This window comes from Thermobia domestica, chromosome 10 (genome assembly GCF_964235325.1).
Source record: "Thermobia domestica chromosome 10, izTheDome1.hap1.1, whole genome shotgun sequence".
NCBI lineage: Eukaryota > Metazoa > Arthropoda > Insecta > Zygentoma > Lepismatidae > Thermobia > Thermobia domestica.
Genome location: NC_137463.1, coordinates 107,586,245 through 107,656,343, shown reverse-complemented (window position 1 = coordinate 107,656,343; position 70,099 = coordinate 107,586,245). Strand labels below are relative to the sequence as shown.

Here is a 70,099-nt window from a genome sequence, read left to right as displayed (position 1 = left end):
ATAATATACAAGGGGCCTGACTTTCCACAAGTGCAAAGTATTCATGGATTAGTGAAATGTAGTATCTTGCCTCCCAAAGACTTATATTTTCCAATTTTACCATATACATGTAATGATCGCCTTTTGTTTGGGTTATGCCGTACGTGTATGGAACAAAGTGACAACAATTGCATCCATAATGATGCCGAGCGTGTCCTTACTGGTACATACTGTACTCCTGAACTTCATGTGGCTTTAGATTTCGGATACAAAATTCTACAAATTATTGAAATTTGGGAATTCAAATTATCTGGATCAGAAAATAATCTGTTTAAAGATTATGTCAATTCCTTCTTAAAAATGAAGCAGGAGTCTTCAGGATTTCCTAGCTGGTGCAAAACTAAACAAGATCAAGAAAAATATATTGCAGACTATTATGAACATGAATGCATTCAGTTAACGGAAAATAACATTCAATCAAATCCTGGTCTAAGATATATTTCCAAAATATTTCTCAATTCCTTGTATGGGAAATGGGGACAAAGAACAGATTTATCTCAATCTGTAATTGTAGATACTCCAGAAAAATTTTTAAGTTATCTATGGGCACCACAATATGAGGTACAAACTGTATTGCCTATTGGAGAGCGGCATCTCATTGTATCATATAAAAACATTGAAAACAAAAACAAGCCATGGAAATTTTCCAATGTTGTCCTTGCAGCCTTCATCACCTCTTGGGCACGTCTAAAACTTTATGAGTTACTAACAGTTATAGATCCTGAGCGTGTATTGTACTGCGACACTGATAGTATTATGTTTGTACAGCAACGTAATGAAAAGCCTCCACTTTCTTTGGGTTCCTATTTAGGTGAGTTAACTAATGAAGTTCCTGATGGGTGGGAAATTGATGCCTTTATAGGCTTAGGGCCAAAAAATTATGCCTATAGGATGAAAGAAGTTCAAACAGGGAAAGTAGATTATGTATTTAAAATTAGAGGAATTACTTTAAATCATCGTACACGACAAGAAATTAACTTTGATCATTTTTATCAACTAGTTCAAGATAAAGCTGACAAAAAACAGTTACACAATCCAGGAAGAATTGTTCGTAAGCCTGGGTTTGTCATTGTATCCAAGTCTGAAACTAAAACACATCAAAAAGTTCAAAATAAAAGACGACGATTAAATCATAACAGTATTACTGACTATAGAACATTGCCATATGGTTATCAAAGTAATAACTGTGTTAAATGATTGGTATTCTCTGTATATGTAAATAGTAAACTGTCTAAAGGTAGCATCATGCAGTAACATGGTCATAATATCATGAAATATGTCCATAAGTTTTCCTATCTGTTGGTGCTTGTACGTATATATAATGTAAATATGTCAATAAGTTATTAAGAATATTCTAAGTATAGTAAATATCTTATTTAAATATAACTATATATGTATATCAATATGCCAATATTGAAAAATACAATAAAGCGTTACAATTTACGATATTATGTTTTATTTCTCCAAACAAATATTCATATAATACCAAGTATCTGTATTCTATATAAGATAAAGGAACAATACCTATGCTTCATATAAGGTTATTTATACGTATTTTATGTTCTTACAATAAATGATCGTAAGTTCGAAACCATATTGTGGTCATAATGTCTACTATACGATGAACAAGCATCTTAGAAGTAAGTAAAGGTATCAATATAAGACATTAGAATACTGTAGTGAAAAGATATCTATAAGTAAATGGGTTATAACACAGTGATATCCTTTATGCTTCAAATACCCCCTAGAACATCTTTGGCAAGCATCTACGTATGTAAAAATCACAATATATACATTCTAACATGGTATTCAAGGTAATCTATATACATATGTAATCACAATATAAACCTACAATATAATCCAATATTAATATAATACAATCAGTTCATGTGTTTGCATTCACATAGCGTATCACCACAACAACATATACAGCTCTACAATACGATAAAATAAGGCTACAATCCAATATTAATAGAATAGAAACACTTTAGGTGTTTGCATCCATCCTACTATAGCCCCTAAAGCTACGCAACCAACAACACATGCTTAAAACACTTACATGCAAACGAAAGATAATATGTCTACAATATGATACATATATTCCTGTCCGATATCAAACCAATATACATACATACATACATCTACACACTTACAAACTAATCATATATACATGCAATTTGTCATTTGTTTAAGCTTCGTACACCATTAGACCCTTACAGTATCCAAAACATAATATTCTATGCTAAAATCACATATCACCTACACATAGATGTACCCTACTTACAAACTAATCACAAATACATGCAATTTGTCATTCGTCTAAGCTTCGTACTCCATTACACCCTTACAGTATCCAAAAGATGATATTCTATGATAAAATCCCATATCACCTACACATAAATGTACCCTACTTACAAAGTATTCATATATACATGCAATTTGTCATTCGTCTAAGCTTCGTACTCCATTAGACCCTTACAGTATCCAAAAGATGATATTCTATGATAAAATCCCATATCACCTACACATACATGTACCCCGCTTACAAAGTATTCATATATACATGCAATTTGTCATTCGTCTAAGCTTCGTACCCCATTAGACCCATGCAGTATCCAAAAGATGATATTCTATGCTAAAATCCCATATCAGCTACTGAAAATACAATATCATTACATAAAATATGTTTCTTAGAGTTGCGCGCATTTCCTTCCACATTATCTCATACATTTATGTACAATACGCAGTGCTGTATATTACATATATCCGCAAAATGCCTCTAAATATACGAAAAACAGTAAAATCCATTCTTTGTAATCCTTTTCTTTAGCATCTCATTAATATTCATTATCATCTCATTAATATTCATAAATATTTAATTCATTACTCTAGTTTTTAAAAGGATAAAATCATTTATGCGGAAATACCTACAGAAATCTTCCTTCAACACTTCTTCCAAAAGCACAAAAGGGAAAGTTGTCTTGCGTACACATTCATTCACTCTTTTTTTCCTCTTTGAAACTCAGGTAGGAACGCTCACTCTTTTTTTTCCCCCTCTACGTATGTGGCAAGGTCTTAACAAAATGCGTAAGAAGTCAAACACCCGTTTAAAGTGATCCTTTGCTCACAAAACAAAAAACACACTTCACCCCTCCATCTTATGTGTGGTCTTTCCGTATGGGGAAGCAATACATTAACTTTTAAAAAGTGACACGTACCTATCTCATTCTTAAATTCTCTGTCGTTAGAATAATGATTCCTATTTCTTTCTTTTCACATATTTTTCAGTTTCCATACAGTAGAAATCACACTCTCCCATTAAGCAATGTCCAGAGCACAGTACACCCCCTCCACCTCCAAAAACCTGGAACACACACATACAAGCAGGTGTCTATGTTACGTTCGTTATTCCGTCAAAGGGCTCCCTCCCTCCTACACCATTCTTACCTAACATATAGCTATGCTTTATCCAGAGTTTCCCATGTTTCTAAATACATGAAACTAACTTATTTAACATGTCTTTCCCACCTCCTACGGTTCAAGTATTGTGCAACATCCATATGTCACATTAAATTGACAATTTTCTTACTTCCTTAATTGACACAATGATGAAAATACGTGACAGCTACATAAAAAGCTTCTCTCACGTTTACAAAAGCTAATTGTCGGCAATTCAATGAACAAAGAACACCCACGTTGGATATATTTAGGTATAGGCCTACTCGATTTTCCTTTGTTTTCTGCTTTTCTCCTTTACTTACGTCAGCTTACGACATCCCATTCTTTTATTATAGGTGCCTTCTTTCTTTAGAATTAGTTTCTTGAATACCAAGACCAACTGCGTTCAAGATTAACAAAAAAGACTTGTGTGGACATGTTCTGAAGTTCCTTTAGGTATTTTCAGCATTTGAAGGAGGAATAACCAAGGAAGAAACAAGTTTCTTAAAGGCTTGGGGGAAAAACAGTAAGTAATCAGCATAAATTGTATAAATTAATATAAAATTGTATTAAAATATATGATAAAACACTCAAGAGGAAATTTGCATCCATTTTCGTGAGAAATTTGCACTGTTGACCAATTGTTCTGAGAATGAAGGAAATTTGTACCGGTTTTCGTGAGAAATTTGCACTTTTCTCCAATTCTCGTGAAAATAAGGGAAATTTGTATCAATTTTCGTAAGAAATAAGGCGAAATTATACCAATTCTCGTGAGAAATCTGCACTTTTCTCCAATGTTCGTGAGAAAAGGACACTATTCTACTCACCAGGAATAACCAACGTTATGAATTTCCGAACATAATAAATAATTCGACAAACCTTATCCAAATTTCATGTATCATCTTAAACAATCAATTTACAATATTCAGGCTGTTTTAGCTGTAGAATACGCATTTTAAAAATTCAAATACCAGACAAAATATGCATCGACTATATTCTAACATAACATACATCATAGATATATGTTTTATATTTTATATTCTGTTAAATCATCCATCTGAGAGATGTAGGATATTATCTGTTATTTGATTAACCTGGTGTCTATATATTGAAGATGTGTTCTGTATAACCGGTACAGCTGCCATTACTAATGATTAAAAGGAAGAAAAAATAAATATTAGACAATTATATGATGCACTAAAGCAAAATAATGAAAATATAGGAAATATAAGCATTGCTACAAAGAAACATGGAAAGGGAAATGAAGCGAATGTATAACTACGTAATTTTAAATGATATAAAATAATTTAAATAGTAATAATTAAAAATATATAAAATAAGTTTGATAATAACAATAATACTATCTAATGCTCAAAAAGAAATAAATGTGGTACTTGCCGACAACAGGGCATCATCATAATCATCTATAACGAAGACATCCAGGAATTCTAAAAATAAATATTTAGAAAAGAACAACAGTAACGTATCTAATATCAACTATAATATTTGAACACAAGTATATCTATGTATGAAATCTTACTATTTATTTCACGCCTAACAAATGGTCTTCAATATTACTATGTTACGACGAGTATTATGTTATGTATGACTTGTGGTATTCTCGGGTTTCGATACCAATCAGAATACAAAATGTAAATTGAAGAATTGTATACTCAAATTTTCAGTTGTAGATTTCTAGAAAGTCATGATTAAAGGTTTTCTGTATTTATTAATTATTTTAGATTTGTATTTTTTTTTAAATTATGAAAATCTTGTTTAGGATTATTTACTAATATGTACAATTATGTGTATAGTATAAACTATGTTACGTGAGGATTACACATAAGTTGTGATTGTATTTTCCTTCCATGTACTCACGCCATTACCGCGAACCGATAATTTTCCCCATTTTAGAAAAATGGGGTGGCGTATCCACTGGGCCACAGATGCTCACTTCTTCGCGGATGGAGACTAAGCCCGAAGGACGGCACTGCATCTTCAATTTTGAAAGTTGCGCATACCTGCGATACCGGCAGCTGAAGATTAAATATTTGTGATTGCGTTGCAAGTTGATGGATCCAGAAAACACCGTACGGATTGACGCGCGTCTGCACCTCACAAGTAAGAACATCGGATGCTTGCCCGAGCAGGAGTGTTACAACCTTATGCCACAAATCTCGTACAGTCTAAATTTCAAGTTTCTAGCAGTTTGGTTTAAGCGTTGGTCAGTCAGTTAGGGTTTCTTTTATATATAAGCTCAATTTTTGGCATGAAATTTGACCACTTGCTCAGGACCAGATTTACCACTAGGCCCGGCCCTGGGGGTGCAACGTTCTTTGAGACGCACGTTGAACGAAAATTTAATAAGCAAGACTAGCAATTAGAAAAGTTGAATAACAATAACATTAATAAACATGATTAAAGACAGAGTAAATACCCTGCAAGTAATAATTCCTTTACAGAGTCCATTGGCTTCAAATATGGGTGGTTGAAATTAAGTGGAATTTTGCTGTAGGCAGTTGCATTAAGATAGGGGCAAAACATTGTTGTGCTGGTGCGCGGCGTTCCTGCGCATCTGCTCTTCACAACGCTATCACCATACGAATATTCATTAAATTTGAACGAAACTGTCGAAACTAAGGTATGCATAAAATAATTTTATTTTTATTTACTATTGTGTTAAAATTTTGTACGTCGGGATGAGGGGTGGGAAACACCTATCGGCTTTGGAACGGAGAAACTTTATATCCTACGTTGCACCGCTCCTTTCCTTAGGATATGCATTTTATTCAAATTAACATGATAAAAATCCAGTTCGAGATACAAGATAATTATATAAAAAAAATATTTCGAACGGTTTACCATTTTCCCATGATTTTATCACAAACAAGATCATTTTCATTTATGCATACAGTATTAGATAGATATACATACACCGTGTACATACACAGTTCTTTTGATTTTGAAGAAAAAAACTTCAAAGACTAGTTCCCCGATCTGTTGTTTCTGTTCCTAGTTCAAATAAAGCCAGAATGCATCTGACTGCTAGTATAAATATTGCAGGACTAGTAAATTAAAATTAAAATTATTACAATCAATAAGTACAACTTGTAAAACATTAATTGAGAGATATTTAAAATTAAAGTTGAGGAGTTAATGATAAATTGAAGACCTCGGGTGAAAATTGTGATATTCCACACTGACATGATTTTGAGATAAACGGCTTTGAATATTTGGGTACTTAGTGAATACTATTGAGAAACCTGTAAGGAATAGGACATATCTCTGTCATCTGTTGACCAAACTCGGTAATTCTTCGAGGGATAACAGATCCACCGGCGTTAAGCAGCATAGGTTGTTTCACACATTTTTCACGATTTTGAGGGTTATTAATTTCCACCGGGGTCTTCAATTTTAGAGTATTAGGATATTAGATTCTGAATTACATTAACTACAGTGTGCAGTGACCTCTAGCTAGTGTCATAATGAAAGGCTTCCTGGAGTACGTTTTAGTAGGAGTTTAAAAAAATGAACATGCTATCGTTCGCTACGTATGACATAATTTTAGGGCCAAACAATAGGGTTTGATCGATTTTCTCGAACACTACTCATGAGGATATAGTCTTATGCATGTAATTCTGTTCAGCTCACTATCTGTCGATTGAAATAAGACTCATCTTTGGAATTTGCATTATTATTATTATTATTATTATTATTATTATTATTATTATTATTATTATTATTATTATTATTATTATTATTATTATACATTAATACTGTCGTAGAATTTATTTGAGGGAACATGAACAATCTTACCAATGTTCTTAATTCACTTTATCTTGTGATCTACAACATCGCTTTCGTGGGTTTTCTTGGGGTTTTCCCATTTCCTTTTGTATTTTCATTCCACAAGTTATTTTATAACAATTCACTTTTGTTATTCATTAGTCTCCTTTTGCTTAAAGAACATAATCGTGGAACATAAAAGTAGAAATTTCATTTCATTCGATTCTCTATGTCAAGTGATTTTTGTGATTATGTAAATTTCTCTAATTTATGTGGTTTATAAATCAGTGGTGCTATTTATCCATGTGTATGTTTTATAGGATTCGGACTATTATACTGTGTGTATTGCATAGTGTAATTCTTGTTGCTACTTTTTTTTTTACCTTCTTCAGTCAGGATGGAAGTCATCAGTTTTGCCAATCAAGTTCACATCACTGAATTTTTTTCATCAGTTCAGTAGTCTTTAAGAGATTTCATATTCTTGTTGATACAATTTATAACAAGTTTCTTTTTCTAGTCAATGAGGAGCGAGTCAGTGGAAGAACATTAAATCAGGGAGGGAATAATTGGCAAGATAACTCAAATATCAACAGCTAATTGAAGGAATAGAGTGATATGCAGGTTTCATGAATTTGATAGAATTACATAGTATAGTACAAATGATACCAGCGAAAAAGTAGCCTTATAATTATGTGTCATGCCGTATTGCCAGTTATGACAAAAAGGTAGGTTTATTATCAATCCGTATCGCAAAGCAGAGTTGAGGTTCAAGGCATTGCAATGTAACAAATTACAAACAAGAAAAAAAAATGGTATCAATCAGTGAATATACATTGTTATTTGTCATTAGTTCTTTCTTATTGCTCTCCTACATTTCTTTCTTTTTTCGCTCGTTTTGTCTTCTTCATTTTTTTTCGTTTTGCTTCTTTAATTCTAAATTTGGAATATTTCTTTACACAAACATATACTGACCTCATAATTCTTTAGATTTTTCAAAAACGAAAATCGAACAGTATTATTCCCAAAATTTTTTATAATTTCTTATTTTATAATCATACATTTAAAAACAAATAGTGTACTGGAGATTAAGCCTTCAGTATAAATAGATATTACAGTCCATCGTCCCAAAAATTGGGTAAATTTTTAGTAGCCGTTATTCTGCAGATACTAACACCACTTGTGTGACAATTCTGTAAAGTTCTTGAATCCTGCTGATATTATTGTTGTAACCTCTGAAGTAAAACAATTCCTACATTGCAACGTAAGCTGCGTAGATTTATACAGGGTGCCCATAAGTCCGTTGCCACCCAGTATATCTTCGAAACGACTGCGAATATGGGAAAACGCAAAAACACGGCCATCATTATTTTAAGAGGCTTGCATTTTGAGCTACAAAAGTTCCACCCTAGACACCCCCATATAGGGGTACGAGGGGTTAACTTGAAAATTTTAAATGGCAAAGGTGTCGAGTAATACAGGGTGTTTCAATACAACACCGACAACGTTTGGGAGGTGATTCCTTATGCCAAGATAAGACAAAAGTGTAGAGCATCCTGGCTGCGCAAATGCTTCCTTTCGAAGTTATAGGCTGCCGAAAACATGAAAAAAAATGAACTTTAAAGGTCTGTAGCTCCAAAACTATGGGACCTACCGAAGTGTGGTCAAACCTTCACTTAGGAATTAGTATGTGTCTTATCCAAATATCCAAGTTTCAGAATCCTGTGGTATTTCCGCAACAACTTATATAGAGCTAGTTGGAGAGAACTTCAAATTACATGCCCGTAGCCAAACTCCCTCTATAAAAAATGCTTCCTGAGTACCTTAAGATTCTGAAACTTGTATTTTTGAAATCTTTAAGTTCTACGTCCTACGGTTATGCCGGTTAGGCTAAAGTAGATGGTGACGATGAGAAATGAATGAAATGGTGGAATGATGAAAATGTGAGGAAACGGGAGAACCGCGAGAAAACCCTCGAGCACGGTGTTTGTCCACCACAAAGTCCACACGGCGCGAGCTGGGATCGAACCAGGGACCCCAAGCACCAGAGGTGAACGCTCTACCACCGTGAACTATCGTACGACTACTAGAAGATTTAATGAATTATATTACTATTTTATAGTACATAATGTCAATCCGTTAAAATAATGACGAACGGGTTTTTGCGTTTCCTCATATTCGCAGTCGTTTCGAAGATACACGGGTGGCAACGGACTTTAAGGACACCCTGTATACATTGTACAGTATAACATCTTTAGTGTGACAAAACCTATGTACACCCAACTCCATAATTAATAACATCTTGTTTTAGTTTAATACCATGATAGTAATATTATATTGAAGGATGTCTATTTTACCATCAGAAGTTTAACGGTGTTAAATTCCTTCAATATTTTCGTTTTTAAAGCAGATTCATTTATGTGGATAATTATTTTCTGTTTCCTTTGAAACTACAAGTAACTGACATTCTAACGACTTGATTTTACTGATTTCTTGTTCACATCTGTTTAAATGCTGCTTACTTCGTGAAAATTAAAGTTTATTATTTATAATTGTAATATTTAGTAGTCAAATTTAGGTAATAATACAATTATATACAGATAGTGAAAATTCATTTTGAAAAAGCAAAATGAACATTTAATTATACTTGATTATAATTATTATAATCAGTAAAATTACATCATTAAAATTTCAGTTTACTTAAAAATAATTCTTCATATAAATCAATTAATAGGCTAAAAAAAACAGGGAGGTATTCAAAACTGTTTATACCGTGAAGCCCTCTAATGATTTCGCAAGAAGTATATATAGGCCGAATTTTGCACCCTCTGCAAGTGCACATATACCCTTCGTTGTAAATATACACAATCTAAAATGAGAAGCTAGCAGTGAAAATAGCAACAGTTTCCGAACCTTTCTTTTATCATGTTTCATTTGGGACTTAAAAAAAGCAGAGCTTTGCAAAAGCAATAGTTTAAGTCGATTTTCTAAAGGTTGAAGGAAAAGGATTCACCAAGCAAAACAATATAACATTTGTCAAGTAGAGAAGAAAACAGAAGCCAGGAGGAGAGAACATTTTTTCCTGCAATAACACTTGCGACCCTCTTTAAAATAATTTTCCCAGTTCTATGCATGAGCGTTGTCAGGGGTAAAGAACATTGTCACATGTCACTTTGAAGAGTTTCAGTGTGATTGGTTATTTTGGTAGTTATTGGTGCACCTCCCTCAGACAATCCTTAAAATTTCATTGTTTAATTGAGGAAAAGTTTATTGTAAATGTCATCAGTTAGTTATTTATCAAACATCACAATATTAGTCAATGGTCTAAACATTGTTGCTTATTCAAGGACTGCTAAATAATAATAATTAAAAAAAATAAGAACGAAGGTTATAAGCGTGAATGAATGAGAGGATAAAGAAAATTAAAAAAAAACACATAAGGCATAAATAAAACCTAAGATAAAAAACAAAGTGGTAAAAGAAGTTTTATAATAATAATAATTCTTTAAGGTTTAATTAACGTTTCTGTAACTCATTCAAACAAACTGTGAGGACGTAAACTTAAAGTTTAACGGAGTGTGTGAAATATATGAGTTGACACTAGAAAACGTATTATTATTATTATTATTATTATTATTATTATTATTATTAGTAGTAGTAGTAGTAGTAGTAGTAGTAGTAGTAGTAGTGTTAGGTTAGTTGATTTGGGGTTTAACGCCTTTCATCACAAGGGCTATATGAGACGAGGACATATAGCATAACGAGATCGGAAATATATGAGCCCGCAGCAGGAATCGAACTCGATCTCCAGCATCGAAAATGAGTGTGCTAACAATATAACCACAAGATCTATTATTATTATATTTAATTCGTCATTTTCTTCAAGATGAGGTAAAGTAGAACTTTCACAAATTTGCGTCAATGAGAATTAAGCTTTATATCGAAATATAATTTATTTTCGCAATTGTACTGAATGAAATTAGTTCAGACTAAATCGTGGTTGTAATATGTAAGCACTGTACAGCATTGATTTGTTTTACTCAGTCCATGTTATTGCTCTTTGAAACAGTTTGCCTTTTTGATACATTTTACACTGATACAGTTAACGCTGTAACCATAATTAGTAAAATGATACCAGCAGAACCAATAAAATATTTCTTTAAAAGATTGAACCAATAATTCTGTTTGTAAATGACAAATATCTCAGTGCATCATGATAAATTCCTAATAATAAATAGTTACCCAAATAGATGTCGCTAGCGTTCAGGTGAATTGCCTATTTTAAACAATTGTAACGATTTATTTGGAAACTAAAAACTATGTTTCACTTTAATTATTTGAAAATAGATAGTGATGCTGCTGCACATAAAAGTGTTTTGCTGTTTGTTATATTAGAATAAATGCCATAGCCATTTAGATTTGAGCATCGTTTGTGTAACCACATGTACGTTAGTGGGTATGTAACTCTCAGCATAAACTGAAATAAAATAAATTGTTAAATATAAACAATTAGGGCTTTTAATTAGGCACGATTTTAAGCTATACTGTATAGCGGCCGAAGGCTCAGGTGCAACAACTAATAACATTAAAAAAAAACGAAAACAATATTTTGGTATAAAACAGGAATCAAATTTATTGATTTACACATTCAGCTGCTTTTACACATCTACATTTATTCTAAAAACATGATCACAGTCTTGGGAGCTTTATTTTTCTGTATATTATGTATATTTTTCACATAAAGGACATTATAGTCAAAGTGAAAGAAGGTGTAAAACCGTACATATAATATATATATCACAAAATTTGCATTAATTCATGGATTTACATTAAAATTAAGATCTTGTGCATAGTACGCTGAAAATGTAAGCTTGTTTCTTTGATATTCTCAAGAACTACTACGAATTATTTAACTTTTAACGACACGAGTACAAATTAAGTATGTCTAGATATTTCAGGTAAATTCTTCACTATTATAGCCAAGCGATAGACGGAAATAAAGTGACAACACATACATTTGTACACGTACAAAAATAATGTTAATAATAATAATAATAATCATACATTCAATAAAAATTAACTCCTTAATTGTCTTTTTTATTTCAAAATGTTTAATTTAATCGTGGAGGAATGTTGTTGTAGATTAGCAGTGTATGTACAAAACAATCAGTAGCAACAACTTTTCGGAGGCTGCGCAATTGAGTTTGATGCTGTCAAACCAAAAAATAAAATAAATATTAACTTGTCCATTATTTTGTTCAAGCTATGCATTTATTTATATACAATAATGTAAAGCTTATTGTAAATTTATTTATTGCTATACGATTTTTTTTTAATTACAATATAGGTACATGGGTAATAGCAAATCGCATAAAATGCCTCCGAATTAGGATCATTGTCTCACTGTTGTGCAAGCTCACAAATAATTTATGAAACAGCAATAACTGATGTTCTGCCATACTGTGGCGTACAAATTGTATTAGTCCATTCACTATTACCTATGTTTTAGTTATTTTTCTTTCTTAATTTAGTCCAATTAACCGAATTAACTATGGAGGACAATGGTGGTTTCTTTCTTGGTGGATGTTGGTTTATTAAAAAAAAAGACTTAGAAAAGAAACTATAAGACTTATTTAAGCCTTAGTTTCTTCTTTTCCTTCAGGTGCTGTGGCTGCCGCTGTTGGTGGGGCAGTGAGGTCAGGGTATTCTAATGTGGCGCCTTCTTCGCACTCGAAGATTGGGCAGCAGTCTGGGAAGGAAGCAGTCTTGTTGGTCTTATCAGAAAGCTTGCATTTGGGATTTGGTTTAGGAAGAGGGCCACAATCTTCTACCAATTCCAAAAGACGTCCCTGCTCAGCAATGCAAGTGGATCGACCACAGAATGGAGACAATTCCCATGACTTGCCTGGTTCAATGGTGGCGCACTTGGTAGAAGCGAAACACATTCCTGGGAAGTCTGCAAAACAAGAACAAAACTAGATTAGTCTACTGCGTGGTAATGAAAGTAAAATCTAACGAGAGAAAGACCAGCCTGTAATAATAAGAGGAAATTTAAACAAAAGTAATGAAAGCAATGTCTTTATACAGTAGTTTTCATTATGTATTGATATCCTCAACACACTTAAGCGCTGTGCTTTACGCAACACATCAGTTAACTAAGTTATAGAGCTACTATAATACTTCATTGTGAGTGTTCTCTTAGCATAACTTGACTTCTGTTGTTCAACGTTTAAATTATATGTGAATCACCATATGATGTAAAATATATATCACGCATTTACTACCTAAATCGTATTATTTGAGTGTAATAATTAGTGTTTCGTATTATTTGATCTTTCAGGAAGTTATCATTTCTAACATGTACACTAAATTATTAAATTAGTACGCACGATGTAGCCTACTCTGAAGTATGAGCATATTAAAGAAGCTACCCAATCAATGAAGCGGTGGATTAAGATATTTTATTAAAAAAATAATAATGTTTATTTTAACGTCCCGTGGCAATATAAGATGAAGAAGACAAATGGCATTTGCATGTGAATGGTGACCTAAAAGAGTTGGTTGAGTTAAAATGTGTGTGGTAACGGTTGAACTCTTATCTATCACTAATTAACATGACCAAGTTTGAACCAGGAAATCTTATATCAGAGATCAGTTCTATACTATGGAACCAATACTCTTCTTTTTGAATTATGTCTTGGAAAACTATATTTCTCTTTAATTATGGTATCATGCAGCCTAGAGTCATGGCAAGGGTATGTCTTAAAGAGGGGAGGGCATGCAATCAGTAATATGTGAATTCTATGATCCCTAAATTTTTGCTGTCTCTGCGAATTATGGTAAAGAATCGCCCAAAAGAATCATCGTGTCATCGTATTCTTTCTATCGCATCTCCCATTCCATTGACTGCTAGCCTGTTCTCAAGACATAGTGATTGTTTTGTTTGTATTTACGTCCTTTATCAGCAGCAAGGCTATACAAGACAAAACCTACAGCTTAAAGTTCAAACCTGAGCCCCTGTAGTGTGTTCAATGCTCTGCCAGCGGGAATAAAATCCAGGACTTCGTGTACCAAAGTCATGCTCGTTAGCTATTAAAGCAACGAGAAGAGGTTTTCAGGACGTAAGATAGCAATCAATGAAATGGAATGCAGTTATTGGGAATCCCAAGTTGTTTTTTTTTTTTTTTACGCGAGTTCCTATTAACTTTGGTAAGTTCTTCAATCTAGTAGCGAAGAACGAGAGAATCCAACCAATATAACTCTCACTGAAATTAATTCACGAAATATTGTATATAATACGTATGTAAAATGAAATGAAATATTTTGAGTTTTTCGTCCCATGGCTATGAAGACGGATGCTTAGATGATTAAGGGAAGTGAATAGTTTTGATGAAAATGATGGAATAAGAATATGGGAAGAAATAGGAAAATCTCGAAAAAACTCAGGAACTCGACATTGTCCACTGCAATTTTACATGACTTGATATTAAACCAAAGACCCCTTGCAACAAAGGTGAGCGGTCTACAATTGAGCTAAAGAGCTCTCTTGTAATATTTATGGTTTCATTGTTGAAATATAGAGTCCCAAGTTCAATTCAAGTCTGACTACTAGATTTGTTGATATTATAAGTGTTTTCTACCTTTATAATTCATTTGCCCCCACTCGGTGTAACGGCCCGATTTGTGGGCTTGAGCCGCTCCATGCCATCTGTTAGCGATTGGTGGAACCACATCCAACCTAGTGACGAACGTGTGGTCAGAGTGCCGCGTCGCCCAATCGGGAGCTTTCTAGACCTAGTGGCCGTGACGTTTTTATTCATGTGATTTCCCAGTTTGCCTCACGACGCTGGGTGGACGCCGAAAATTGGGGAAGCACTGGCCGGGAATTGAACCCGGGACCACGCGGACATGAGTTCGACACTCTAACCACTAGGTGTCCCGTTTATAATTCATTTAAATTCTCATTATCTCCAATTATCTCCAATAAACGAACAAAGTTTGAGAAATAAATCAAATTAGTTACCTTCTGTCTATACTATTAACAGCAAGTACATTAAACCTATTTATTAACAAAACAATCCTCTTTAAGTCAAAGCTAAGTCGACTGTGAATTATTATTGTATGACTGAATGTGCAGTGCAATTAACTGCGTTCACTGAACTATTAATTCCAGCCCAACCTGCTGCTTGTTCGTTTTCACTTAAATTAAAAACGGCGTGACAAGTGAAATAAAGGAAAAATATTAAGTGGAAAACCATGCAAAAGTCAGTTTCACTTTCAGACGCTTCCGGTATGCCATAAAAGATGCACACACACACTCACACACATTCATCAACTAGTTTCAAAACCTAGCAGGAAATTATCCAGTTGCAACAGACCACTTCCTTACTCTACAGAATGAAGACAATTTAAAATTTCTTTTTCTAAAAATTGTATGTAATAATAATAATAGAGAAAAATAATAATAGATAATATTATTTCAGTATTAAGATTTTAAAAAAAATCTCTTTTGTATGTATTGAAGATGTAGAAGGGAGAAAGGTATAACTTAATGATCTAAAGCGAAAGTGGGACGATCGCTACTTTCAGTCATGGAAATCGCCAAAGCATTATATAGTCAGGTGAAACTACTTATTGGACGGTGATCGAACTACATACCACGACTACTAATAGCCAGGAAAAGACACTAACAACAACATAGCTGTTGGAAAGTCATTGATTTTCTTTCCTCAGGTCAGTCACGTCTCTTAAAAGTATTTTCCACAGCTGCTTTTTTTGATATGATAAATTTGTGTAAAGGTATTTCTCGAGGAAAATGAGAAGCATGTGTGTAAGACACTGGATACTCACATCACAATAGATAAAAAGAACAATATATATATATATATATATATATATATATATATATATATATATATATATATATATATATATATATATATGTTAGATACAGTAATGAAAGGGGAAAGTTTGCCAGTGAATACTCAATACAACTTTCTATGCGTAGAATGCTAGTGACAGGTAGGTAGCACTAGGTGGTTATAACCCGGTCGAGCAGGTCAATATTTACATATTTCGGAGAAATCAAATATATCTAATTTCTCTTTCTATTTCATATAAATTTTCTAACAAGAAGTTATTTCAAACACTGATGTTTTTAACAAAATGGGGATTACTTGTTAGAGCATCAAAACAGGTATATCTACTATAGTTGTTTTGCTTTATCTTTTTCTAAAAAAAGTATTTAATTCAACGATTAAATCGTTTTACTTTCGTTTTTCATCTTTATATGAGAATATTAATCATATGAGAACTCTTTGCTATCTAACAGTTAGCGAGTACATCTTCAATGCAGAGGGTCCTGGGTTTGATTTCCAGTGGGAGATGTTTGAAATTTAAATGAATTGCGATGGTTCCGAATCCACCTTAAACTGTACATCCCCGTCTCGTATTAGTTTACGTGTTGAAAGGGACACTGAACACTAATCCAGCTAAATAATCTTAGAAGTCCCAAAATTATAGGACAGAAATAGGAAGAAAACTTATTAAAATTGCAAATTTCATCATCGCCATCCTATACTATTTTTCTGCTCTATTTGCAAGTGCTAGTTATACAAATAATGATATTACTTATACTATAGTTTTGTCTACTCTTGATATGCTCCCCAAAGATAAATTCAAACCAATGGCAAAGCTATAGAGGGACCTGAAAGGCCAGGCCCTCTGCTCCCATTATCAGTAGTGATCATGTTGCTACTACTAAAATATTGAGAAACGTAACACTAATTGATAGATAGCTTGTGCTTTCGAACTTTCAAAACTATTTTTATTGAAATGCAGCAGCAACTGTGGTTAATGCCTGATAATCTTTAAGTCTACCAGTAGGAAAACAAGTGCGTGAGTTTGGATTGTATGTTCGTTATAAAAGTATGTTGTGATTCTTTTGATTGTATACATTTTTTTTTCGGTTGAAAAAGAAGTAGAACTCGTTTCAAATTTTACACTTGAAGAAAGAAAACTCTGATTATAGTCAATATAATGCAATTCCGTCACAACTTTACTAAGAAACCCTGAGAAGACCTCAATCAGAATGATGAGCGGATTTCGATATAGCGCGTGTGTGTGTGTGTTTTTAGTGTTATGGCAAACATGAATAGCCCCCTCGAAATTTTTAGTGATTCTTTCATTCGAATTCTTTAAAAAATCCTAGCTACGCTGCTGATTAAAACTCATGTATCTAAGTATCTATATAAACGAGAAGATTACGTTGGCTAGTTCCTATTCCTTTTGGTGCTAAAGATTATATGGAAAGATAGGGATACAAAGTTAGAATTAGCGTATGAATTGAAGATTAGGATTAGAGAACTCACGTACACACACACACACACACACACACACACACACAAAGTGAATATGTTACTTTGTAATCAGATAATACCGTATTGACAATGATAAACTTGTGATTCAGAGTTGACACTACATTTTTAAGAGTGATCTCATTGCTTACTCTTAGATGTCAAGGGAACATGTTAGGTCAACAGTAGAGCGATCACCTGTAGTGCAAGGAATCCACATTTCATCCCAGTTCTTTGGTTTGATCCCAGTTCCAATCATATCCGTGGTTTTTCTCAGATTCTCCAATTTTCTCCCACATACTCATTCCATCATTTCCTCTCATAATCATTCATTTTCATTAAACATCTACCTCATTTGCCTACAGAACATAATCGTCGGACGTAAAACTAAAATATTTCATTTTTTATACTGTTATGCAAGCAAGAATATTTAACAGAAGGGTTCCAATTAATTTCTTTCTCAAAGCGCTTTTTTTAAAATCAAGAATCAACCATCATTTTTAACTGATTTTGGTAATCTTCCTAAACAATTGTTTTAGATTGTGGTAAAAAATAGTATTTCAAAAACAAGAAATTGTTTAAGTGACAGTAGTATACAACTAAACATGAATATCTTGTAATAAAAGTGAAGAAGGAACTTTCGCATGAGGGTAATTCCAAACCTGAAAATATTAAAGTCAACTCGTTGTACTTTTTAGTAAAATATATTGCGAATAAAATTGTGAGAAGCGAAAGTAGATTACAAATAATCCATCTGAAAACAAGTGTTTCTTGTATACAAAGAAAGACAAGTAATTCAAATAAGCAGAAAGTATTTCGTCTACACGTGGCACCATTTTCCGACTATACTGACAATTCGAAGAAGCAAGAGAAGAAAATAATATATATAGCACGGTGCACGCAAAAGGGAATTTTCCTTGGGAAGGTGAACTAAGTAACAGCAGTAAAACATGAAAAGTATTTTTTTAACTATGTGAATATCTTTGGCCTTGGGACATGATTTCTTTCTTTCTTTCTTTCTTTTTTTTTCAAAATATGTATTACTTATTATGACATGCAATTAGGTTAGCGTCTAGTATCCATGTCTTTTCAAGTAAAAATTTCTTGCACAAATACTAATAGTATCGTTTGTTATACGAGGTTATTAACCACATGCACGAAAGAAAGAAATCAGATCATGCTTCATAACTACATAAATGTTCTTAATCATTTGTTTTATCTACGATCTACACTTTTGCATAAGGTCGGTATCTCATTACATTTAGTTCTGGGAACTAGTTGCAGAAACATGGGCTCAGAAAAGTCTGACACATTGAATACCCTTTGACGTGATCAAGATTGTTCTTTCCAGAAACTATGTGCCTAAAGCCTTTAATCAATTGCATTTATTACTACTAAATTTGGTTCACGCAAGTTAGACGATTTCTAGAGAATGTTCTTTTGCTTTGTTCATTAAATTGCATGCATTTGAATACCGTTTGACAGACCAAATAACAACTTTAGTTTTGAATAATTTGTCACGATATTTAAAGAGTGATAGAATTTGGGATAATCGTATCCAAAAGGAACTACCTTTTAGATTAATTGTTATTTCCAAGACAAAAATAGATCGAAATAAAATTTCTGCATATTTTCAAATCATTACGGTACAATGGTTATGCATTTATTTATTTAGTTTGTTAAGTATGAACGAATATAATGTAATGTATTTATTTAGAAAAAAAAACAACTGTTTGGGTGGAGTAATCTTCGTTATTAGCCTAATTATGTGTTTAAAATAATTATTTGACTGTGACGAATGTTCTATTTATAATGCACTGGATAATAGCTATAAACCTAAATCCAGTTATGAGAGGTTTATTATTATTATTATTATTATTATTATTATTATTATTATTATTATTATTATTATTATTATTATTATTATTATTATTATTATTATTATTATTATTATTTAGAAGAGTGGAAGCATATTTCTTTTTTAAAAAAGCAAAACTCTTCATAGATAATTGGACTTACTTTCTGGTTTTGCAATTAGTCCATTCAGATTTCAATATATGATAGCTTTAATCTGAATCAAATTGATTGATCTATATTATTATTATTACCTGTTATGTAAGGGACAAAGATTATACAATATACTTATATAAGCAGAAAATTCCTTGCATACATAATATGCAAGAAAACCAAAACTGAACGATCAGTAGGTTATCCCTAGCTAATTAATTTTTTAAAAGAATCGAAATATATAAACGAAAGTATGTCACATTCTTTCCAAGAATTTGCAATCACAATAGTATCGATACATAAGATTTTCTTCTAGATTAAATTATGTTATTGATGCAGTTATAGAACCATTCTTACTGTTGCATACACTACGAACCAGATTTAAGTGGATAAACGGCAGTGTATCATAGCACTGCGCCAGTACTCTAAACACCGAAAAGTATTTCGAGATAGGTGCAAGTCTTTGGAAAACGTATATTCTTGATTCTCTCTCTATTCTCCATTTTTTAAGTTAATGTATCAGAAAACAATGTTACTAGTTCTATTATCTTTGTTTGTGTTTCAACGATTAAAACTTTAAACATAACGCAAGTAGAGACTCAAATGCAGTCGTCCGCAAAATTCAATATTCTGCCCTATATTCTCTTGACAGAAACTTCAGGACGGACGAACGAAAGAATTTGAGTAGGTCTCATTGAGGAAACGTCCGAACAATTGTATGTATTTTACCTATAATAGTACTCAAATTTTGTTTTCATTCTATTCCAAGTTATTTAAAAGGCAACATGCAGTGAGTATTATACAAGACCTCAATTATAATATTTGCATTTTGGGAAAAATAATACATATTACATATCATATTAAACTGTTTGGTATTGAAAAGAAAGATAATTATGTAGAAGAAATCATAAAACCTGAGACATCTTTTAGATAATAACATATTCAATGAAGTTTGAGTTTGCAATTATTACCCATAAAACGAAAATAAATCTTGCAGTGTAGAGAGAGAGAGAGTTATATCAAATTATAGTACATACTGATGATAATGAACTAACTGGTGAAATGAAGAAAATAGCGAGGAAAGAGGAGAACCCTGAGAAAACCCACGTATGCAGTGCTTGTTTAACTGCGAAGTCCACTCGTAGTACAATCATTGGAAGATTATGTTAGTAGCGAACAAAAATTAAAATCTGCCAGTGTCTATTTAATTCTTGCATCAGAGAATTGTGAAGTTCTTCTGATAATTGAGAAGTCTGTTCGAAGAAGGGTATCATGACTGTTTCCTCATTTAAATTCATAAATAAATGTATCAATAATTCGTGTGTGCGTTGTAGAAACTTCGGATCAATATTCTCTGCTGAGAAACAGTTAAAAAGAAGTGGTTTTTGTGTTGGAGTTACTCACATCAACTAAGAACATTCTTTTGTGGTAAATATAATGTGAATAATACATTCATCATCTCACGAAGTAGATGTGATCTGTTAGAGGTGAATGTGTAGATTAATGAAATGTAATGGATTTAAAGAAAAAATAAGTATGTATAATGAACTACTTACCCCTGAGAACATCAGCTGGGATTAGTCGTCTGAAGGTCTTCGGCCGTTCAGTGGCATCTTCTTTCTTGTCATCTGCCAGAGCAACAGCGAGGACAGCAACAGACAACACCACTAGGAACTTCATTGTCTGGAAAGAAACAGATATAAAATGTTATCATATGGAAGTTTATCTAAGAACATAATAATGGCCCTTAAATTTTTAGGATCTTTCAAACATAAATAATATATTTACTTTCAACAGGCATTTACTCATATCACAATAGTGTAACAGACATATGAATCTTAGTTTCCGGTTTCTATAAAGGTTAATAGTAATTTATAATCTAATTTTCCTAACGAAATTTTTCTCACTGGTAATTAAATGCTTCTTTTCAACACAAAACTTCATGAAACGGAAACATTGTCATATATACCTAATTTTATCAAATTACACTGTATAGTCACCAATATAGCTACTCAACTCATCATCTTTGAAAGATAGTTGTGCATGAAACTTCTTTGTTATACGAGGTTTGTAGATATATATATTGTTGAAAAACTGAATTTTAAACATTTAGGCACTTCACATAGTGGAAGTTGGTTTCTTCATAAAATTGTATATATATTATTCTTGATACCATCATTCCTTTGATACCATTTTCATTTCATTTTTTGATACAAATATTCTTTGGGGTTCATGTCCTAAATATATAAAGCATTAGTAAATACCTTTGTAAAACATTGTGAAGTTAATGATCTTGGCACAGCCACTATCGACCATTAATTTTTAAAGTGTCTGGTATATTTTAAGCAATAATATTAATAACATCATCCAGGTTAAATTACTGGTGCGGTGTTTGGTCAAGTTCAATATCAACTTAAGAAATTTTCACTGATGTCAAATATCACTCCTTGGCATATATTAATATTAATATAAACATTATAAATTACACAAATAAACTTTAAAAGTGTAACTAATGTCACATTGTAATTTGTTTTAGAATATATTGAATAGGCAATTTAGTGTAAATATTGCATATTACTAATCGTATATGTTAATAGAGTTATATGATTATCGAATGAATGTATGATAAAATGTTACAGAAATATGAATTATGTATTATTTTGGACTAAACTCAGAAACTTGAAAAAAAAACTTGAGTACTGTAGTTTCACTAATCTTCACACCATGCTGTTATGAATTAATTTTAATTTTGTTTTATTATATGTATATATTATGACTGATCTCAGTGTTTATAATTTACTGTACATTGTTCTTTCCTATTCCTATATAAGAGACATGAACTATATTTTTTCCAGTAAATTTACAATGAAACGTTGACAAATAAATAATCGTTTCATAGTTATTAAAATTACAAAGTGTAACGCAAAGAATGTTATTAATAATTAAACACATAATGATTGGTAAATATTATTGATCTCAATTTTCAGATCTATGGCTTGTACTTTAACGTAAGAGTATTTCATGTCACGTGTCACTATCATTTAATACTGACGGAATGGCAGTGCGTTTGCTATTGATTCTTTGTAATTTCAACTGTAAATTTAAAAAGAATTATACTGTAAGCAAGACTTCAAATGGATCAATAATATTTCCTTTTCACTTGCTACAATATTTCTAATGATACTAATATTACGTCTCAGAAGGAGAAGTTGTTGTTCAAGTTGATTGAGTGCTTGATTGATCTCTTTTCAACATCAAGGTTGTGTGAGACGGATACTACTTCTTAAAATAGATTCCGAAGGCACTATTTAGGAACAATGCTGAGATATGCTTAACTAATAAGGAAAACTATTCTATGCATCATATGCATCACCACTTCGTTAATTCCTTACATAATGATACCTGAAAGGACTTCATTGTCTAATGCTTACGACACTCGCTTTCCTGGCAGCAGAACCGAAAATGGGTCTCCCGTACTTCCTTACCGATGTAGTATGTAGATCGGATTCTGAAGGAGCTTCATTTTCAATAAAATCCTCCACATAATGGAGTCTGTGGACCGTTACTTCCGCCACTAGATCAAAGCATGTTAAAAGAGCATCGTCTGAGTAGTGATTTGAGTCTCGCTATCATCCTTCATAACCTAGGCATTTCACAAAGAATTTAAAATCTTGAAATGTCATGGGATTTGGTTAGCGTTACCACTCGTTAGTGCATGAGACCAGGGTTCGATTCCCAGTAGAAGTTCCTGTGGTTCAGATCTCATGTTGTGCTCTAAGTCTACATCTGATCTTTGTCCTCAAAAGTTGTGATAACTCCAAAATAAATTGACTAGAGTTAGGAAATTTTAATTTCAATTCCATAATTGGAGAAGGCCGAAAGAATAAAAATGATGAAACTTTCCTTGCATGTTGACCCCATTCCCTAGTTGCTTCAGTAAAAGTGCTTCTTGTTGCATTTGCCATAGTGTCTGTCTGTCATGTTGCCGCTAAAAGAAAAAAGAAGAAAAAAGTGGGCAGGCGGTTTGGTTGTTCTCAAGGGTAAGAGAGAAAACACTTTCTCCTGAGTCGCTGCAAGGTGTGGAAATATCGCCCAGTAAGATAAAGCAACTCAGAAACAGCTTCCTGGCAGAACAACTGTTCAAATGACGTCAATTACGAGCAAGCCTATTAACTACTGGTAATAAATTGTTTCAGGAACTGTTCCCAGTCACCGAAATCGTAATCTAGTTTGGTTTAAGTAGACATTTCCAATGGAAACTTCCAGAGTGGAATAAATCACAGATTTAATTATATCGTTTCTTTGAACTTCTTAAAGGATTGTTCTTCACATATTTTAAACGTATTTTCACAGATCCAAAAACAATGTGCTGACTAAAACGTAAGATTTTACAACAGAATTTCGTGGAATTAACGGAAAGTTATTAACAAAAAATAACTACTATTTTCTAGAAGTTCTTCGTTGTTGAACAGTACTTCATTTCGAGTTAATTGTGATATACGTGATCATCAAAAAATGTTACGTTGTAAGATTTTTAACATATTCAAGAAATTGCCTTAATTTCTAAAAATACTATATAAATTATTAGCGTTTACCGGGAAAAATATCAAAAGTTGAATTAAAGAAAGTTATATGGATGAGTGGCGTTCCCCAGAAAAGCGAGAACTTCAATTGTGTTGCAAACCTAAAAATGATTATGTGTAATAACCAAGCAACCAATTAAAGTGAAACTGATATTGAAATATACGCTAATTAAGCCTTTAATTATGACAATAGAAAGACAACAGTGTAAAGTATGTTTAACGAGGTTTCGCCACCAATATAAGATACTAGCAGAATACATGCTCTTTGCACTGGAAGAATAAGTTTCATTTTGGATATAAAGGGCTGAATTTGGATTTAAAGGGCATCGGAAGTGCCACTGTTCGTCTCAGCGGCCTCGAAAACGATGAATTCGACACTAATATCGGTCATTCTCGATCATTTGTATGTATTTCCCCCTCCCCCAGATTGCGAGGCTGAATTTGTATTTAAACGGCATCGGAAATGTTACTGTTCACCTCAGCGACCTCGAAAACTATGGATTCTGCACCAATATAGGTCGTTTGTGATAATTGTTACATATCTCCCCCTCTCAAAAGTTGCACCGTCAAAGTGAAATGATAAAAAAAAATCTAGGCCCAAGGGTCATCTATGTTGAAAATTTGATCGAGGTTGGTCGGATGGCTCAAGACTTATCAAGTTACAAGTTACAACAAAGTTAAGAGTTAAAGAGTTCATTTATATACAGAATCTATATCAATTGATAATTATATGAGACTGGTCAAAATTGTGCTTAAGAATAAATTCTGATTTGTAGTTTTCGAGAAAATAAAAAAAAAAATACAAATTTTTATGTCCTTACAATGTATGCGGCCCATTTGCAAATCTGATGCATTTACTATTTTTTTTATTCTGCTAATATATACTATTTATTTATTTATGTTCTTTACATTAAAATATCGGTATAAACTTTTAGGTAGATTGTATGTATCATTGTATGATTCCTTCTAAAAGTTACGTAATTATAATCTTAACTTGACACAAACTACTGTAATTAAAGAAGTCAAAAATAAGATTTTTAAAATTTATTTAGTTTAAGAATTAAAGACTGTTTATTGAAATTTACAGCGTAATTTCACTCTCATCTCACAGAAAAGGAAACTATTTTGATAATTATTAAAATAGAATTTAAAGTAGTCAATAAATTTAAAAGAAAGAGACCTCGTTGTTGGTTAAGAAGTCATGAAAGTGTAGCCGTAACACCCACAACTACCTTACTTAACATGAAACATTGTTCGAAATACAAAAGAAAATCATGAAAATACTAGTATTGTAACTTTTCATAAATTCTAATAAGATGTTACGTTAGAATATATTGCTTTTCTTAATATTATTTTATACGACGCTTTTGTCCTGTTTTTTTAATTATTATTATTGAAGAGATATTTTTTTCCTTTGGTAAAGCAGTCAACCAATTTTCACACGGGACGTAAAACTGTTGTATCTTTTTGCAGGTATGTGTACGACTGCTCATGAGTCACACACAAAAAAGAAAAAGGTCCGTGTTCTCGTCTTTTCTCTCTCGTGACAAGGAGGTCAAACATCTTTCAGTGTTCTTAAGTGTACAAGGAAACTAAACATTTATTGTTTGTTTGATTCTGTCATGATAAATAAAATGAGCAATTATGTTTGTGCCTATACATGTGAAATCTACTCCAGTTTTTTGAAATTTATCCGCGAAATTTTGGAATTGTTTTAAGTTAGAATCTGATCTACTGGTATGTTTTCCATTAGCACGAGTGTTCAATAAAAGAATTGTTACAAGGAAAGATCAAATAGAAATTTTAAGACATCTAAATGTATCCATTCTCTGTTAAACATTAATTAATATATAAGGATTTGCAAACGAAAAGCTTATGTAAACTTCATTGTGGCTAGACGATTAGTGTTTCTGCCTTCAGTTCGGTTGGCAGCTTTGATTTCGATATGAATACGTTTGCATCGTCTCTCATATATTCAAAATACGCGTCGGTGCTGGAAAGAACGTCAAACTCAAAGCAATAAAAGAAACAAAGATTATTGTCTTAAATGCTGGATTTTAAGTAAATCATAATATTCATTCGCAAAATATGAAATTAGAATTTCAAATGATAAAAAAAAAAAAAAACTTATACCGCAAATTCAAGCTATTTAAGTTCAAGTTCATGTATTTCATGTAATTATTTTAATATTGTGGTAAAGAGAGTCCGTTCCAAATTGCAAGTTCATGAGTTTGAATTCCTGCAATTTCATTCAGAAATACTACAAGGTGTTAAAACTTAATCCTGAATGGTCAATTAATGATTTGGCTGGAGTAACGTGAATAACCGAGTTTGCACAAGTTTTAACCAATGTGAGCGTAAATGTTAAGCTAGAAGAACCACTTGTTAGTTTACTACTGTGAAATGAATCGAGATTTAAATAAGAACTTGGATATAAACTTATGACCAAGCACTATAGTGCACTTGTGAGAGAATTTCTTACCGAATACCGAATTAAATCCTTCTACTTATTCAGTCCACTCAGTTCCGTCTAATTTCTGGCTTTTTTCAAAATTAAAGACTGTACTAAAAGGATGAAGATCTTCTGTCTTTATGATATCTCACTTAATCTGACAAAGCAAATCAAGAGTATAGGGTTCACCTAAAAAAAATAGTTCAGAACAGTTTCGAGAAATGGAAATACCATCTAAACCAGCTATAGATAAAATAAGCAAAGTAGTACTTGGAAGAGAGTAGTAGCTGAACGTACAGATGTCCAAAATTGAGAGCTCTTCTCTCGAGCTCAAGCTGGCAAAAGCTCAATAAATGAGCGCGAGCCTGTGTGAGGACAAGTCTTAAAGTAAATAGCGAGAAAAGACAAAGTCTGAGCCAGCGTGAGCTCCAATGAGATTAAGGTGCACTAGATTGAACAGACGCGAGCCTCATTGACAGTAGTGAGCTAGAGCTCAAGCGAGTGTAAGCCTGGGATAGCATGAGCCTTATTGAGAATGTGAGCACGAGTCTGGTTGAGGATAGTGAGTATGAGCCCGAGTGAACCCTGATTGGAAAACAGGCCCCGACCACATGTTTCATTGATTACATTACGGAAATTAAATGTCAGCACTTATACGGGAATATTTTTTTAAAAATCATTATTGTATTTGTTTCTTTTACGTTATCATTCCAACATACTATTTCTTTATTTGTCATTTGTATATGTCCTATTCAACATAACCATGATATCAAACAGGCCCACAGGCATAACACTAAGAAGGGGGGGGGGGCAGTATCATTTTGGGAGGCTAACTTGAGGTTATCCTACAGTCATATATACATTCCAACAAACGACTGACAGTTTCAAGAGACTGATATGAAGGGTCCACGGGAAGTAGAACCTATCTAAGAGCTGATCTCAAAGTACTTTAATTATCGACACTGTAACTTTCCATCTGTTAAACAATTCATTTCAGTTCTGCTGGGTGAGAATTGCGACAAATTCACAAGTAGTGATTGTTGCCACATGGCAAAACCAGGAATAGCCAGCCAACTTTACGAGTTCCTTGGCCATAGAGAGACTGGGTGGCTCCTGTTCACAGGCTTTCCTCAAGGCAAGCGAGTGATGTGACGGGTTTCACGAACCCCACCCACCGACATCGAACTAAGTTAGCAGACAGAGAAAGGAAGAGATAGAACATAAGGAAAGGAATATTAAAAAGCAACATATGTATGCAGTGGAGATAAAAACCGGTTTATTTAAGACAAGAACAAAAAGAAAAATAAAAGACAAGAAGACAGCTACTGGCGTTGATGAATGTGCTGTTCATTTACACATATTAATTTGTTGCACCTTCGAGCTATGCATCACGGCATAACTGGGTTAGTATGCATCAATGCATAGCAAAGTAATTAAGTCATAATAGCAATATTGCACCGAAAAATACACACTAATTGCTTTTTGTATTGCAGTGTGTTCAACGTTGAAAAGAATCGTGCTTAGTTAGACGCACGTTGTTTCTGGATAAAATAATAATTTTCCAGCAATACGAATTATTACATTAAAAAAAGGAGTTGGCAAAGACGATGGTGCTTGTTTTAAGCCTGAGCAATGGGCCACGAAAGTCGCAAAACGAGGAGAAAACGAAAGCTTGTATTTATGATGTGTATCAAAGTGAAAGTCGATGTTACATATTTCTTCATCAATTACAACGATTTTAGTTTTGATAAAGTGAACAAATGTATTAATTATGTGTAGAAATCGAAGATTCCGCTAATTTCTTCGCCTCAGGAGTTATTTAAAACAAAATTCCTTAACAAAAAGGTTCATGTTAACAGTGATTTTAAAAAATAGAGATTATTTTAAGAATCAAGTTTTCAAGATAATACAGTTTCTTGATACCTGTTTATTCACTTGTTTCGAAGTAGGTGACAAATTATTTATTTTTTAAAATTATTTTTATCTTATACATGATTGCACTATTAAAATTAGTCATGATAACGGAAAATGTTAATAATACACAATCCATAGTACATTATGTAAAGGGGTCACGGTGGTTCAGTGGTAGAGCGTTCACCTCTGATGTATGGGGTCCCTGTTTTGATCCCGATTTGCGCCAAGTGAACTTTGTGGTGGACAAACACCAGGTGCGTGGGTTTTCTCGGGGTTCCCCCGTTTCCTCCCACTTCATTCATTCTATTCATTTCTCATCATCACCGTCTCCTTTAGCCTATTCAGCATAACCGTGGAACGTAAAACTTAAAGATTTCATTTCATTTCACAGTTTGTATAGTATGCTTTAGCATATATTAGCACTTTCTTTTCTTTTACATTATATGAGGTAATTACAATATCTTAAGCTGTAGAAGAAGCTTCAGATAGAGATCTTAAAGAGGAAATTTAAAACGACCAAAAGTAAAAGCCCTGTACCCTGTACCCTGAAAGCGTCATATGGATGATGAAATCAATTAACGAATTGAAGTACATTATTTTCTTCAATATGAATGACCTAAGCACAGAGCCTCTGACTTATTCATTATCAATTTATTTTAAATCAAAGCTAATGCTATAGGAAAAACTCTTCATTCATTGGATTTTTTATTTGATTCATAATATCTCTATTAAGAATAGAACCCAATACCACAAACACAGAAAGCATACAAGTTAGCCACTTCACCACGAGAAAACACAATAACCAGAACTGCCCTTATCAGTATTTGTACAATGTTTTTGAGGTTTTTCATCATGATTTGTTATAAAAATAAAAATGTAGGTAAAATAATAGCATCTTATGTAAATTAAACAGTACAACTTTACTTCTAAATATTTAAAAATATATAAGCATTATGAAGAAGTATACGATTTTTTGAGGGTAACTATGACTATCCATAATAGTCAAAAGTTGTAATGAGAGAACTTTATTATTCTGCACCTACATTAATACCACCACCGCAGGCGTATTAATCAAATGTTTAGAGCATTTGCCTTTGGTACCCTGGTTTATATGTTCGATTCCAGGTCGTATTGTGTGGACAATCGGGTGAAGAAAAACTGTTTATATCAATTTTCTTAAGCTTATTCCAGGGTTTTATCGTTTCAATAATGACGTCATCATTAATTTGCATTTATGAACGTCTTATTCAGGAACAAACCAAAAATCGTGTGACATCATTCTTGAATTAATATACCGGTCAATATTCAAAATATCCAAATTGCACATCATAATAACACGCTAATCTTTAATCAAGAACGAAGTTTAGTGCATCCAATGACGGTTTTTAAACTGCAATGGATATGTTCATATGAAATATTTAGTTGTTATTCCTTTATCTGATAATCCACATTTGGTTCATTGTATCCATGTTAATAGCTTTTTTGTATTAAATTTTATTATATAGATCATTTTTTTTACAGAAAGATAGTTCAATTGCTTAGTCTTTCATCTAATAGAACACTTACGTTTTGAAATGGAAACAATATTTTGGAAAATGAAAACACGATATTTTAAATATTTGCGTCTAGTCTTCTTCGAGATTAGTTTGTAAACAAGAATGCAACGTAAAATTTTAAAAGTGTACCCTATCAATCTTTCACTAGACTGTGTAGATGGGGACATTCCATAGAAACAAAAATAATAATTGGTTTGGACAATTGATTAGTTGGAGATTTCAATGATTCATAGAAAGGTAACTGCGTGTAAAATCATTATAGCTCTCTTGGTTTAACTCTTTTCGCTCCAAATAAACTTCAAGTTGAAATATAAAGGAATATTTTGCGTAAGGCAATCCCAAAGTTTGTAATATTCAGAACATCGAGTGAAATATGCGTGTAAATGGAGAAAAATTAATGTAATTTTTGCTTATTTTCTACAATACCTAATCAAAATCCTGTAATTCATCCTCTAAAAATTTATGCATCTACATAAAAATTGAAAAATGAAATCTTTAGTTTTACGTCCCACGGTTATGCCGGTTAGGCTAAAGGAGACGGTGATGATGAGATGAGTGAAAATGGTTTAATGAAGAAAGTGGGAGGAAACGGGAGAACCCCGAGAAAACTCACGAGCACGGTGTTTGTCCACCACAAAGTCCACACGGCGCGAGCTGGGATCGAACCAGAGACCCCAAGCACCGGATACATAAAAATTGAAACTTCTTCTATTATTTAGATAGTATTTATACTTATAAAGAAACTTATCCTTCCATTGAATTATTAATCACATTTATAAATAATCTTGTTCAAGTTTAAAGGTCTATTCTCACTTGTATTTATCACATGTTTAAAATCAAAATACTATTATTGTACCATAAAGTAACAATACATATTATAATACATATAATACATTTTGGAAAGTAATATTTTATGAACATGACTTACTTTTAAATCAAAATATTTATAGATCGTAAGAAAACACTTCGATAGTTTTTATCCACAGCATTTTCTAAATTCTAATGCTAAAACTACACTTGCTAAATTTGTTACGCTGATGCCGTATTTTTAATATAATGATAAAAATATGTTGAATATAGAAATATCTTTAAGAATACTGATATAACTTATGCCCACTATTAACTGCAACTTAGATAAACTGTTTTAAGTATTAAATGCTTAGTTCTGTTATTACACTGTAAAAAAAAGAAGATAAAAACTAGCTTTTGTTATTCAATTTGGATCAAACAGAAAAAACTTACGTGTTCTTATGCTAAGTATCTCCTTTCAAAGAATGTGCTAAGTGAAATGTGGTAAAGCGTTATTACATGTATTAATATCCGTACCTAGGAACTGAACTATGTTTCTTAATATCGTTCACAACTAGTTTCTACAGATTAAAAGAAGAAAAAGAAGCCAATCACTAGAGTAAATCAACCTGAGATTGTTAGAAAGATTATAGTCCCAATTTTGTTAACATTTTATTATTAATGTATTACAAAATTCTCTTATGTTGCAATGTGTGTGTTTCATATTCTTTCAGATCACGTCATAATAACCCACTTTTGCTATTACATTTTCCCCTTTCCTTTGGTATTTGCACAAGATCAAGATTACCAATAAGTCACACTAAATGACTTCATATAAAATAATGCACTTATTCTTTTTTTTTTTCCTGTAGAAGCAAGCTCGTAATAAATTTTCATGCGAAGCTTTTAGAACAAGCTTTTAATTCCAACTTCAAAAAACCCACTGTGCACATCAGAGTTCGTTTTTCTCACTCCGTCAACATCAAAAATTAATAACCAAGAACAAGATCACTGTTGGAACAAGAACAACAACAAAAACTTACCCTTGTTTAGTGGCTGGGTAGTGTTGTTGTTTTCACTACGACACTAGCAGAGGGAATGTGTGTGACTTATATGGAGTCTAGCTACTAATCTCATGTATATATATAGTTGTGAGTGGAAAGCGGGTTACTGTCGGAATTTTTTTTCCGGTTGAGAGCGAGAGAAAGTTCACTGGAGTGTTAGTTGGTGCCCCCCACTCTTTACTTATTCCCGCCCGCCCCTCCTTCTTGCGCTGGCTGCTACCTCCTCCACCTGAAACAACCGTGGCTCTTTCTTATCTCTTTTCCCTCTCCCGCCCTGCTGCCATGATGATCCGCATCATGCTTACTTCCCTTGCCCTGATTGGCCCCAGCTTGGAACGAAGGTTGCAGCGCATGAAGCCTGAAGGTGAGCGCCAAACATCTTTTGGATTTTTACGTCGGAAACTTGACTTTTTTCACATCTATTTTTCAATGTATGTATCACTCCAAAATCTTAAAGAAGTGGATTATCTTTGCTACTTACCTTTAGATTGCTACCAGACGCAGTAGGACGTATGCAAATGTAATATATGATTCAGAAACCAAAACCATGCACTAATCCGTGCATAAATCCTTGACAGATTTTTGCAGGAATAGACAGACGTGCATTATCTGCAACAATAGAGTAAAGAGCGTATCTGAACAGTAAAACAGAACAATACAGTAACAATGCTCTTTTCATCTATTGTTCTGTCAAACAACTTTCTTTTTCTTCTTCTTTATTTTTCAAATCAAACGTTTAGAACAAGTTTATAGTCTGTAATCCAAATCGAGACGCAGCCTATGAATAAACTATCCTGGTACAAAACACATACTAGAATATATTTCTTGATCTCCAGTACACCTAGTTGGTGGAATATTGACAACCATTGACTTAGGGTTTTAATTATGACGTAGTGAAAGAAAACAAAATGGCTTTTGTTTGTTGGATTAAGCTGTGATGAAGAAACAGAGAGTAACGTAATCTCTTTTTTCGTTTTCTTCGTTTTTCTCTTTTTTTGAAAGTCCAAAAGTGAAACAATTTCCGACATTTGTGTGAAAGTTAGGAAAGCATCCACCCGCGAGTATTACACCATGTTATATTTAAAAAAAAAAAAAATAATAAAAGTCTTTTAAGAAAATGTCAGAGCAATATATCATTGTCACTTGTCGGTTTATACAGTAAAACCTGTTAACATGCCCACCTGCTTAACTTGGTCTCAGTTTTGTAGAACCTGTATATTTTCATGAGACATGCATCAGTAAGTTGGCTACTGGTTTATCTTGAAACGGCTGCGTTGAGGCAACGTTACGTCTATGCTATTTACGTTCAATTTACCTCTGTATGATGGACACCGAAATCCGCTACTTGATCGTCTTCGTTTCTTAGAAACCTTGCAGAACATCTCGAAACCAAGGAGAAAAGGAAAAATGAAAATTTGTTCATTAAAAAAAAAAAAAGAAAAAAAGAAAAGAAAGAAAGAAAAAACGAGGCGATCGTAGCGTGGAGTGCACTTAGCGCCCGTAGATTTAGCTCCCACATATAATATCGTGTACTTAGCGCCCAGAAAATATTTGATGCTTATCAGTGTGCTAGGGTTGACCAAAGAGAGAACTAGTTTATATGTATAAATGTAGTTTCGTACTCAAATCATCTATCCCATCCCCTCTCTTTTGACGACTAAAGAACAAAAATTTTTCACTTGAAAGATCCTGCTATTCTTGCTGCACAATTGTCATGTCACTTTTAAAACCCCTTAGGCAAGTTGAAAGAAATGTGTTCTTTTCTTCCTCTTCTGTTCATCACCGTCAGCTCTAACACTCTGACTTTTCATGTACATCTGTAATTACGTACAATTTAATTACGACTTAAGAGCATTACCATATCACCTATGATATTTTCATATATGGATGTGAATTCATGTGCCAGCGTTATTTTAAAATTTATATAGTTTTAAATAATAATAATTACACGCACCTTAATGCAAATACTACTGCATGTAAAACAGCAATTATTGTGCACATTGCATAACTTCATTTCCTATCGTAAATACAGGGTGTCAAAAAATTCAAATGCCAAAATTTGCTGGGTAATTCTTTATATCAAATGAAAATAAAACGTTCTAATGAACATGTGTCAAGTGTTATAAGCCGTCATTACGGGGGCAAAGGGGGCAGTTGCCCCTCCACTTTTTTGAAATGACCCATTAATGTATATAGTTTCATTTGGAAATATAAAGTTTTGTATGTATTATTGGTTCATAGAATACAAATGGTGCCATAAAATATTTGCCGTTCCATGAGTGCGTATTGGTTATCTTTCCGTGAAGTTAAGAAAGCTACAGAAATTGCGTTTTAAAAATGCCACTAAAAATGGCCCAAAAAATAAGCTATTGGAGCGAGACAATTCCGAGCGTACTTTCATTTCATCTTACAAGGGCTCGATATGTTAGTCAGCCGCTCTGGATCTAATTGAGATATCATTTCGCAAGAAAAGAAGTCTTTCACAAGTTATTCTTTAATTGCACAAAAATTGACAGTTCCTAAAACAGTTCTTTTCTTGAAAAATTGACAGTTCTTTTCTTAAAATTGACAGTTCCTAAAACAGTTCTTTTCTTGAAAAATTTACAGTTCTTTTCTTCTTTCTTATAGTAAGGAATATTTTGATTTGATTTTTTTCAGTTTAACATCCTGTTCAGCAGCGAAGCTATATGAGACGTGAATTTAATGATTAACGTAGAGTCCGAACCACGTGAGCTCCCTCCGGGAATTGAACCCAGGTCTCCCACGTCAAAGGTGCGTACGTTAACCGCTTAGCCACGAAGGAGCTCAGTAAGGAATATATAATTTTGCAGTGTAATATACGAGTTTAGGGGTGTACATATACAGTTTTGTTATACAATTAAATTTAGTAAATTCAACATAATTCTAGGTTTTAGGATTATTTTGTATAACTGGAATGTGGAGTGACTCTAAGTATTGTTGAGTTTTGATGTATTCCAAGAAAATGAAAACTGTATCTAATGGCAACGAACATGTTTCGGGAAGCTGCAAAAGTATTTCTTTGAATGTCGTAGCATATGCTTGTAGTATTCACTGTCTTTCTAAGCGTAATAATACATATAATAGCATACGTGGAATTAAAAATATAAGTTGTTCATTAATTTCCAGTTTCAATATAACTTTTGCAGAACAAGCCTTATTATCCATTACTATGATTATTTGATTAATATTATCCTTTCTATTTATTTGTTTTGCAAATTTGTTATTAAATAGGTCCCTAATCTGATCACACAATTTTCCAGACAGAATTTTAAGATGCATGATTTTATGATTTTTTGATTTCGTGAGCAAGGAATCAAATCTCTTCTTACACCTTCGTTGTATAAGAGTACAAAGAGTTAGTGTCTTGTGTTGCTCTTGTCAATTTACGTAACAAAATATGAAACAAGATATACGGTATTTTAACTGAAAAAAATAGTATCCTAATAGTTTTACAGCCTTTAGTCTAACAAAGTGTTACAAGCAACCAGGAAAAGTAACATTGACATACAAATATTCAGATCATGTCTTGCCTCCCCACTTTTAACGTCCAATCGCCGCCACTGCCTAGGACTACCAGGTGGGTCCATTGCACTCGTACGCATACTTTCTTTAATAATTACTAAGGCTTAGTAAGTATTGAGATTCTATGACATTTCCCTGGTTGTGTTCTTGTATTATGTTATTTAAGTTGTTTTTTTTTTTTATTTCCGTGAGCTAAGTGATAGTTTTTAAAATTTATAGCATTGGGTACCGAGTGGGTCCATTAAACTCGAGCCTTAATGAAGAAATATGAGGATAGATTCAGAATAGATTGAGATTGTGGGTCGTAGCGGAGTGAACGTTCTGATAATGTTCTAACTGTCCCAATGAAGTCAGATATAACATATTGCAAATTTATGTGTTATTATTTAGTTTGATTGATTTAATTATTTGCAATTTTGCTTATTTTAGTAGCAGCTTTTCTTTATTTATTCACTTATATAAGTCCATTGTCAGAAGCATAATAGTTGCTTTTGTCTATCAAACTGTATTAATTTTTCCATTGTATGCAGTTGCGTATCCAGGGGGTTTCCCGGGATATGAACTCCCAAGAACCAAAATTTTAAAAAGTTGCTAGAATAAAATCTAAATTTGCGCTTTCAGTCTCCACATTGACAAAAAAGTTTTCCGGAGTAGGACACTGACCCCCCCCCCGAATAGAAATCCTGGCTTTGCCACTGATTGTATGTAAAGTTTTGTTTATTGTTAGTGTGTTTTGATCATTGCACGTGGTAGACTAACAGTTCACTAACAATACACGTCACTATTGATGGAAGAGAGGGAACATTTTTGGTAAATCAATAAACGATGAAGAAATTGATTCCCGACAGACGATAAGATATTAGCAGACTTATATACAAATGCAACTGAAGTTTCTTGTTCAGGTACCGATATTGAAATGAGACGCTGAGTAGTTTCTTATTCAGAGAATGGGTTAGAAGATTGAAGCGTAGCACCTATAGCTAATGCAAAAAGCACGTTATAATGCAAAAAGCAAAACTCCGGAGAAAAGCGATCCTACAAGGGCTGCATTATGTTTTGATGACAACATCGGCACTATTAGAATACCTGATGACGAACTGTTCCTAATTCGTGAAGTTGCAGATTCTTCACACACTCTGCAATATAATTTTATTCTTACATATAATATGACTGTAGACGAACAACTTCTCATTTTTTGGGTGCGAGCCATTTTACAATTGCAAAACACAATGCACAACTATCCTGAAGTGGTCACTTCTAGAGCGGAGGTTAAAACTCAGTTATCATATATTACAGCACAACAAAATCAGACGTTCACACTAACAATCATATAGCTCGCTGTTACACTACAAAACAATGAACAAAATGGCCTATGACAGTATTTTACATAACTGATGTAAGTGGACTCAACATTTATGGTATTGTATCATCAAAGCGTAATTTCAAACGAGAAACAAGCATTAAAAAGTTTGAAATGCCGTAAATTCTTCATTTCGTCTGGTTAGCAGTTCGCCAACGTTGAGAAGAAATCACGGAGAATAGAAGCTTCCCAGCATACTGAAGAAAAACAGCCTAAGAAAGTCTCTCCACAAAACAAGAACTTTCTGTCGCAAATGCAATAAAACAATTACCTGTGACTAATTAATTTTAAATTTTGTTACGCAGAAATAAGAAATAAGTCACACGAACACGAAGTACATACTGCAGCAGTTGGGATTGGCGAATTTTTACAGGGAGAATGAGAAAGTCCGATTTCTATGGAATGGTTGACGGATTTGTTTTCCTTCTCTCTGACAAGGGTCAGAAGGGATGGATTACTTACAGCAAATCGTACCAAAAGAAACTGAAGAATTCCTAATTTATTTTGATCAACATTACGTATCAGGTAGTTTCTGGAGTATGCGACTTTCATCTTATGGTGATCTTACGTTTCGATTTCTTCGCTAGCCTCTTTTGTTTCCTCGCAACATACCCGTTCATATAGCAACATTACAGAAAGAGACACGAACGAGTAAATTGACAGAAGCTTCGAATTTGAAATTCCAAAAGATTGAACCTGTCCATCCTTCCTTGTGGATGGACATTGGAAAAGGATGAGGCCATGGTTTCAACTGCATCGAACAAGTGTAGCGAGATGAATTACCGAAGAAGAGAGTAAAATGGAAGACGACTAGCCTTCAAAGGCGCTTGTTCAACTTAGTGATGGATTATTCTCAAGGAAACACCATACTCGTTCAATATCTGATTGGAATTGATTACTGCATAAGGCTGTAACTTTAAGGTATAATGTGTACAATAAGGTTCGTAAAGCGATTAACTTATTGGTTCGTAAAGTAACGTTCTTTTTATTATAGAACGTTACGTTGTTTTTCAGTGCTTGTAGTGTATAATATCAATTGCTTAACTATAGATTTATATTACGCATAAAGTTATGAAATATGTATCAGGCTTAATGCGGCTAGCTTGTTAGATGTTTTTTTCTGAAACTGTGTAATACCATATGATAATTTGACTTTCTTTCTTTTTTAGTATCGAACCCGATGTTGTTATATAGTCAGAGTTACCATATGCCAGGTTTTTACCGGGACAGTCCCGATTTGGAACCTCTTGAAATGAAATGAATCTTTGGATTTTACATCCCACGATTAAGGAGATAGGAGTAGGATAGAGGAGACGGTGATTGTGAGAATGAATGAAATGGTGGAATGAAGAAAGTGAGAGGAAACGAGAGAACCCCGAGTTTATCCATGCACGCAGCGTCTGACTACTACAAAGCCCATTTGACGCAAGATGGGATCAAACCAGGAACCCCATGAACCAGATGTGAGTGCTTCTACTACTGAACCACCGTGGCCTCCATGAAGACTCTTATCCCGGTGTTTCGCCAGTTTACATTTTGTCCCGGTTTTCAGTCGTGAGAATATGTTCACCGTTTTTTGTATGCCTTATCCTCATTGCAGTATTCTAGATTATTGCAGTATTCTAGATTACGTCTGTTTTACATATTTTTCACATTAAAAGCTACATATGTAATCCTGGTTTATAGTACATTTAAATATTGGTAGAGCATTGAATACCATGGCGTACAGTTATACAATCTTTGGATCTAATATGCTTGTTACTTTCCTAATCATCATCATTGATACATCCAATAGAAATTAAATAAAAATGTCTCTTAAACTGCTTCTGTCGATGAAAAGTGGTGGCAAATAGTGCGCTTTGTCGAATTTTAGTGGCAAATTGTCCCTCAGCCCCCGTTCTTCCAGACATGTTGTATCATAATTTATTTAAAGTTATAATAACTTATAGTTTTGGGTACATAAAAAAACTACTGCCCTCCTAAAATTTTCTCCGCCTCCCCCCAAGACGTTAAAGCTGGCGTCGCTATTTGTCGATCATAGCGCCAGGAAATTATAGTTTGGTTACTAGTTATTGATAATTATGCCCATAAACTTCCTTTGAGGTCCCGCTGGCTCAGTGGTAGAGCATTCACATCTGGTGCCTGGGGTCCCTAATCGATCCCAGCTCGCTCTAAATTGTCCTTTGTGGTGGACAAACACCACGTGCTTGGTTTTCTAGGGGTTCTTCCGTTTCCTCTCACATTCTGTATTCCACTATTTCATTCATTCTCATTTTACCATACCTGGCATAACCGTCGGACGTAAAACTCAAAGATTTCATTTCATAAACCTCCCTTCACGCTTTCTCCAGACTTAGGACTGGTTACATTCCTTACAGGAATATAGGCTTGTTTAGTTTTTTTTTTTTTTTTTAAGTGGACCTTGCCATGCTATTTTGATTATTGTTTTAGCCAATCAAAAACATTTTCTTTATATTTATGTATTAATTTTCTTAAAATAATTTGCAGATATTACCCTTGTCAGTGATGATATTCACAGGAAGCGTGCTTTCATTTGTTACCCTATTCGCATACTGTCTCTGACTACAGTCAAAATGAAATTACATAGTTAGCAATTTGTTCAAACTTCTGGACATAAGCCAAAGCAGTTAAACAGATTCTTTGTTTCCTCGTATTTCTCTAGAATATTCTTTATTCTCTTGTCGATGTTGATATACCTTTTTGCTCTTTTGGTGCCTGCCTCTCCAAATTTCATTCTTCTCCGCATAAAGGTATTGTTTACAGCTTCCTCTTTCAGCTTCTTCACCATCAAAAATATGTTCGGATGTTTTCTCCCTATGATGCAATTACGTTTTCCATTCCATTTTTCCACAACGTTATTTGTTCTATGCTTTTCTTTATAGAAATTCCAAATCTCAATTGGCCATGTAGTGTTCTCCAAGCACTGATCTACAAAATTATTTGCAAACTCTACTATTATCGGCGAGTCAGGTGCGTTCGACATGATTATAAACCATCCTTCATCTATATCTTCTTTGGGTATAAAACTTAAAGCTCTACATCTTCTACAAAATAATTTAAGTTCTTCACTTTCTCTATAATCTTGTGTAAGTCCAAGCTCTTGAATTTTTCGCCACAAGCATTGCATGAAATGGAAATTACATCCCAAAACTTTTGTTTGTGGGACGAGATCATTAAGAACCTTTTTTACAGCCGCTTCAAAATCAATTTTTAAAAGCTGAAGACCTCACTCTGGAGCCCATCTCTTAAGCAAATTGAAGAATATCCTATATATTAATTCGGTTTTGCTTGGTAGTAACGCGAATACAACGGGGAAAATGCTGTTTACTTCGTTAGTACTATCAAGCTCCACATGGACGGAATATAATTGTTGAAATTGTTGGGAGCAGTTACTGAAAGTTCCATCCATAAAAAAAACGATTCAGCAGCATACTGGCGTCCTCAACCGCAAATATTAATATTATTTGATCTTCAAAAACGTCGTCCACTACAAGAAAATTACCGCAATCAGGTAGACTTAAAAGTTCGTCCGGAACTTGTTGCAGGATTTTGATCTGTACCTAAAGCTTTTCTTCTTATTTTACAGAGATCAGACTTAACATTTTCATATCTCCAAACTTCTGTCACCAGATCAAAACCCTTTTCTTTCAATTCCTGAACCAAGTGAAAAAAGAAAACCTGTATTGTTGAGTTAGACGATACCAAATACAAATAAAATGATGAACTGTGTACAGGCACACACACACACACACAATATATATAGGGGGCACGGTCCTCCTAAAGCTTGTCTTCTCTCTCCAAATATTTATTGAAAATTATATGTTATTCCATATATACATAAAATAATTATATATATCGGGGGTCATTAAAGGCTTGGGACAACATAGTGCTATGCCATATTTATGTTGTTTCGAGAAAAGCAAAATTCAGCAGCAGGAATATCACACAACTTAATGGAGGCAAGAAGAACACTATGATGCTTTACTCTGCCGTCTAACTCCGATTATTGCAAGCCTGTCTGCGTGTCACCCTCTCCCCCGGAGGTGATGATTCATTGAAGCGTCATAATCAGTGCTATCGGCTGCTCTCTCTCTCTCCCTCCTCATAACAATTTTACTTAGTGGACGCTAAGTACACTGAACATGGATGTAAGAAAATAACAGGAATTAACAACCTGTGGAAAGAGTAGTAAAATGAACTGGACATCCCTGATTATGAGATAAGATCAATAGAAAATTCCTTCTGTGAGCCAGAAACACTGGGCGCTAAATCTACGGGCGCTACATGCACGGAACCGATCGTAGTGTTCGCTATTTCTTATATCTGTTGTCGGTGAGTGTATTAAGAAATACCTTCCTATTCGTATTATTTCTACATTACAAGAAATTTGGTTGTGTAGCTCAGAAGGATGTTCTGAGCTATGGAGTAATGGTTTTCATTTTTCTCATGTGTTGGACGTCTTTACCTTCTGAGTTTACAGAAAATTTATAATTAATGCAAAACTTATTCATGTAAAATTAAAGGATATAAGATAGCACAAATCCTTTCTGGTCAAATCTTAATAGTTTTTGCCTCAAAATACAATTATTTTCTTGGTTGGTCATCTTTCTATGTTGACTGATTTTCAATGGAACTGATGGTGACTAACATAGATAGCTTTTATGATATACAACCTAAAACTAATAACTTATTGTTTCTCTTTGGTAGCCGACGGGACAAGTGTGTGCAAGTACATGGGGAGTACCTTGAAAAAGAACATTAATTGATTCGCATGTTGGCTTCTCCATGTAACAGAAAAAAATGGAATTCCGGTTATGAGTTGAACGTCCCCCGTATTTAATCATTTCCTGCACTAGACCATGATGTCCTTGCTGCTATTCTAATCTTCATCTTAGTTATTGCACTTACGGCTATTGTTTTACTATTATCGTGATTTAAAATATTACATCTCAATACAATTTAACTTATACTCTTTTTATATTGTTAAAAGATGGTGAACAACTATAGAAAATATTTCAAAAACAACGCTTTTATAAAATGCACAAGTAAATGAAACAATATATTTTGTGAAAGGGTAAAATGAAGAATTGAAACGAACACAAGACTATTAAAGGCATTGAGAGTTCTATAATCAGTGTGACAAAGTGAATTACTATAATCCATTGCAATCAATAGCATCTAATACTTTTTAGTATTAGTTTTATTTCTTTATTTTACCCATCAAAAAGTATTTTCTTTCTTTCTATCTGTACATTTTATTAAAAAATACACGTAATTGTTAAAAAATAAAAAGTTTATAGAAGAATTACTTTAAAAACGTTTTTACAGTTGTTATATATTTCCTGTTTTTACATTCAGTGATTTTTCGAAGTTGAAACTGTCACAATGTGAAGAAACAAGGAATATATCCTGAATGTTATGCTGTGCACGATAACTACAGAAAATTGTTGGTTGCATAATGTAGTAGGATGTAGAAAATAATTTTACAGCAAAACGACAGACTAGATATATGTTTCCCGTTTTTGTGGTTCGCGGACCCCAAGGGATCCGTGGGACAAATTTAGGGAGTCCGGAACATTACAGTATTTAGTTTCAACCTTTAAGGCACTTAATTTTGCAGAACCAGCATTAGTACAGGCGAAAGAAGCCACGATGACATTGCCTATCTGTCGGTAAAAGTTAGGGATGGGCATGAGCGAGTTCGAGCGAGTTTTCTTTGAAACTCGACTCGAAACAAACATTTTTCAGCTTGATTAGAGAACTCGGCTTAAAAAAAAAATCCCCAACTCGACTCGGAACTCGACTCGAGTCGAGACAAAACGAGCCAAATCGAGCTGAATCCTGTGTGTAGTTTCAAGTACTTTTTTCAAGTATTCTACATAGACAATATAATTATCATCAATGATATTACTACTACTACTACTACTATTACTACTTACTATTATTATTATTACTATTACTACTACTACTACTACTACTATTATTATTATTATTATTATTATTATTATTATTATTATTATAACAACACCGTGTACAACCATGAAAGGTAGGTGGTTTGTACCTGGATACTAAAAACTAGTCGACTGCAGATCTCGGTCGTAGAGAACAGGGATGAATTCAGGGGGTAGCCCGGGGGGGAATCTCCCCCCCGAAGAAAATTCATTCCCCCCCGGAGAAACTCAAAAAATTTCAGTCATAAAATGTAGAAATTACTTCACCCAATTATTTGCTTTTCTTTCCGTGCACGTGCAGACGAAATCCGATCTCTCAATATACATATAAATGACGCAGACCCATTCTATATAAATATTAAACATGTAACATCTAAGATAGGATACCAAATAGCAAATAAAACTTGTATTTCTTAACGCTATGACCGAGTTTGGCAGAACATGAAATTGTTAACTGTTGAAGAAAGGTTGGTATTTTAGTAGGTACTATACTCTCGCCCTATATTATATATTAGTAGGTAGCACTAGCACAGATTGAAATAGGAAAGGAAAGATAGAGAAGATCTTTCGATCATTCTATATGATCTCTGATGTCAGCAGACTTCAGTTCTTGAAAATGTACAGTTCTTGCACTATCTGAAATAGAGCGCCTAAATCCCATTTCTCGCATCGGAAGTAACAGACGTAATGTGTTTTACGATTGTTAAAGTAAACACACTTTTCTTTAATTAAAAATAAGTCAGTTAAAGGGTGAAATTCAGAGGGCGTCATTTAAAGGGATCAGGGAGAAACAGTTATCCTTCCTGGGTTAGAGATTTATATAGAATTTATCAATATAATAGTAGTATATAAGTGAAAGATTGCTATTGAAGGTGATGAAGATCCTGCTCAATGCCGTGGCATGTGGGAGAGGCAAGCGGGGCAACGGCTCCGGGCACCGAAGTAAGTGCGATGTGGCCATGTGCACATATATAAAATGAAAGGAAAAAAGTAATGAAAAGTGCTCAAAATCAAGGAAAAGCAGGTTTACTTTTTTAAATTTTCTTACCTCTCGCGGCTAGTCCGTCGACCTCACTCATATACACTGGGGTGCCTTCGTATATACTCGCGCCAAGCGCTGATTTACCACGACACGGCACTAATCCTACTGAAGATTTCGTAAACTAAACTATTCATGTGTATGCAGTGAAGAAACTAAGGCTAATATGCTTGATTTAGAATCAGAAGTGTGAGAAAGAATGATAACTTTTTGTTAAGATATTCCTATGTATGTTTGTTTTAGGACAAAAAATATTTGAGTTAATTTAAATCTTTTTAAAAACTTCTACATTAGATATAAACAATAACTACTATATAGGAAATAATAACAAAAATAGCTACTGTAAATAGCAGTTAAAGTTTAGTCTAAAATATTTTTGCCAGTCTTTATTTAATGTTTTAGATAAAATTAAAGGATTGTTTTTTTCAATTGTAATCTTACATAGAATATTTATCAGCAATTAGTCTCACAAGGTACATTCGCGAAGTGTCCCCTCGGGATTCATGTAAAACTGATTTAAATGCAAAGTTCTCCATGGCCTAATGTGTATTGTACTAATTTTAGCAGACCATATGGGTAATTTGCATATTTATGAGCCTTCATATACCCGGAATTCAATCACACACTACTATAACGCTCGGTCACAAAATTGCTTTTAGTTTCTTTAGATGTAACTGAACATGAAAGTGGGCATATGGAAAACTAATAGGATCAAGTACTGCTTCTCTGGCACGTGTTATCCACACCGACCGCCATCTTGTATCCGCAATATTGAGTTCAACTTTCGGTTTTTCAAATGGGAATAGGTGCATGTGATACATCAAATTCATATAAAAGTTTCTCGGAAATTCATTGTAGAGAGTTTTACGGTAGTTTGTACCATTTGCGAGATAGGGAACCGGTCAAAACCCCCACAGCCAAAACCCCCACACTCAAGAAATGTCAAAACGCCCACACAAACGGTCATAACCCCCACACAAATGGACAAATCTCCCAAACGCACGAACGGTCAAAACCCCCACAGCCAAAACCCCCACACTCAAGAAATGTCAAAACGCCCACACGATCGGTCATAACCCCCACACAAATGGACAAATCTCCCAAATACACGAACGGCCATAACCCCCACAGCCAAAACCCCCACACTGGTAGTCGGTCATAACCTCCAACGGTCATAGCTCCCACACAAGTGGACAAAACAGCCACACATATCAACGGTCACAATCCCCACATAAATGGACAAAAACCCCACACAAATGGACAAAAACCCCACACAAATGGACAAAACTCCCACATGCAGAAATAGTCACAACTGCCACACAAATTGACAAAAACCCCATACTCATGTATTGCCCTTGTACTTTTTAATAACATTTTTTATTCCACTTAAACTGATGTTGCAACTATTCTTCTTGGGCGTCATAAAGAGCCGCAACAAAGACGTGAAATGACGATCATTTCAGAGTGTGGGGGATTTGTCCGATTTTGTGGGAGTTTTGTCCATTTATGTGGGGATTATGACCATTGCTATGTGTGGCTGTTTTGTCCATTTGTGTGGGGGTTATGACAGCTTGTGTGGGCGTTTTGACATTTCTTGAGTGTGGGGGTTTTGGCTGTGGGGGTTTTGACCGTTCGTGCGTTTGGGAGATTTGTCCATTTGTGTGGGGGTTATGACCGATCGTGTGGGCGTTTTGACATTTCTTGAGTGTGGGGGTTTTGGCTGTGGGGGTTTTGACCGTTCGTGCGTTTGGGAGATTTGTCCATTTGTGTGGGGGTTATGACCGTTTGTGTGGGTGTTTTGACATTTCTTGAGTGTGGGGGTTTTGGCTGTGGGGGTTTTGACCTAGACCCTGCGAGATATTACATGTTAAATCCCTCTAGGCACTTCGCGAATAGACATTTCAGAGTAATGTGAGTTACGCTTACGTTTTTGATGTTGACAAATCAAAACAATTTCTAACTGGAAAATACGGTAGGTATAAACAAACTCTCTACAACATTGGTATCATAATCTTACAACATTTCTGTGAGTAATTGTTATTACTTCCATGTTATTCTACGAACAAGGAAGTATTGTATTACGAACATAATGCCTAATGTAAATCTAGATGCGATCAGATTTTGGTGAAGATCTACTATATCCTATTTACGTCTGTGTGTCTGTATGTATGTACGTTCAGAAAACATTTCGTCAACAATAAATCAAGTAATAGATCACATATACATACAGGGCCCTGCACAACTTTTTAATGGTTGAATTTGTGAAGTGATTCACATTTAACACGCAATATCTTGCAAATGGTACAAGCTACCGTAAATCTTAACTACACCAATGAATTTCCGAGAAAATTTTGTACGAATTTGATGTATCACATGCATCTATTCCCATTTGAAAAACCGAAAGTTGAATCCAATATGGCGGATCCAAGATGGCGGCCGGTGTGGATAAAACCTGTCAGAGAAGCAGTACCAGTCAGTTGATCCAATTTGTTTTGCATATACCCACTTTCATGTTCAGTGACATCTAAAGAAACTAAAAGCAATTTTGTGACCAAGCGTTATAGTAGTGTATGATATCCGGATATATGAAGGCCCATAAATATGCAAATTACCCGTATGGGCCGCTAAAATTAGTACAATACACTTTGGGCCGCGGAAAACTTTGCATTTAAATCAATTTTAGACGAGTCCCGAAGGGACACTTCGAGAATGTACGTTGTCAATATTAGGTAAGATGTGCATGTGAATGGAATTGTTAAATATGCTGCTTTCTTGCAAAAATACAGAAAAACAACCCTCCCCCCGAGGAGTTGACATTCCCCCCCGGGTGAATATGTCTGAATTCAACACTGGTAGAGAAGTCTTCAATAAGCAAAGATGTCGTTCACGAAGTTCTAGACTTGAGTTCCGGAGGAACAACTATTTGTGCTAGAGCCAAAAGTTGTTAAAAGTTATAGGGCGCGGGGCAAACTTGTTCAAAACTGATCGGACCCGGGTTTAGTGCTGTCAATAGCTCGAGTGGCTCGGCTACAGCGCATTCACTATCAAGGCGAACCAAAAAGTGAGCCGAGCCAACAGCTCATTCAACCGATCCGAACCGACCTGATGGTCACCCCAACCCAGGCGGTTCGAGCCAACGGCTCAGTTGAGCCAAGTCGAACCGAGCCGGTGGACTCGTTTCAACGAAGCTGGCTCGAGCCAATGACTCACCTGAGCCGAGCCGATGGCTCATCCCACGCAAACTGGCTCGAGCTCTTCGCTCAGCTGAACCAAGCTGAGCTGGTTGATATCACTACCCGAGTTAGGCTTCTGCTTCTGTTAAAAAAATTCGACCGTGCAGGTCTCAGCCTTGATGGTAAGAATTACAGTATATATTTATATTGATGCTCACGACATTTGAGGCTGTCTCGTTATAAAAGTCTATTGTCCTCTCATTATCGAGACGAGGCGAGATGCGAGTAGTGTCCCCTGTCGTGAGCAACACTAAAAGTATTACTGCTTACATTTCTCATGACTTTCGTTTTCCAGTCTAATCAGGTCAGAATTTCAAAGCGAGCTAAAAGGAGCGAGCCATTTATCAAACTTGACTCGACTCGAAACTCGACCTTTAAAACAGTGACTCGGCTCGGAACTCGACTTGTGAAAATTTCCCTTGACTCGTGCACATCCCTAGTAAAAATAAACCAAGACGCAGCTAGAAATATGCATTATAGTCAAGTAAGCCACCTACCAGTCTAATATGTTACTAATTCAAGTTCTTTTTTCTGAGTTATTCTGGATTCTGTTGAGGAATAGGTATTTAATTGTGTCAACGTTCAAGCCAATTCACATACTTAGAAGCCATTCGTCAAGCGCTTGTGACGGTTATCTCAATACAGTATCGTTATTTTTTATGTTTGCAATATTTTTATCATATTCGTTATGCTATGATAGTTAGTTTTATTTTTAACGTCTTGTTAAACCAGCACAGTTAAAGGTTGGTTGATTAAGTGACAAAATGATCCAAAACAGATTTCGAACTGAAGTCTGTTATTTTTATTCGAAATGTAGTGCTTGTCCTAGCGCCAATCTTCTGTTACACATAAAGTTTAAAAAAATGTAAGTATAAAAATAATATGGTTTTATTGAATCCAAACAAAGACCACTTTTGGAGCCTAAGTCCATGTGTATTTTGTGCTTTGATACTCTGCTAATGAATTCATAAAATCAGCTAGTTTTAGATGACCATTGGAAACAATATTCACAAAAACAACTCACTAGAATTTTTCAATATAATTCGGAAAGGTCACAAAAGCTTTAGAAACACATTTTGGTGTACATTCTCAAGAGAATGTGACTTAAGCTTCTTACAAACTTGCAAAATTACTTCCAAAACGTGGATGGCTCATACGTAGGACAGAAATTAAATATAACTTCTATGTGGCATTCTACCATTCCGCATATGTACTTTGTGAATAGGAGTTTTGTGTAATCAGCAGAGTGCCTATATCAAATAACACAGTGAAACGAAAGAATTGAAGCAGCAGGCATAAAAATGTGGCTATGGGTAAGGCGAGCTGAAGCTGTTAGTCTCAGCACTTTCCGAACATTGAAGTCATTTCTGAAATCCACTGATGAAGAATTCTCACAAGTTCAAACCCATTACATCGTTGAGCACTTGAATGATTAGCGCCTGGCTTCGGAAAGTACATCCCTTCAACAAATTTTGAAAACTTACCGGTTTTCCTTTCGAGCATGAGACAGTAGAATTAAAAACTTTGAGGAGGAACAAGTTGCATTCATGTTATTTTAAATGGGAATTGCTCATTTAAAACTTGTTTCAAGGAATGTACACTTGATCAGTTTTGTGTGAAATCATTTTGTGAGCGTAAGGAAGCAGGTAAAAATGAATTGAAACGCCTAGTTTCCATTCGCAGCACATATATTTGTTAACAATTACATTGCTTTATTTCCTGATGTTAAACCTACTTTATGGCTAGAATTAGCAAATGTTGAGCCAGATGTGAAAACAATTGTCCAAAACTAAAAGAGGTATGATTTTACACATTAAATCTACCTTCTGGAATATGTTCAATGTACTATGTTGTATGAGATATTTATGCTTATATAGGTTTATATGTTTATATGTTATATATAAACAGGTGTTTATATATAGCATCTGTCTATATGTTTATATATATTTCATGTTTATATGTTTATATGCCATATGCTTATGATTATATGCTTATAAAGGTTAGTAACTTAAATTATTAGCATTGCTACCTACCTCTCAACTACTACATCTATGAAGATATCAAAGTTTAAAATTGTACGATTTGTAGCTTACCACAAAAATAAAAAGGGGCTTGCCTGGCCGGCGTGAAGCTCTGACCTGAACACTATAGGACATTTTTGGGGTGAATTGGAGCGTCGGTTGAGTGTCAATACCACTCAACCAACGAACAAACGTGCACCTGTTCACCGTGCTACAGGAGAAGTGGAGCACAATTCCGCCAACAATGTACCAAAACTTAGTGGCTAGCCTGCACTGAAGGGTAAGCGCTGTAATTCAAGCAAAAAGATTGATTTGATTTTAAGTTTAACGTCTCGTTCAGCAGCGAGGCTATATGAGACGTGGACCTACTGATTAACGTGGAATTCGAACCACTTGAGCTCCCGTCGGGAATCGAACCCGGATCTCACGCGCCAAAGGCGCGTACGCTAACCGCTTAGCCACGAAGGAGCTCTCAAGCAAAAGGAGGCCCGACATCCAGTTAGTTATACATGTGGTGCCTTTCGAACTAACAGTGCCTTATATCCTGTGGTTTTTGGCAACATAGTGTACTTCGGATTGTAAAGTATATACAAGTATATGGTTAATAACTGGTGTCTGATATCTAATCTGAAGGGGACCACGCTGAGAATCATTTAAAGATGCGTTAAATCGACTGGGCTTACCATCCAATGTCGTATCCCTATCTCCCATTGGCATTACTTAAATCTCTCATCAGAAGCAAGATCTATAGTGTTAGAAGAAGAGCTACAGAAGAACTTCCGATTACTCATTGTTAGATGAAAATAATCGGATTAAGAGAAGCCAGAAGAAAAGTAGAAGAATTGATTGAACATCTATTCTATAAGATGTTCCTATAGTTTGGACACAAGGGAAAATCACTCACTATAACTAATCTATGCCTTTTTAATCCACAGATGCACTAAGAGTTTATCTGTATATATATATATATATATATATATATATATATATATATATATATATATATATATATATATATATATATATATATATATATATATATACAGATAAACTCTTAGTATATTATATATATTATATATATAAAACATCACTAAGTATATGATTTTTTTCTCCATAGAGTCAATATAGGTTTATCGAAAGAAGAAGTGGCTGATCAGTGGACGTGAATCAGAATGTGGACGTGCAGGATGGTATTGGTTGACTGACTGATTTTGGAGTTTAGCATACCGGGCTATATGACACTTAGATATACAGCTTATCATGGGATCTAAACCATATAGACTCCTGCTAGTAATTGAACACTGATCCCTCTCTCAGAAATCGCTTACATTAACCATATAGCTACGAGGAAGCTCATGAAGATTGGCTGTATTGACACGTAACGTACTTTTAACATACATCATCCCAGGATGATCCAAGATCGCTTTTTTACAGAAGAGAAGATGGTTAGAGAATTTAAAGATACAGACAATGCCATGGAGAAACCATGTTTTGAACAATCAAATGTATCGGAGATAACGACGGTAGTTCTTCTTGCGAACTTTTGTGTTAGTCCCAGAAATATTTTCGTAAAACATCTCAGAGCTGGATTTCCCAAAACAATCATCAATCGTACCCTAAAAGAACAAATGTTTCATCCATGTTAGTTACAAATCTTACCTAACTTAGAGGATGACCCTGATAGTATCTCGAGATGTGTGAGAGGTTTACTTGTCAGTTGGCTGAGAACAACCGTTTCACTGAGGACTGTATCTAGTTCAACGACGAAGTTGAAGTTAATATATAGAGCATTCGATTTTGGTCGCATAACAATACAGATTGGGAAGACTAGTCGAAACAGCAAAGATTATGGTGTGGTGTGGGTTATGAAAAGTGTATGACATCCGTTTTTCTTTAATGATCATGTAACTGTTAAGACATACCAGTGTTGAGTTTTGTAATCCCGGACTCCAAAAGAGGAGTATGCTCTGGGTTGTCTTCTTCTTACGTTCTGTTGTAAGCAGCAATTTCATTCTGATCTATTCGTCTTACTATTACTCTCATAGTACGAGTTAAAACTAGTGATTATGTGGACACTTTAGGCAATGAAGTGTATCGTATAGGATACACATGTTCCCTAACTACAAAACATTCTTTCAAGGGCGTAATGCATATGCACACAGCCAAACTTATTTAAACGTGATTTGAAGAACATCTGTGTGGATTTCAACACCTGCCCTGGAGGGTTTAATTTCCTGAGGTGAACGTTATTGAACATTTGATCAGTGTTTGAGCAGCGGGCCCAAAGCAAATTTCTTGCTTCATTATCTCTGACGGTATAGAGTTCTTTAATACCCGAACTGTTCCTCAAGAAACGATTCACGACAATTCAGCAACACATTCAAGTGTTTTACAGGTTAAGGGTAGCCCAACGTCGTATTAATAAGGTGACTTGCGTTAGCTGTTAAAGCATTACCATATATAAAATGGAAATCACTTTGGTTAGGTGTAGGAAATCACGAAATCTCTATTTCAACTTATCGAAGCAAACGTAAGCGAAAGCGACACAACATGGATTTATGAGTGTGTATCTATTCGTCCGTGCATTTGGCTCACGATAACTTTCGTATCAGTTACCTGATTTGATTAAACTTGGTGTGTATTTTGTCTGAGGTTTCCGAATGAGAGGTTTTACCTGAAATTCAAATTAGTAAAGAATAGTAAAGTGTACCAAAGACCAACGAAGCAAAAAGGAATAAATTAAACTTCAACTTGAAAGTTCGCTCACATATATAAAACAATTTGTCACGATAACAGTAAAAATTATCCAATCTTGATGATATATGAGGCGTTCAGAAGCCAAGCCGATGAACTAAATTTTTTGTTGTTTTTTAGTTCTACACAATTTTGACTTGGAAAAGATACATCTTTTCAGAGACAAAATCGATTAACTCTGTCGCGTAACAATTTGGCACTAGAATGCGTAAACGTCCTGACTACTCTCATTTAAACACATTGTATCTAAGTTACTAAAATGCTCACTACTGAAAAGTCTCGTTTGATGGAGTCAATCGGTTTGGAATTTAAACGGCTTATATATTTAAGGCTTACCAATAATCTCTATTGCCTCAAATTGAAAAATTAAAATGATTAAAGGCTAAGATATTCATATCTCCTCTCTTGCCTTCGAAACATAGTATCAATTCCAATTAGTGTATTTTTTGAAGTTTATTGACAGTTTAACGTAAGGCTAGATATTTCAATCTTTACAGTTGATTTAAACACATATAACGCAGCAGTAATATCTGTAAGCAGTTTCTGGAATGAATATTAAAATTCATCGTATTTGAAATAGTTTGATATACAATTAATTTGATGACAACTGTAAAAGCACATTATAAAAAAAGCATTAAAAGTGCTATTATTTTGTTTTGGTAAATGCAACTTTAACTTGAGAAAGTCATGTCATTTCCAAGGACGTCTACACTTAGGAAACGCATTAATTAAGTTGTTTTTGCATTTACTTGAGTGAGTGAAGATTCAATTTTGCTTTCTTAATTAAAACAATTACGTAAATATATTTCCGTTCTATAAGATAAAGAAGACAAAGAAAACAGCTTCATCTATGTTAAAATTTTTCCTTCTTGTTTTTTCAAAGAATCTGTTGCATGGTTATGCATAGTAATTAGAATGAAGTAGGTAAAATCGTTCCGCATGGTGTATAATCGCACTATCAATATACAATATTGAACAACGCTGTATCATGCAACTGAATAATAAAAAATAAGCATTATTTTCATGATACACTATTGTATACTCAGATGAAGAAAATTAAAACTATTTATATAGGCGGTTTCCTCTGTAAAATTACGGATCATATCTGTTAGTAGTGATCATTTTTGCTTGTTGTGATGAAAAAGAAGTGGATTTTTCTCGTGCTTTCATCTGAAATGGCACATAGGGCAAAGATAACAATAAACAACTTCTGTTTGCAGTGTAAAGTTGTAGTATGTGTTAAATCCCATACAAAATGTTTAATCATTATTACCAACATTTGTTAAATTATATTTGTTTTTCAGTTAATAATTCATTTGTGCACAACATGAAGTATGAGATACTAGCGTATCTAGTTTAGGTGCCATCTTCTCCATCAACGTCATTTGGTCCCAAAATCGTTAGTGCATTTTTGTGCACACAATATTTTCGTTTGTGCACAACAGATAACTCCTTCCCAACGCCGACTGGCATCAAACTGTTCTCTATCGTTGGCATATTGCTTCTGCACATCGGTGGGGTTGGGGGCTGCCGTTTAGACGGCTCTCCCAAATTAATTTTTGAATACCTTCAAATTGCATTGTGCACAAACAAGCAAAATATTTGAGACTAGTTTGGTGAAATTCGGAAGAGGTCAGGTGGTGTCTAAATTGACGTGCAATATACATTAATTAAACGGCCACTATATCAATAAGACATTACATATACTTAACGGCACATTAATGTCACTAATGTTGGTGAAGTCAGTGATGTACGGGTTGAAACTAGATATAGACACTCTTTTCTTCATGAGGTCCCGCAGGAAAATCAGGTGAAAAATTGTGTATGTTATGAATACCCTAACATACGCTACAATATTTCTATCTAACATGAAACAGCATGAACGTTCACGTGCAAAATCATTTTGGCACGTTTTTACTGTATATGGACGAAGATATTTTTTTCCACATACCCTTTTCACGCTCCACACAAATGCGTGTGTTTGGTAATTTAATTTATACAGGCCGAATTTGAAATAAACATTACTGGTATGCTCACATGCATGATTTTTCTCCTGGAAGCGGAAGTCCCGAGTGTGTGTGTGTATGCGTAATTCCCTTGGTGACATAGTAGTACTGTGTGTGATACTTTTTGTTTCTACATCCCATACTTTCGTGTGTGGTAACAATGAATTTTACGCGCCACAATTTTATCAATGATACAAATAAAGAAAAAAACGTGAATGTATAATAAGTATTTAATGCTAAATAAGAATTTCTCATGTTTTTGTGGAATCGTTTCCGTAGAACATTAAAAACTTTAATGACACTAAGTACGTTCTATTTTGCTTATATTGTAAAAGATCATCTTGACATTCAAAATCAACTTGAATTCAAACTTTATAAACAGATCATAGTGTATCAAATGAAGGTTATATGCGCTAGCGTGCGTCAATTTATAGAATTTCGCTGTGTCACTGAGTTACTTTTCTTAAATTTTATATTTCACTGAGTTAAGATGTTTCGGTTGTAGCATACATTTTCTCTAATACGTACTTCTCCAAACAAAACCTTTACTTGGTTAATAAATACGATTAAGGTGCTTACATGTCGTATGCCGAATAAGTTCTTCAAAGTCTGCCGTCATGTCAAAAGTAGGATCAATATCAGAAGAGTTGCTTCGATTGTGTAGGCGTAGAGATTTCTTCTTGTGCAAATATTTGGTTAAAATCAAACCTCATCTTTGATGGACCATAACTTGAGAGGCATAAGTCTGTGCACCATAATATTTCATTTGCGTATTAAGGTTGTCTAGGACTGCTTCTATGCCACGATTGTTCAAGATTGAATTTCATCGATCGCGTACGATATATATATATATATATATATATATATATATATATATATATATATATATATATATATATATACACTTTCCTAATCAAAGAAAATCAAGCAAAGGACGAAAATACTACGAAAATAATATTAAGTTGCATATTATTGGTTATATTTAATATACTTTACAAAATTTAATATTGACACAAAATCAAGGACAATCAGAATTGAAACCAGAAGGGGAAGTTGAAGCAGATAAAATAATCCTTTGGATTTTACAGAAAAATAAGTCCTTTCATGGCTTTTCTAATTTTGTATTGTATATTTTTAGAAATATTCTTCTCTACGGTTTTTCTGTACAGAAAATCACACTGAAGCCTTTATAAGCCTCTGCAAAGAAGAAAAACTTTCATTGACAGAAATCTACAATTTACCTTACGTATTAAAAATAATGAATATTTTTTTCCTCTGTGCATTTCCCTATATTGCCTATGGATAGAGGACTATTAAAGTTGGTCATTTACACTTAAGTTTATTTTCAAAGGTCTTCAATACATAAGATACATTACAATCAATGATTATCTAGTGCTTAGTATATTTAAAAGAATGTATCAACAAGTTAAGATAGTAAGTTAAAGTAATTGTGTTGTTGTGGAGTGGAAGAGTATACGCAAGAGATACCTGAAATACCTGATATCATTTGCAACGAAAGTAGGTAATAAAAGGAATTTAGATGTCAATCAATGTCTTACTCAATGTCAATCAATGTCTTTGTTTGTTTATTTCTTTTTCATGAATTGGAGCAATATCTAAGGTGGAAATATGCCTTTAGGAAAAAAGCCGGAGGGAATACAAAATATAACATCTTTCTTTTCTTTGTTTCTTTTTAAAGAAAAATATGAATCAGTCTTGACGAAAGGAAGCTTGAAGCGTTTTGTTTTAATCATGGCGAAAGAAAAACATCTGAAACTCAAATCTGATCTGCATTTCTGAGCAGTATTCTTCTCAATGAACATCTTCTCGTATTTTACTTGTAGGTAGTCTATATTATCCTTACTAATATGTAGAATGACCTGAATGTCTGTCTGTTATCAGAACTTCCCATAGAAAGGAGTCACCTAGAGCCACCACACTTTGTACATAGACAGATCTTCACCAGATATAATCGCCTAAGAAGCCATTACTTCGATTTTTGACTCTAAAAGAGTTGTGGTGTCACACATTCTGGAGGTTCAAAAATATATAGAGTATCTCGGCAGTCCCTCAAGTTTGACAACCCAAACTACTCTACTGTATTACATGATCCATCGGGGTTGTTGATATGGATAGTGACGCCCTCAATGCTATTTCATTTCACATTTATTTTCCATCGGGAAGGGAAGTGAGGGATGAGTTGGGAAAAGATGACGTGTAAAAATGATCGAAAACAACCGATATTAGTGTCCAATCCATATTTTTCGTGACACTCTCGACATAATTTAAGTCCAAAATGTTTCCCAAAACGTATCCTAAGCAAGAGGGACGTTCGAATTAGAACAAGTTTTCACTAAAGAAAAGTAATGTTGAACTCTTTTGAAAAATATAAATTGACTATTTTATTTTCCCATTTGAACTACATTGTTTTCTTTAGCCCGGGAGCAAAACTCAAGTTGAAAATTCATGTTCATAGAGAAATTAATAAATAAGGAAGGAAAATTCTCATTCGGATGATTTGTTTAGTTTCGGATAAATTTATATAAAAAGACTGCTAGAAAGACATTGATTCCAGAAATTTGGTTCTGAACGCAAAGAACTTGTAATGTGTATGTAAACATAGAAACATCTTGGTTTTGTCGAGTTCCTAAAGTGTCGCTTTCTTCAGATATTGGATGTTAAACTAGAGAGAGAGAGAGATGCTTAGAAAAGGCAATATCCATTTCATGAAAGAAGATCATAAATGTTTTTCATTATGTTTGTGAAATCAGCGAACAAAAAATTAACCAAGTTTGAATCCGAAAAGAAAAATAAAATTTTACTAATATATTTGCATCCGATTTTGTATTAATTAAAATTTATTCTTCGTAAGGAAAATGATGAAAAAAATTTTTTCCTTCATTTTTCACAATAAAATATTTGCATTGTTTGCCCAAGGTTATTTTATATTTATTAAAGAAAATTGAAATATGTAATCCATTCGACATTTTTACAAACTGTACAAAATTTCTGAAACCAAAGTAGAAACTACAGTGATTCTGTTCGCAAAACCTCTATGTACTTCATCTAAAGTTGCAAGTTCATCAAAGATTTCTTTTAAATAATAGACAAATGGGAAATTTTAATTTTTGAAATTCTTCGAAAATACTTCTTTTCTTTTCAATTCTTTTCAGTTTGTTTCCTTTTATTATTTATTCATATTATTATTATTATTATTATTATTATTATTATTATTATTATTATTATTATTATTATTATTATTATTATTATTATTATTATTATTATTATTTCTCCCTCCAATTTTCTTCATTCAGTATGAGAATTATCAAAATCTCAAGGAAGAGATCGATTACAAAATTACAAATTACAAAATCGCGATGTCTTCCACCCGAGTGGAAAATAAACTTGAACATTTTTTTTCGGCATGGCTATTTTTTTAAAAGAAGTTTGTGGTTAACGGAGAAGATATAATCTATTCTTCGAGCCTGTATCTTTTATTTCCTTTTTTCTTTATTTCATGAAAATTCGAAAAGTCACGTTTCAAACGCGTGAAATTGTTTAGTTTTTAAACTGACCACCTATTCAAAGAAATCTTTCTATCTACTCATAAGTGTTTTTACATGGCAGAATTTAAAAAGTGAGGGTAATAGGTTTAATCAGCATTTAGTATAATCTATGCGTGTGCTCTTTCTTCAGACGCAGTATCCACTGCAGGTTCTCTCCTCCATCGTCCACTGGGTCTTCTGAAACAAAACGGACATAGGATCACTCCCTCCCTCCCCCATAAATTTTGGGAGGCAAGGAAGATGGTGGTGATGATAATGAACGAAATGGTCGAATATAGAAAGTGGAGGAGATTGTTCGCATTACAATAGACAGGATGCGGAAAAATAACACTAACAAATTCCGGGAAGTGATTTCTTCTGGCAAATGAAAGAAAGAAAAGTTGGCTGTAAGACGCCTCCACTCAAAGTTAAAAACAGCCTAAAATGCTATACATCTCGTTCTACAGTAAACGTTTGTAGCTTGAAAACTATGGGACTTACTGCAAACAATTCAAGGAATTACACAGAAATTAGTACGCAATCATTCTTAGTATTAATCTTTTAGAATCCTCCGCTACTGACGCAACGAATTGTATAAAGAAAGTTGGTGTGACGAGTATATACTTTTAGGTACTAATCAAACATTGATAACAACATTCAAGTAGGGGGGATTCAAAAACAACTTCATTTCTCTGTTGCTAATCGAAAACGACTATTATGCTGCCAATATGTTTTGAGCCGTGGCAAAAATGCGAACTAAAGCTCACACCCCGACACACCCACTCGTTGAGCCAATAAGGGTTCAGTAGCTGCTAAGCGAGAGAGCCTTAGCGAAAGAGAGTGGAATTCTTCAGCCGATTGCAGCGCCGGACAAGGAAGACTAGGTGTCAAGTCAATGTGGTATATTTATAACATATTTTTTTTCTTTCCAAATAAGAACTAATATTATTTTCAGGAGTTATTCAATCACGCACAAGATATTTTATCTTTATAGAAAAGTCTTTGATAACAAAGGGGATCGAATTTCGATATTAAAATACAGGGTGAGTATAAAAATGTAACCGAAACCTAGTAGCTTTATTTATCCTTATCGCACGAAACATGTTCTTCATACTATTTATCATCAATAATTACATATTCCATGCGTTCTAAGGTTGCTGACAGCAAATGGGAACACTGTTCAGTGATTATATCCCCAATTTCTGAGTTTGTGGGACAGACTGAAGCATTTCAATTTTAGCATTCTCCATACGAAAGCATAACGTATCGTTAGGTCTGGGTTTCTAGAAGGAAAAGTCAATCCCTCTGGAAACAAGTCATCCGGTAACATTACTTTATTCGTTTGGTCTACATAGGTGGTGGCTCCGTTTTGTTCGAAAACGTTACTTATTGAAATAAAGATCATGCAGATCACAAAATGTCTGTAAATCTACCATGAAATCGGACTATGACCTGCTCTTTGTATCACTTAGCTGTCACTATTATTGGGTTAACATATTCATCTTTGATGAAATAGGGTCTGATGACACCATAACTTGAAATCGCCGTCCACATGATTACTTTTGTTGGATTTAGTGATTTTTGTGCGCAGTCATCGGGTCTCTCCCAGCGTAGAAAACACATGTTTATTTGTAGACTATTGGGATGAACATGACACTCATCAGAAAACCACCAGCTAGTCATTCACTGAGGACCTCGATACAGATTTGCTAAAACCAACCAAAGGCCAAAATACAGTACACTTGGCGGCCTTCGATTGCAAGCTTCTTCCCCACAACTATTCAATGACAGAGTCTGTTGAATGGTATAGGGAATGTGTGACGTCTAATGAACAGCTTTGTCTTATCCCCATTTTCTCAGCTCACATCACATTCTTCTGCCCCTAATTAAGACCTAATTTACGGTCACCATTGTATTCAACAATTTGTCAATATATTTAGCGAAGAAGAAAACTGTATTTTCATATATAAAATCCGGAAATTAAAGGAAGGAAGAAAGTTTCTTTATACTTTTTTTGTTGTTGCTGTTGAAAGTAAAGTTCCGTATTACTGGAAAAACATCAATAAAATAATTGTTAGAAAGGTTGACAATGATCATCACACTACAAACAAATAATTATGGCTATGGATGAGTAATCTCACAAGTGATAAAGGTAAAAGTTAAAAGTAATTTGGTGCTGTATGATTACCCAACCGAAGTAAGCGAATTTTATTTTTGTGCTTTCAACTTTAGTTCTTTGTAGTATTATTGAGAATCACTGAAACTTGGATTACATATGTCGAACACTACAATTACAATAAACTGCATTTAATTTAATTTAATATCTATTTGAAGAATCCACATTACAATTAATATACGCGGCATTGTTAAAATTATGTGTTTCACTGTTAGAAGTAAGGTTTCATTGTTAGAAGTATGTCACGGTTAGGAGTATGTGTGTCACTGTTAGAAGCGTGTATGTCACTGTTAGGAGTATGTATATAAGTGTTAGGAGTATGTATACAACTGTTAGGAGTTCGTGTGATAGCAGTAGTGTGTCAGTGGTAAAAGCTTGTGTGTCATTGTTAGTACTGTATGTAACTGTTAGGAGTATGCGTGTCACTGTTAGAAGTATATATATATTCTACTGTTAGGAGTATCCGTTAGAAGAAGATAAACAACACTAGATATAATCCTATATTTCGCAGAGTACAGTACATAAATCAAAAACCAATATGATCGAGCAGAATGAAAACTATAACTATTTATTATTGGCAATGAATTTTCGATTTTTTAGGCTAGCCTGGAGAATAGCACCGTGTGAGAGGCTTACGCCCTCTTGTAGGGAGGAGATGTGAGAAGGATTGGCGTGATGGGTTGTCGAAGGGATGCTACATAATCTTTATTGTAAGAAAGGACTTAAAGAACTTTGCGTTCTTTAACATTTTAAAGGAAAAGGAAGCAGAGAATGTCACTTAGTAACGTCAAAAGAAAACAATAGTGAAATGTATAGCTCAAAGTGGACAATAATCATAGAAGGGAGTTGTAATGAAAATGCAGGCTGAGGTAAAGTGCGATGCATATGGAGAACACGTGGATATATTAGACAGACAAAATGAAATTATCTTCTGGTCTAGGGGCTACTCTAGACCATGATGAAGGACGGATGAAGCCCAAGTTATGTCAATGGGAAGTTAGTGTGCAGAAAATGAGTTGATAAAGAGTAAGTAGTAATACAAGGGGAGTGTGATAGTATTACACAGTGGAAGGATGAAGGACAATGTAGTGCATGGCGTCGTATAGAAGGGGATGTTGTGTTTGGAAATGCTTGGTGATGTACGTTTGGTGGAGTTTTTAGATGTGAAATTCAAGGGTGGGAAAGGTGATAAGGCGATACAGATCCTGTGTCAGACTTTGAAGTTTTATGCGATGGGGTATGCGAAAAGTCTTTCCAAGATGAGTAATTTTAGGTAATATGTGAGTGGTACAGATATCCAACCGGCGGAGTTATATTTTAATACTGGGAGATGAAAGACCTTATACGTATTTAAAATGGTATGTGGTTTTAAGCCGCAGGTTATTCTGGTCAATCGTTTAAGTAAATTTAAACGGTTGTGGTCTTTCGTAGTGACTTGTTTTAGATGTTTGCTCCAGGTTAGATGTGGATCAAAAGTAATGCCAAGATACCTAACTATTTTGCTAGGATGAAGTGGAACAGAATCTAATGTTAATGAAAGGGATGTGGACTGCTCTCACACGAGTGGTCTGTTTGGGAGGTACGAAAACGATTATTTGAATTTTGGCAGCGTTGATAATGAGGCGCCAGCGGGTGCACCAGGTGTGGAAACTGGTCATAGCAGTTTGAAGTTTAACGTTTATTTGTTGAATGGTAGATCCTACTGCTAGAAAGGCTGTGTCGTTAGCATACTGAAAACTGTATACATGGTGAAGGAGCTGTGACATGTTGGCAACGTAGAGAAGATAGAGTAATGGCGAAGGAGCGGATCCTTGAGGAACACCTGAGAGTAAGAAAATTGGATGAGAGAGACTGCAGTGGATGGAGATGGACGTGATTCGGCCTGCAAGGAAATGGACGACCAGTCTGTTGAATTCGATCGGGAGCCGGAGTTTGTGTAATTTGTAAATGAGTCTTTAATGCCATACCTTATCAAAGGCCTTTTCCAGATCAAATAGTACTAGACATGATGTTTGATAGAATTGTAGTGTTGCGTGATGTGACTGGTGAGACGTAATAATTGATCATTGATGGAAAATGATGGTCGAAATTCTGCTTGGGTGTCTGGAAGAAGATGTCTATCTGTGAGATAGAGATGAAGTCTTTTGACGAGGATGCGTTCGAATGTTATACTAAAGATAGAGGTAAGTTGTATTGGTCTGTAGGAGCTGACATCTTGAGGAGGTTTATTGGGTTTAAGAAACGTTAATGTTTCAGACATTACCCAGGGCAGTGGAAAGAAGCCATGAACTTTCGAGCGTTATGAAAACTTTTGTGTTGGTGCTCTTAAAAATATTCATGAGAATGCTATTCAGCTCGATATGCCCTATCTATTGACACATATCAATCTTTGGACAATATTATAGTAAACAAAAATCAAAGTTTTAAGAGTTAATACTTATTTTGTGCTATATCTCATTAACCTCATTGTGTATTGTCATCTTGCAAGTTATAATTGAAAGCTGGATGACAATATACTTCATGATTATATGATTAGCGTACCTGGTTCGATTTCTGGTGGGAGCTTACGTGGTTTGGATCTCACGTTTAGCCGGAGGTTCTCAGAGCTGTAGATCTCATATAGCCATGCTACACTCAAAATAAAATCGCCCCTTACCTCGTAATATAAACAGTGTCCCCTAAAGAACACAACTTTTGAAATGCTCTCCATTTCTGTTCGTCACTTGGCAGCACTAAATGTTACACGATTTTCATCTGTCGTCTTCGTGGTTAGTAGTCATAGAGCGCGAATAGCATATGTTCGTGATCTGTTTTCTATATTGGTAGGACTGGAGCGCTTTACGACGGAACAGCGTGTTGTCATAATGAAAACTTATTACAAATGTGATGAATGTTGTGTAGAGTCTGTTCGCAAACTAAGTGGAATGCACCGAATAAGTCGACTGTGATGAACTGATTGCTAAATTAAAAAGAAAAAAGTTCAGTTGTGGGCAGTAAGCCATCGGAGGGTCCTCGTGTTAGTCATTCTGTGGAGAACATCACCATCGCGAGTGATAATGTTTTCTGTAACTCCGCTCCAAAAACGAGCTCAAAGTGAATTATCCCTTCGTTGTTCTACCACACACAGATCATGATTTTATACTCGAAACGGCCATCACGAGGATTTTACAGTAGTTCTCTGGGTCAATTCACGTAGCACGTTGCAGCAGCTCTTGATGGCTTTCCCCAGTTCGTCAAGGTGATGCACTACGGTAGATTGAGACATGACGAGTTAGTTGGACAATAGTTGTGTGCTGCTGAATAGATTGACCTCAGACTCCGTTAACCTGGGGTGGCCACATCTTGGCTTACCTTCGACATTTTTACCCACACAAAATTTCTGAGACAAACGAGTTACACTGCTGTGGTTCATTGCACCTTTTCCTTTCGCATTACAAATATTTTGGGTTGCTCCTGCGTTATACCGGAGTTCGAACTCGTAGAATAAAGATTCGAATCAGATTCTAGTCACTGCCAATAAAACTAACTGTAGATACTGAGGAAGCGGTGGTCTCCATGTTAAATAGCACGCTTAGTACACTCTCACTTGTGTCAGTTTGACTTTGTACTTACCGTATATCGCAGTGTATATAGTATGTACATTGATTTGTGGAAATTTTGCCAGAATTTTGATTCACACTTTAGCTTACTGATTGCAAATAATTCGAGTATAATAATTGCAACTGGTTCATCACAATGGTTCATCAGAGCTCGTTATTTTACCTACTTTTGGGCCACCCTGTATAACTTTTTCGTTTTATTCAAAATAACATTACCGAAGCCATATTATCGTATTTCCTGGGTGACAGATAAATAAATAAATAAATAAATAATAATAATACAAAGTAACCGTTTAATTAGTAAGAGGAAAAACTATCAATTATGTTGGCTATCTTCATTTTAACTTCCTGGATTTATAGCTAACAAGTCAATTTCTACTTTTTTTTAAAGGTTTCATGACTATGCACTGAGACAAAAGTAGACGGTGATGATGAGATGTATGATAATAGTGAAATGATTAAAATTGGAGGAAAAGGTGAGAACCCTGTAAAAATACAAAAATGGTGTTTGTCCACTGCAAATCTCTCTTAGCGGGATCTGTAATGGAATCAGTACAACACACTCCAGAGTTGAGATCTCTTCCACTGAGTCCCTTCGACTTCTAGTTATTGGGTGATGTGATATAAATAGATCGACTATTATTGCCGTTACTTATGGTCTTCTAAACCTGAGTTCGCTGCTTCTTAATATAGTACTTCCCCAATCGCTGACTATACTGGTCTTACGAATGGTCTATACTCTTACTGAGAATTTAATTCGATATTAGATACTGCGAAAGCACATTCTTTGACTACAAGAAGAGCGTGTTGTCATTCTGATTTATGAATCTATTGTCATTTGTAGCACAAGAAAGTCTATCTTTTGAGACATTTTTTCCCTTTAATATATTCTGTTTTCTATAATTAACATAACATGACTTTAAATTCCTTAGTTTAAAGTGAACTTGTTTATGAATATAGCCCTCCTCGCTTGTTTATGTCAATTGTGGAATAAATATACTCGTAATTATAAAACTACCACAAAATTAGAAATACCAAGACCATCACAAGATATTATTACAAGTACCATAATTGACATAGTTCTTAATCATCATAAAACTGACTGCAACACCAATACATTTTGTGATTCAGCTATATTTTTAACCATATAATATTGTCCTCCCAGCTATAAGTATTGTTGCATCAATCATACTTACGGTTGTTTCAACTATATCGTTTTTAGAGTGTAGACTACAAAAATTAGATATGCAGACTCAACCAAATCTGGAATAAGTAAGTTTAATAAATGCTTCAAAAGTAACTGAAGTTATTAAATTCGAACTCCGAATCCACTTTCAGGTTATTCACATTTTTGGCGAACGATGATGTCACAATTTTAAGAGTATACGGTGTACGTACTCCAGGAGAGTATCTGGTATTTCTACTTTCAAAAGTTGACAAGAAAAACATGACACGTGAAACATGAAAAACGTGAAAAAAGTTGACGTGTACACACAATACATAATAAAAAACAGCACTTACTTACGCACATGTCCTCATTAACTACAACAAACATACTATAGTACTATACTATTTAATATAAATATATTACGTACTATAATTCGTGACAGCAAATTAGTATTTTTTGACATGTACTTTCAAGAACTGAAATCTCTTCGAAAATTTATAGGGGGCAACTGTCCCCATTCCCCACTGTGAGCGGCCATGATGATAATTCATTAGTTAGTTTTTATATAATTGCACTGAAACTTTTAATCAGTTTCAGGTTATGAGAAGTAAGACTTCAAGAAATTGAATGTCCTGAGCACTTCATTAAATACATAATACGTACTACTATTCAAACAAAAATGAGATAAAGTCACAAAAATGCAGAAAACAATACTTTTTTTGTATTTGTAGCAAATATTCCGTTGCCAGCAAAACCGACACTAGTGGTCGTTACTCATCAAGGTCAAAAGAAATATATTTCTTATATAATTTTGTTCAGAGAGAGAGAGAGAAACATCGTCATCAAAATTTCTGTTATAAAAAGACATACTAGAGAAACACTATAGAAAACATTAGACGCTTTTGACAGGGAAAAAGTGTTATAATGAAACAACAAGAAAGCTGAGTGACGCATAATACACATTTTTTTATTTTAGTGTATTATGAAAAGGATTTTTTTATGATAAGTTACAAATTCCCGTCTCACAACGATTCAAATAGTGAAGTATTATTCCAGTCAGAAATTCCAAGGATTATTAGTCATTTGAGAAAAAAATACACGGGATCGCAATTGAATCTCTTCTCAATTATAAGTTCATTTAAAATGATGATGATAGCATTTAAAATAATGAAGGAGCTATAATTTGGGTTTTTACTCTAGAAGAAACAATTAAGTTATATTTTATTAAAAAATAAAAAAGGAACAACTATTTATCTATCTAATATATATATATATACATATATATATATATATATATATATATATATATATATATATATATATATATATATATATATATATATATATATATATATATATTGTAATAGAGACAAACAATCTCCCTCCCTTTAACTCTCTGTTGGGAGATAAGTAAATTACGAAAATATTCGTTGGATGAGACCGAGGGGAAATGTTGCAAAATAATAGTACCTTACTAATTACCTAAATCCTAATAGATGTTGAACGCATCTTGTAGTACATTTTGGTAGTTTTATTAGTTTTATATGGTGGGTGGCTGCACACACACGCATAAATTCAACATATATTATCATTATTCTTTTATTTGTTTATTTATAATAGGTTTCAGATACAGCACTAAGCCATTTTACACTGAAACATTTTAACAATTTTGTAACATAACAATAGAATAACAATTTGAAATCAATATGGCACAGTACAATGGCAACATTACAAAGATAGTTTATTTATAGATGTTCTGAAGGTATGCTCATTTGAAAAAAACGTCTATAGTTTCTGGTAACTTACTATACGTGCTAACAATTCGGTTTAGAAGGGACCTTCGGACAATATTAACTCTCGCAGCTCGAGTGTAAAAGAGATCACTAGACCGTGTGTTCTAGCGGGTACGCGAAAATTGATCTGACTTAATAATTGTTCACGTGATACATGGCCATTTACAATTTTATGCAAAAATATTAGGTCAGAAATTTTGTTTCTCAGTGGGGGAGATTTGATATTGAGAAATGTTAAAACGTCATTTTTTGGAAGTGTTCGGAGGTGAGGTACCCGGTAGGATACAATGGCTAAAATGAAATTAATTACAGAATTTGTTTTTTCTTTTTCAGATGAGTAGGACAGACCATAGACTAGATAAGAAAACAGTACTCAATAGTGGGAGCAACATATGACTTATAGAACAAGCTTTAAGGAATTAGGATTTTTTATGTCAATGAATCGATAAAGGAGTTCTAGTTTTCTCATAGCAGTACAAGATATTGTGCTTATATGATCCGCAAAAGTAAACTTACTGTCAATGTTATCACCAAGATCTCTGAAAGAGGTGACAGGATTTATGTTCTGATGTCCAATTTGTAGATGTGGTTTATAGGTTCCTTTTTTTTTTTTTTTTTTTTTTTTTTAGAGAAATCGTAAGAGAAGCACATTTTTCGATGTTTAAACTAAGTTTCCAAGAGTTACACCAGTTGAGAAGAATTGAAGCATCATGCTGAAGAGCAAGAGCATCGTACTCTGATTTAACTTGTCTGTAGAGTTTGCAATCATCAGCAAATAGAAGAATATTGGTAGAGCTGTTTGTGAACAAAGAAGGCAGATCTTCCATGTATAATAAAAATAAAAGCGGACCCAGAACACTGCCTTGAGGAGCTCTAGAAGTTACGGTAATAAAGTCAGAAAAGTAACATGAAACTGAAACTCGTTGTGTCCTATTGCTGAGATATGTTTCTAGAAGACTAAGTAATTTACCATGTATATTGAATCTAGAACTGAATTTATATAGAAGAAGATAATGTGGAAGAGAATCAAAAGCCTTAGACAGGTCCAAATACAAAATGTCGAGTTGAGAATTTTCTGAGATGCTGTCCACAGCATCGGACAGAAGAACAGATAAATTAGTAAGACAAGATTTTCCTGGCAAAAAGCCGTGTTGTGAGGAGTTTATAAATGGAGCAACAAATTGAAAGAGCCTGTTTTTGATTATCTTTTCACAAACAAGTGAGAGTGGAGATAATAAGGAAATAGGTCGATAGGAGGACACATCATTTTTATTTTTACCAGACTTATGAACAGGAGTGATATTAGCTTTCTTCCAACTGGTGGGAAAGATACCTTCTGCGAAAAACGATTTAGCAAAACCGAAAGGGGTTGAGAAAGCGAACTGGCAACACTGAGTAGGAAGCAAGTATAGATATTGTCTGGCCCTAAGGTGCGCTGTTGGGACAATGACAAGAGAAGAGAGAGACTTCAGTCGGTGTGGTACTGATAGAAGTCAAAGATTCAGAACAAACAGGTTGAAGAGGGTAGTGGAAAGAAGGAGAGGTGGGAGAGGATGAAACAAAGCTGCTAGCAAAATATTCATTAAATAGTTTTGCCCTGTCTTCTTCATTTACACAAGCATTTTTGTAGGTCAGTTCTGTCGGTAGAACTATTTCTTCGATTGTTTATTAGGGTCCAGAAAAGCTTAGGGTTTTTACGTGTATCAATTGTGATGTGTTCAATGTACTCATCATACTTTCTTTTCATAAGATATTTACTTTGTTTGTTGCAAAGAATGTCATTTCTTGCAGCTTCCTTATAAAGTTTGTTTTGATCTAATGAAAGTCTTTGGAGTTACACCATGAAATTCTTCAACAGATGGTAGTATACAAATGATCAAAAATTATATTATACTTTCATCATGGTATATACATTTAAATTTTTCACGTTCGGTTTCCGTGTCTAACACTAACATTGCAGTTTTCAAGTAGCTAATGCACATTGTGTATTTTCTCTTTAATTGTTCATGTATTCTGTAGTGATATTTCACCACCCAAATGTTTCATGTGTTAAGTATTCAGTGCTATTTTATCAATTATTATGTTTTGGTATTAATTCCTCATGGGTAAAATTTTAATTTTACTAATCAGAAGCATATGTTCATTTTATCCATATCTCCTGCCCGTATGACACATTTTTGTTAAATGTGAGCATTTGCAGCATTGTTAATATTTTTTAGTTTTCTCGACAACCATTCAAACACTTTTGAAAGCATGATCTTTGAGACTATAGACAGGGTATCAGTCTGCATTTCTGCAACATTTGTTGTCAAATTATATTTTAAAATTTGAGAGAAATTTTATCACTTTGTTTTCTCTACTCATATTACCCAAAATTACCCTATAGTTCATTAACAAAGAGAAATGTGAGGTGAAGCATCTTTTGACTTAATATTCTAATTTTTTCAGTAACTCATATGAAGCTCACATTGACATAGACAGAAAATACACCTACAGCTTAAGTTGCAGAATAAAGGCAGATGAAAACTTTCTACAGAGTTGCACTGTATACAGACAACTGCTACAATGCAACTAAGACGTAAGTAGAACATGTCTTAATTCTACCATGTATACAAAAGATGTTAAAAGCCATTGGAACATAAAATAAGACTTCTGTTATTGTAGCAACAAAATATAAAGAACATAACAAATACATTTCTTTAACATTATTTTTTATAATTGCTAGTTTTATTTCAATAGACGATAATTGTTTATAACACAGAAACCTTAAGTATATCATGTAAATGGAAGTAGTACTAGTGTTCTTACTATTATATTATTCGTTACATATGTTATATTGTATTTTTAAATCCCTCTTGGAACCATTCAACACACCCATTATATAAAATAAAATTTAAAAAATAGCAGTGATGGATCTTTCAGTCTTCATTGTCCATTGTTACAGTTAGCAGTAACTGAATTACTCGCAAGTGATTTTCTTGATTGCACCTGTACGTACGGTTTCCTTTTATACTAAGTACTTACATATAATTTCGCAAATCCATTGTATCGAGAACAAAAGACGAGTATTATTTATGTTTATGATGATTATACAATCACTGAAAATTATGTTAAATAAGAGTATACTCTTTCGCTTTATTCAGTTTGTCTTCACTAATATACAAGTGCATTATATATGCTAATATACAGGGTGAGTCAAAAGTCCTTGGACACCTGCATAAGTTATGCTAATATATATGCTTATATAAATTGGCGAACCCAAATTGAATGTATGGTTATTTTTACTTTCGAGTAATAATAGGAATGAAGAGAGAGTGTTAATCGTGGAGAAAAAAGTAAATCTAATTCGAGGTTTCAGCGAATTTACATTTTCTTGGCTTCTACAAGCCTGAAAAATTATGTCTGTACATCTGTTTATCCCGATGTATATTACAACGATAACCTTGTACGTTTTATGTACGTTGTATATCTCGTTGTATATATAATATAGTAATCAGGGCAGAAGTACTATTCTTACAAGCACTAACCACAAAATAAAAGGAGAAAGTATAAAGAAAAAATGTAAGTAATATTTGTAGATTGAGCAATACATTTTGTTAGTACATTGCTATGGTAATACTACTCGTTGTGAAGAATATGTTTATAATATATGATTGTCTGAGACGCCATTATAATCAGACGTATAATCTTAGTAAAACAAGCTGTTATCTTAAAATATAGAGTTGTGTGAATTCGAGACTGGTGTTTACTCCTTTAAGTTACCTTCAGTATGAGTAGCACATAAAACTTACGCGAATATATGTACGTACTGAGGCATTGTGTAGTTATAATATAACCTACATACCGCTCAAAGTATTCACACTAAATTTCAATTTCTTTCAGAAGATTGTACAGATTTTCAGTTCAATAT

General features: G+C 34.1%; 1 protein-coding gene across 1 annotated transcript; it reads right to left on the bottom strand.

The window, feature by feature from the left end:
* Positions 1-11,867: 11,867 nt before the first annotated feature.
* LOC145662639 (uncharacterized) lies at positions 11,868-32,117 on the bottom strand. The gene is made up of 3 exons (XM_081728411.1): positions 31,960-32,117; positions 21,179-21,305; positions 11,868-13,216 (listed from the first exon to the last, which is right to left on the bottom strand). Exons 2-3 carry the CDS (start codon positions 21,300-21,302, stop codon positions 12,894-12,896), a joined length of 447 nt encoding a protein of 148 aa, XP_081584537.1. The 5' UTR covers positions 21,303-21,305; positions 31,960-32,117; the 3' UTR covers positions 11,868-12,893.
* Between the last annotated feature and the right edge of the window lie 37,982 nt (positions 32,118-70,099).

What these genes read in the sequence shown, in the direction of transcription:
- LOC145662639 (XM_081728411.1), bottom strand. Translation starts at nt 21,302, where the DNA reads ATGAAGTTCCTAGTGGTGTTGTCTGTTGCTGTCCTCGCTGTTGCTCTG. An exon ending in CCCAGCTGATGTTCTCAGGG is followed by an intron (nt 13,217 to 21,178) that starts GTAAGTAGTTCA and finishes CTTGTTTTGCAG; the next exon opens with ACTTCCCAGGAATGTGTTTC.